This window comes from Pinus tabuliformis, chromosome 9 (genome assembly GCF_031772625.1).
Source record: "Pinus tabuliformis cultivar Carrire ecotype Pingquan chromosome 9, CPIR1, whole genome shotgun sequence".
Classification (NCBI taxonomy): domain Eukaryota; kingdom Viridiplantae; phylum Streptophyta; class Pinopsida; order Pinales; family Pinaceae; genus Pinus; species Pinus tabuliformis.
Window position 1 is genome coordinate 1,874,043,151 of NC_142307.1, and position 72,089 is coordinate 1,874,115,239.

The 72,089-nt window shown below is 34.3% G+C and overlaps 1 protein-coding gene and 1 pseudogene across 2 annotated transcripts; one reads left to right on the forward strand and one right to left on the reverse strand.

Moving 5' to 3' along the window:
• The first annotated feature begins 17,330 nt into the window (after positions 1-17,330).
• LOC149156361 (uncharacterized) lies at positions 17,331-21,656 on the forward strand. Its single transcript, XM_089444740.1, has 4 exons — positions 17,331-17,472; positions 17,647-17,831; positions 18,951-20,206; positions 20,321-21,656. The coding sequence occupies exons 1-4, from the start codon at positions 17,331-17,333 to the stop codon at positions 21,654-21,656; spliced, it is 2,919 nt and encodes a 972-aa protein (XP_089300866.1).
• A 2,283-nt stretch (positions 21,657-23,939) lies between these two features.
• On the reverse strand, positions 23,940-31,988 carry LOC149156362 (galactinol synthase 4-like; annotated as a pseudogene). The gene is made up of 6 exons (XR_016263302.1): positions 31,592-31,988; positions 31,370-31,468; position 29,626; positions 24,729-24,949; positions 24,479-24,626; positions 23,940-24,374 (listed from the first exon to the last, which is right to left on the reverse strand). The product of XR_016263302.1 is annotated as a galactinol synthase 4-like (transcript).
• Positions 31,989-72,089: the final 40,101 nt, after the last annotated feature.

A 72,089-nucleotide genomic window follows, 5' to 3' on the forward strand; every position in this document is an offset into this window, starting at 1 on the left:
GTGAACAGCTTTGACAGTGTCCAAGTCCACTTTCTGTGGATGTCGCCCTATTATACAGTAAATAGAAAGCCACATGTTTGTGTGCACGTGCCAATTCCTCATAAGTCTCCGGAATATGATGAGTTCCAACTGTCACTGGAAATGGAAAAGGTTAGGCCTCATTGTCGGAAGATACACAGGACGGTGTTGAAATGGTTGGAACTTGAACTGTAACGCTCGGTCGACTTACGGTGTTGGGTTCGGTGAGTGACCGCATTTTCAGTTGATTTCTAATTTTATAAAGACGAAACTGCTACCGAATCTTCTCGCCGGGAAGAATATTCGAAATCCGTTGTCCACGTCTACAGCAACTTTGTTTTTCAACGCGTAACTGACGGGGCTAACCGTTAGGCTAGGCTTCGGTGAGTGGGTGGGCACTAGAGCTATAAAGTGAATTGAATATTATTTTTACGTAGAAATATTAAAGTGCGGTGGGGTTCCTTGAGGTGGTAAAGCAAATGAGCGGAACTTTAGTCGGTGGTGTAAAGAGCAGGAGTAGAATTTTGACAAAAATTTATAGAAAAAATATGATGTGTAGAGAGTAGGTAGAAATTGATCCAAAAAAATAATTATAAAAAGGTTAAGATAAATTTTAATTTGAAAAAAATGAATTACAATATAAATTTATTAGAATTGGAATAATCTCAAATTTTTCTAGGAAATTGGCCGGAAGGAGCCACCTACTTTATTAAAAGTCAATGCAACTTAACAAACTCTTTAACGCACTACGTCCAGTAGTTGATAACTATTCAGACAAAACATATATTAAGCATATTTTCTTGAAAATCAATCTAAGCTGTCAATTAAAAAAAAAAAAAAAATTGAGAAATCCTCATTCACCTTGAATTGAGTTTCACTGAAACTTTAAACTATTCATAAACCAAATGTCATTAAAGATAATGTTAAATTATATATATATAAAATCTAAACTGTTTTAAGAAATTATGGAAGAAAATATTAAATAATAATTATTAAGGTATGGAGAAATTTGATAACTATTCATAAAATTATATATATATATATATATATATATATATAATTATAATTTTAAACTGTTTTAACGAATTAGGGATGAAAATATTAAATAATGATTATTAACGTAAGGAAAAATTGATAGGCGAAATGTAGGGTAATTTTTTTTCTCTTTAACTCTTTCATTTTTTAATTTGAATACTTTTATTATGGTTCTTTCGTACACGATTGATATTTTTTTTTTGCACTGACAACAATATGAAAGTTAATCGATAGTAATAATATAATTGGTAGAATTAAGTTAACAAGTGAAATTGTGAAAAATTGTAATTAATAGATATTTTTTATAATAATGATATTTTAAAATTATTGCTATTTTTTAATAAATTAAATTTGATATATTGTTATAAATTAAATTTGTAATTTAGGACAGTAGTGTTAAAGGGAGTTATCATAGTGAATTTTTTGAAAAAGGATTTTAAGTTTCTCTGTATGGTAAAGGCTTCATTTTTTGACAATCCCACTTACAACGGGATTACAGCTTGCAGGATAACACTTAACAAGTTAGAAGAAGCACCAAAATCAAATGTGTCAATATGGAGAAAGTGCAAGGAATGGATGATAGAGCAACACAAAAATACATTAGCACCAAAATCAAATGTGTCATTTTGGAGAAAGTGCAAGGAATGGATGATAGAGCAACACAAAAACACATTAACAGAACCACAGGCTCAACCTATAGATTCAAACAACGAGCAACCATCTCCCATAATTTAAAAGATTTTTTTCATTAAATATATCATTTATATCACAAAACATTTCTCACACGTTTTTATTTTATGAATTGTGATCCTCTATTTGAAATTAGGATTCCATTTAGACAAATTAGGATTCCATTTAGACATTTTAAGAAAGTATTAAGCAACCTCAAAAGAAATTGTCATTTTTGTTTAAAAAAACCATTTTTACTCAAATTAAAATGGAAAATAATAATAACAATACACTGAAGTTTGGATTAAAAAAATGTTTTTAAAATTCTAATTATTTTAAAAAAGATTTTATTAATTCATTTAATTATAAAAAACACATATTGACAAAAAAAATCCATGTGTTGTCTTTTAAACAATACATGTGAACTAAGAACTAATCCTTTAAATTTATTATATATAAAATTTTATATTAAAATTATAATAAAATGTAACCAATATAATAAACACTAATCTTACCTCTATATGCTATGCAATACTATCTTTTATAATCTCTTATATCAACAATTCACACTTAAATTAGTATATATATAATTTATACACACTCTTGTGTAACATACTTTATTGCATAGAATTATTTAACTATTTTAGGAAAGTATGGTTAAATTATTAAGGCAAATTCAATTTTAGACGTATAGAATTATTTTAGGAAAGGATGGTTAAATTTTTATAAAAATTCAATTTTATTCTAAAAAGGATTCTTAAATTATTGTGGCAAATGCAATTTTATTTTAAAATTGTGACATACAAATTTGTTCGAAATGTTTGGAGAGATTTTTTCATATAAACATATAAATTTATTAATGTTTTTTATACAACAAGGGCATTAATTATTTAAAGATTTTTTTATTAAAAACTAAATATGAAAAAAAAAATAACAAAGTTTAAACTAAGAAATGACACTATCAACCCAAACAAAATCCATATGGAAAATCCAAAAACCCTAACACATTCTCAGCTCCATTAATAAATTACAATGATGAGTTTCTCTTCCTCCACCATTTTTTCATATAAACATATAAATTAATTAAAGTTTTTTATACAACAAGACCATTAACTATTTAACTAAATATTTTACTAAAAGTTAGATGTGAAAAAAACATAACAAAGTTTAATGAAAGTTTAAACTAAGAAATGACCCTATCAATCCAAACAAAATCCATATGGAAAATTTGAAAATCCTAACACATTCTTAGTTCCATTAATAAACTACAATGATGACTTGGTCTTCCTCCTCCACCTCCTTTTCATCCATTTATCTATTGACAACTTAGTGAAGTGATCAGATATTATCTAGGACCTTGATGATAGCTCAAATTTCAAAGTGTTCGAACGAGTGTCAAACCTGAATGACCTGATAGATCTCGTCTTCCTGATTTTGGCGTCGCAGACAGTTTGAAAAATAGACACCATATGGAGGAGTTATCACATTTTAAATATGTCTAGTAAACTGTAATTTTCAAGAATAATTTGATTTTTGAAAATATTAAAAAAAGAATATTTTGAGGAATATTTCTTGGAATATTCCCTAGAATATTTCTTGGAATATTCCCTAGAATATTCCTTCTAGATGGACCAATCAGGTGACGACACGTGGCAAGATTGGAGGCTGCCATGTGGCCCTGAATTGTTATGGCAAAATATATTTTGGGTCAAGCAGGATTGAACCTGTGACCTCCCATGGGCAGACAAGCGCTCTAACTGTCTCCGCTACAAGTTGTTTCTTAACAATATATGGTCTGCGGTTATATTTAAGCTGTAATGGTTTGCAGTTTGGGAATAGACCGCCAACAGTCCCAGAAGCGAGGTCACATGTTGCCGTGTGCTCCAATGGTTACGGTTAACTGTCAAGCGCTAGCAGTTCTGAAGTCTGTTCACACGCCACCGTTTCCGCTAACGGTTACTCCATCGTTAGCGCATTAACATAACCACCGCCCGGAGAAACCCCCCCATGTGCGCGCCTTCTAGATGTTTCCGCCGATGGTCATGGTCAGCTGGCAGTTTAGCTTGGCAGACATCCAAATTTGGTGCAGTTTGCCAAATTTAACTCCAGCTAAACTGCTAGTTCCATATTTGGTGGAGGAAAACTAGGAGAAATTGATTAAATGAATTGAAGAGTCAATTTTCGACCTAAGAGAGTGAAACAAGAGTCTACCTAGGCTAATTTGGGCCTTTTGAAGCCATTGGAACAGTCCAGAGAAGCTGAAGAAGACATCTTCAAGAAGATTTTCATCCAAGGATATTTTGGAGCTCAGGGCCACCAGGGGTTGGAGGCTGTTGCAGGAGCTACCCGTATCCATTCTCAGCAAAGGGTAAAAGCATGTTAATGTGTCTCATTATATGGAAAAAGCAAAAAAGTACTCAAATAAAAAAAGATAAAAAAAATAATATAAAAATATCAATTAAATGAGTTGAGTTTTATACTTGTTAATTATAAAAAATAAATGTTAAATTTGTAACAAAGCTAACTCACAATAAATTTTGGTAAAAGCTATAGTGAACCTATTTAATGGGTTTAGAAAATATAAATAATGTTATAAAAAGTAAATACTAAATTTGCAAATAAGTCAACTGATAGTAAATATTGGTAAAAGCTATGGTTAATCACTCACAAAATATAAATAACTTGATGTAAAGCTAAATGAAATGCTAAAACTCTTTAAATATATATATAAATAGAAGTAGAATTTCTAAACAAATAATTTTATATATTATATTTTGAATAATATAAAATATGTTATTATAATCATAATAAAAAAATTTATTGTAAAAAATATAAAATATATTTTAAAAAAATTCAAAAAATAATTTTAACATTTTGTTATACGTTATTTTCAAATTTCTATTAAAAAAAATCATTTTATAAACTTGAAAGGGTAGTTTCTTGGGTCGCGGTTTTATATATACGAAAATATGATCATTTTTACTAGTATTTTAATAATAATTAAAAAATATGTTTACTTTTTATTTTTAAATTTGTTTAGCTATCTTTACAATGTTTACAACACATATCTTAAAGAAATTGGAATTAAAAAACATAAATCAATAGAGAAATGGGGGGTCGCAGTTTTGTCACTAGTTAAAAATTTATGTAAAATATTAATGATACCTTTTAAAGAAAATGAATAAATTAGATAAGAATTATATATTAAATTTTAGAAAAAATATGACACGAAATTGAATTTAAATTGACATGTTTTGTCTTCTTTTAGCACCACCTAGTTTTTGATGATTTTGTGAATTTAAGAGTAAACATTCCAACTCCATTTATTTTTATAAAACTTATTTTCCACAAAAAGGGAAAAAGTGATACACATTAACATGCTTTTACGAACAAACAGTCGTTCCTAACTGTAATGAACCTTCTAAATCCAATGAAGGTGTTTTCAGAAGCATTTGGAGACTTCTAAAGGCCGAGATGCTGAAGGGAAGTTTCAGGCAGCCTAGAGCCAACCGTGGAGGAAGGCCTAGATCGGGGATGCAGTGCTTGTTTTGAGCAAATGAATAGTCATTTGTTGATGTCAGATATGTGTTGGAGATAGTTGTAGATATTTTAGAGACATTTGAAGCATTATGAAGGAGTTTGTGACATTAAGAAGCTCAGGGAAGCTCAATGCACCTGTTGAAGGAATCAAGTCCAAGGGAGCCTAGATCTGCTTGCACAATGAGGACAACCATGACAGGGATATAGATGGTTTTATAAGCCCATTGGTTCAGTTCAGTAACCTCTGGAGTTGAGTGTGGAACTTGTACAAGAATTCAAGCCATAATCCCAAAGAGCCAAGTCAAATTGACAAGAGTTCACGGAGATGTAGCCCACGAGATCGGGGTGAACTCCTTATTAAATTTGTTGTTATGTGTGATGTTTATTTGCTGCGTTATATGTCTGATATATGTGTTCAATATGAGAAGAAACAAATCAAGTTAAAGCACTTAAATAGTTTAAAACAAACAAACACATACACATGTTTCAAGCACATAATTCCGCAGTTGTCAACATAAGCTAGATCTTATTTTTTAAGCTTTGGAGTGGGAGGTTCTTGTAAGCATGACAAGATGTTCAAACCCTCATTTCAGATCAGATGGTATCAGAGCAGGTTTCTTGATTGACATAGCAATCTATTTGCTTGTTTGACTTAAAAGGTGTTTGAGCAAGACAATCAAATTCTATTGATTGATTGTTTGTAAACTGACTATTGTTTGAGTTTGCAAAGGTGAAGGGAAAGCTATTGTTAGCTAAGTCTAGGAGAGGACAAGAAGGAAGAAGGACTGAAGGCATTTTCCTTACCCCAAGGACCTCAAGGCAATCCTTGAAGCATAAGAGGTTTGTTTGCAAAAGGGTTGTTTGAATAAGAGATTGACTGTGTAGTCATTTGGTTCAGAAATTTGTTAATAGATTCTGAATTTTGTTGAAGTTCTTTTGTTCATTTTTATAATGAAAACTTCTACAAGTGAGTTTTGTAAATCCTCCTCTTTCACAAGATTCTTTGATGAAGGCCTGAAGAAAGAATTTTTCATCATGATGAACATGGTGAGAGAAATGTATGAGGATGAAAAGAAGAGCACTAAATTTCGAGAGCAGTTGAATTCCATGAAGGAAGAGAAGCAATTGCTTTTTGAAAAATTGCAAGAAATGGAGAGCCAACTTCATATTGCAAACATGAACCTCGAAAGGATGCATGAGTTGGAGACGTGGCTCCTTGCTACCAAGGAAGCCTTAGTCAAGTATCAGCTTGAAGAAGAGGTAAAATATCCTAGTTTGTCTTCAAATTCTTCTAAGAATGTTTATGTTGGTTCTTTTGAAAAACATACAAGAGGCATAGGGTCCAAGTTGATGTCAAAATTGCGCTATGAAGGAAAAGGATTGGGCAAAAATGCACAGGGCATTGTTGAGCCAATAATGGTTGAGGAAAGGCCTAAGTATTTGGGTCTTGGCTATGGAAAATCTTATGGAGAAAGTTCCAAAGTTGCCATGAAGGCAATTGAAACAGTTCCTAGAAGAAGTTTCATTTTAGGTTCTCTACCTCAAGGTTGTAAAGATTGTATTCATGGGGAGTGCAATAGTTTGAAACATACTTTGCAGGAAGAAGATGTTCGTAAGCATGCACTTGAACAAGAGAGTTATGAAAGCTCTAAAACCATTGAAGGGATTGATGGTGTTCCAAAGGGTGTTGCTTCTTCATTTGATTCACCTCCTCATGAAGGTAATGAAGGTGAAGGAGTTATAAATCTAATTTCCATCACACTTCTTTTGATAATGTAAAGCATGGTAAATTTCCACATAAGCATTGGAAAAGAATTGCATGTTCTTTTTGTGGTTTGTTTAACCATAGTGTTTCTAGATGTTGCAAAAGAATGATCACATACAAGAAACTTTTGAAGGAAATGAGGCAAGAATCCAAATTTCCATTGAACAATGCAAATCATGCTGTCAGGAATATGCACATGTGTTGTACTTATTTCCATAAGAAAGGACATATTGCTGAAAGGTGTTGGACTTTGAATCCAACAATGCTTCCCCGAAATTTGCAGAAAGTGGAGAAAGAGTATGACAAGAATGGGAAGGAAGTTTCCATCATTGATATGTGTCAGGATGATCCACATGTTGATGTCAATGTGCAGTTAAAGGAAGCGCCTTTGAAATGGATTGGTAAGAAGTTGCTAGAATTCTTATCCAATTAAAGTTGCATGTCTTTTGATTATATGCATTTATTTTCTAATGGAATGCAAGTTGCAGGATGGAAAAGTTGAGTATGAGACTCACTTTATTGTAGCAAAATTATATTCATTTCAGCTTTTAAAGTACATGTACATGTGATCGAGGATCTTGTACTTATGCTTGTGCTTAAGAAAAAGTTGAAGAATCAAATACATGAATGAGAATGGAATGTATGAACCCACGGATGTTAATGATTTCATTGTATTTAAACATGTATGTAATTGACTTGATGGAAAGATATTGACCATCATATTGTTTTGTTTAAACATGCATGTAATGTCATGTCGACTTGGAAGAGTTGATTTGATCTCCAAGATTGTAAAAGGGAGATAATGATGAAGTGTTTCATCTTTGTAAAAGCATCGTTTAAATTCTTTTTGTACATGCTTGACTTGAAGGGTCAAATGTTTGAAAGGCATGATTTTGTCGACCTGTGATTTAGTCGAACATTTGTAAACGAGATGTAAATACATGATGATGATTCACATGATGTGAAAGTTGTTTCTTTTGTTGAAACACGAATTTATTTCATCAAGTTTGTTTTCTTCTTTCGACATTGTCTACAGAAGAATATTTGTAGCAGCAAAAGTCACCATGGTTACATTTATGAATTTTTCATGGAAGTGGCTTGGAAGTGAAGTTCAACTACCTTCTGTAAATTCTGAATGAGTTCAAGGCAGATAGTTCTTGACAGGAGGACAAACGCATCTAGGAAGGGAAGTGTCGACTACCTTCGAATTTTGGTTCAAAGGCACCCGCCATGCAAGAAAGTGTATGAAGGTTGGAAGAAGAAGGTATTGGATTCTCATCTACTATTCAGATCAGTATATCAGTCTTTTGGGGTCCAAAATATTCCCAATGGGGAGGAGTGACCAGATATTGATCCAGGACCTTGATGATAGCTCAAATTTCAAAGTGTTCGAAAGAGTGTCGAACCTAAACGACTGGATAGATCTCGTCTTCCTGATTCCGACACCGTGAATGGTTCGAAAAATGGACATCGTATGGAGGAGTTATCGCATTTTAAAAATGTCCAGTAAACTGCGATTTTCAAGAATAATTTGATTTTTGGAAATATTAAAAAAAAGGATATTTTGAGGAATATTCTCTAGAATATTCACTAGAATATTCCTTCTGGATGGACCAATCAAGAGCCAACACGTGGCAAGCCCGGAGGCCACCATGTGGCCCTGAATGGTTATGGCAAAATATATTTTGGGTCAAGTGGGATCGAACCCGTGACTTCTCACGGGCAAACAAGTGCTCTAACCATCTCCGCTATAGGTTGTTTCTTAACAATCTATGGTCTGCGATTATATTTAAATTGTAATTGTTTGTGGTTTGGGAATAGATCGCCAGTGGTCTTACCCGCCAGCAGTCCCGGAAGCGAGGTCACATGCTGCCATCTGCTCTGACGGTTATGGTTAACTACCAACTGCCAGCGGTCTTGAAGTCTGTTTAACACGCCACCGTTTCCACTAATGGTTACTCCACCCTCAGCGCATTAACATAACCGTTGCCTGGATAAACCCCCCCATGTGCGCACCTTCCAGATATTTCCGCCGATGGTTATGATCAGCTGGTGGTTTAGCTTGGCAGACTTCCAAATTTGGTGCAGTTTTCCAAATTTAACTCTAGTTAAACTGCCAGTTCCAGATTTGGTGGAGGAAAACTAGGAGAAATTGATTAAATGAACTGAAGAGTCAATTTTCGACCTAGGAAACTGAAACAAGAGTCTACCTAGGCTAATTTGGGTCTTCTGAAGCCATTGGAACAGTCTAGAAAGGCTGAAGAAGCCATCTTCAAGGAGATTTTCATCCAGGGCGATTTTGGAGCTCAAGGCCACCAGGGGTTGGAGGCTGTTGCAGGAGCTACTCGTATCCATTCTTAGCAAACAAAAAATCGTTCCTGACTGTAATGAACCTTTTGAATCCAATGAAGGTATTTTTAGAAGCATTTGGAGACTTCTAAAGGTCGAGATGCTGAAGGGAAGTTTCAGGTAGCTTAGAGCCAATTGTGGAGGAAGGCCTAGATCGGGGATGCAGTTCTCGTTTTGAGCAAATGAACAGTCATTTGTTGATGTCAGATATGTGCTGGAGATAATGGAAAAGGTTTCAGATACATTTGAAGCATTATGAAGGAGTTTGAGCCATTAAGAAGTTCGGGGAAGCTCAGTGCACCTGCTAAATGAATCAAGTCCAAGGAAGCCTAGATTTGCTTGCACAATGAGGATAGCCATGACAGGGATATAGGTGCTTTTCTAAGCCCATTGATATAGTTCAGTAACCTCTAGAGTTGAGTGTGGAACTTGTAAAAGAATTCAAGCCATAATCCCAAAGAGCCAAGTCAAATTGACAAGAGCTCACAGAGACGTAGCCCACGAGATCAAGGTGAACTCCCTATTAAATTTGATGTTATGTGTGATGTTTATTTGTTTCGTTATATGTCTGATATATGTGTTTAATATCAGAAGAAAAAAATCAAGTTAAAGCACTTAAACAGTTTAAAACGAACAAACACATACACCTGTTTCAAGTACATAATTTCGCAATTGTCAACATAAGCTAGATGTTATTTTTTATGCTTTGGAGTGGGAGGTTATCGTAAGCATGACAAGATGTTCAAACCCTCATTTTAGATCATGAAGTTCCTAAAATTCCACTTAAATTGAAAATCCACTTAAGATATTTTTAGTTCCATTAATGAATTACAAAGATGACTTGGTCTTCATGTTACTCCTCCACCTCATTTTCATCCATTTATCTATTCACAACTCAATAGAGTTTATAAAATTCCCTCGCCTTCTAGAACCTTGTGGAAACCATTTTAATGAGTTAACCCTATTTGTATTTAAATTGCACAGACTCAAGCTTGGAGAAATCCCTTATTAAAATATAACATGTTCCTAATTATAACCTTTGTAAAAGTTGTCATGATAATACGGGTAACCATATTATCAATTTCACCATTAACATTTCATAAAAGACTCATTGAACCCAAAAAGCTCCTCCCACTAGGGTTGTATCAAGGTACTAATTTCAAAGGTAAATATTTGGTCTACTATCAACACTCCTCATATGAGGAAAACAAATTACATGTATTTTTCCTATGACATTTAAGACTATAGGGAAGTGTTGAGTTGATCTCCCCTGTACTTCTAATGTGTGTTCAACATGAGTTTATCTCCATTGTACTTCTTTTCGTATGTGTTTGAATGAAATAACCATAAATAGAGATGGTAGTCAACTATGTTGCCACCATTGTGCACATGAGTCTAGAGGTGGAACTATTGAAACACCTCCTTCAAGTCCTCATTCTCTGAATATACTTCTATTTATACATCATGAGTGAAAGGCTTCATATGCATTAGAGTTCCCAAAGCTATTATCTTTGATGTGAGTGGCCTTAAAAGCATGTTGGTTGACTTGTTTATGATGTCCTTATACTTGATCACTAAATGAAACTATTGTAGAAACTCCACCCACTTGTAATGCCTAGTCTATTATAACTTACTTTGGGCCTGCAAGTACTATAATGGTTGATGATCTATGTGGATTACCATCTTCTCTCCCACCAAATAGTGCTTCCACTTATTTATAGCTTGCACTAGGGCATAGATATCCTTGTCATACGTAGGGTAGTTAAGAACTTCCCAATGAAATACTTCATGATCGTAGCATACAAGCCTTCCTCTCTACATCAAGATCACTCCCATATCATACCCACTCATATGGCATGGTTCCGACGCAGTCTACACTCCGCGGTTAGGGACCTGCCATAAAGTTTTATTATGCTTTGTAATGCTTTTAACATATTTTCAAAGGCCGAGGGTTAGAGTTAGGGTTGTAATGTATTAATACATAGGGATATGCAATAGGTTTTTAGGTTATGGTTTAGCATAGGAAATAGGTTTAGGACTAACACATGGTTTATTGCTAGGAAAAGTGTTTAGTCTAGCATTTGACACATGGTATTAATACATGGATGTTTATTAGGGAATGGCGTAGGATTTGTACATAGGACTATGTGTAGGATTTAGGGTTTTAGGTCTAGAATTTTAAAAACCCTTTTACAATCTTTCGTCACAATGTGACATAAAAGCACCTACTTATCGTCGACATGACGATATTGATCCTTTGCTACGATAATAGCTCACACACATCGTTGAATCCAACTATATTTGCAACAACAACCCGAAGGATGAACCTATGCCAAGGACGACACCCATCTTGACACATCAAACCTGCAAAGACGAATGACAAAACACATGTCGTCGACCAATCTTGGCGGAATTGAACAACTTGATCATAACCAACAATGTCGAAATTGAACGACACCCGTAATTGAGGCGACGACGACACTGAATACTGATGACAACACTTTGAACATCTGTGCAATTGGATTAACGGATCCTCCTGGAACAGTAAGGATGTCATTTAGTGTACATAAAAGTATTGCTCCATCTGAAATATCCATGTTACAGGATCATTCCATTAAAATTTCTTCGTATCAATCTTTAAAATGTAGTAGTTCCTTGGTACTAACTTGAACCCTTGATGATGTGGATCTTAGATTGAAAATTCATGATCATTGTTCTGTGATTCAAAATTTGTGCTCTGTAATTGTGATAGCATACTCCCCATATGAGATTGGTTCTCAACAACATGTTTCTCCTTATAATCGTGATTTCCTTGCATATCCACATCCCTTTTAGGAGGTCTCTCCAAAAGAATATTTTCTATGGAAATCATGGATTTTTGTATTTTTTCCTTATTTTCAGTCAACTTCTTTTCTATTCCTTCCTTATTTTAATTCAAATTATTTCTATTCCTTCCTTATCTTCATTCGTCTTCTTTTCCATTTCTCTTTTAGGCTTTTCTCAAGAACCTAATAAATTCACCTTTTTCAACATACTACTATCTAATTCATTAACTTTCTTCTCTAATTGAGATAACCTAAATTCTAAGTCTTCACATTCTTCATGAATCAAGGATGGGACTTCAATAGATTTAATTGGTGTAGTAGATTTATTTTGATGCATCTGGAAAATAATAATATCCCTCTTCAAAAGGGAACCTTCTAATGAACAATTATGTCACTAGTAAGTTACGTACCTTATTTTGGAGGATATCAGAATGGATGAATCTTTATTGATATATCTATAATGGCATTTGAGGCATTTTGGATTTGATTTTTTTTGTAATACTCTGATATGTAGATCCTTTAATTCCATAGGTGTGAACTAAATTTGATGTATCAACTGAATGTTATAGTAAAGTTCCCATGACTTACTTATTTTTTGACCTCTTCCCATGAGCAAACTTGTATAACATGCCATTTGTCCAATTCTTTAAATATAACTATAAAATTTGTATCTAAGGTAATTCTATACATCTCTAGAAATTCCAAATATTTCGTAGTCTCAAAACTTATATACAAGAATATATAGCAAATATACCAAGTTGTTATGTTTAAAATTTATTTCATGACTGTTCACAAACCCTAACTTCCATAACATATAAATCCAAAAGTATAACGAACCAACTTTTGAAAATGGAAACAACTATTTCCCAAGATTTCTCCTTAGTACAGTCCAAGTTTCACCTTATGAAGCCTTATAGAAAAAAATTATACCATAAATTCCAAATTAACCTATTTGAGACTGATTTTTGGAGCATAAAGAAACCCTAACTTACTTAGAGCATAATCTTGAAAATATAGCGAATGAAGATTTGTAATTTGGACCAAATTTTCACCACAAATTTTCTTCAACGTGTACAAATTTTCACAGTCCAAAGTGTTAAAAATAGGTTATAGTGAAAATGTTGAACTAACATAGGTTTGAGACAAAATTTATGAGCATTTAGAAACCCTAACTTCCTTGGACCATATCTCCAAAAATATAGCAAACAAAGATCTGAAACTTAAACCAAATATTATTTGAGATGTCTTTCAATCTTCGTTGGGCTTCACCATCTGAAACCTATTAAAAAACATGTTATAGTGAAAATTCCACAAAGGCTTGTTTGAAGCAATAAAACTCTAGGATCAAGATCTATGATAACAAATGTTATGATCCTTGCGCCTTAAAAAATATAAGAAACCAATATTTACAGTAAAATTTGAAGGAAAATCCTCCTCTTATGCTAAATACAATGAACAAGACAACTTTTTATGATCCTAAAACTAGATCTTCTTAGTATATATATAGGAGACAAAGGACACAATTATAATAAATGGGACCATGAGGGGTTCTAGCATACATAAAAATATAACAATTGAAATGTAATTACTCATTATATGGCTTAATAAGGGGGTTTTGGGTTAACATTGGGATTATATAAGGATTAAAAAAACGAAATATCTACTTCTAGAATTACCAACAATTATATTGGAGCATTTAAAATGGACACGAAAGAAGTTGGATGATAGGTTGGCTAATAATGAGGGATGAATTTTTGTAATATTCCTCTAAACTCCTAATGGAATGATAATATTGAATAATCTATCAAGTAACAATGCCTCCACATTGCATTGTTGGACCAGTCCCCACGTGACAGGTAACCATGGTTCACATATGAAAAAATGATGGGATGAGGCACCCGGGCTTGGTGGAGATCTATGGCACGCATGACTTAGTGAAGAAGGTTTAATCATGGGTCGACATGCAATCACCCAAGGAATTAGTTGGTAATTGTAGTATGGTGGTCTCAAATAATAATCAATCTAGTATTGAAATATCACTACGAAGGTGTTATGAGAACTGGAATTGATTTGATGGAAAATTGTAGGAAGTGTATTGGAAGCTATGGAACTTTCATGGATGTTGGGTTATAAGACAAAATGTGTTTATATTTTTGAGGGCTTGTAGGAATAAGAATCTCTTCGACTTATCAACTTTGTTATAGTTCATTTATATGGTGATTTTACTTCTTTGGTGAGGTTCTTAGAGGTGGGAGTGATGTAGCCTTCTACTATGATGGATTTGGTTATCGTACAAGCCTTTGGATGGTGTTCAAGTCACACATAAAGAAAGTTTGGGTGGCATATTTGGAAAAAAAATTAGCTGGAGTCTTTGGTAGTTTTATTTTGGCATCAAGTTCCAAAGTGGTAGCGCACCATCCTGCAAAATTTTAGTTCTAGGTAGGTCCTCATCTTTTCATCTTTATTCTTGTGAAGTCTCTTCTTTATTTTTCCTTTTACAACTGTATTCTTGTCGTTTCTGGTGGAGGGTGTTATATTTAAGGCTTTCACCTTCTATGTATATACTCCTCCCACTCACTCTTGGTTTATCTCTCCTCAATGGTAGTTGTTCACTACTTTTGATTGTGTAAAATTTGGTCTTAGTCTCTCCTTAGGAGGAGTTCTTGGGTTAAGGTCTCCTTTGCTCTAGCCTACATTATCTCTATTTTCCCCTTAGCCCCAACAATAACTTCGATTTCCCTGAATAGGTCAAGCCTTTTTCAACTATACAGATTTTCCTTCATCTTTGAGTGTTTTTCAAGGCCTAATCTTATAGATTATTCTTTTTCTCCGTCTTACATGGTCCGACCAGTCGACCTTGGAAGTTGGAGGGGAAGAATAAATTACTCTCTCCCCTCCATCTCACGAGCCCAATGTACTATCAAACATTCAATAACTATTTTTTTGCACTTCACTCCTGAAATTAGGGTAGAGATTTGAGAGGATGAGAGGGAGGCTACGAAGAAAGAAAATCATTACTTATGTTGAAGTGGAGGAGGAAGGTGGGGATTGGATATATATAATAGTGAAGAAGTTAGCAAACCTAGAATTGTCAACCTGTGAAGAAGAGGATGCTTACCTTAACACCATTCAAGTTTATTCGCCATCTAAGTAGATGCTTTTCTTTGTTAGATTCTTATATAAATAGTGATAACAACACGGCTATAGGTATAGATAGTAATATGTTTGACAACAGAATATTAAGTAGACAAATAGTGAATTATCTTTTCTTTTTGTGAACAAGATTAAATTGTGTATGTGGATCTACCAAAGTCACCTAGAGGAATCAAATATAAGTCCAAAGTTTCATATTAAATATGGATCTACCAAGTGCACTTAAAAGGATCAAGTCTAGAGTTCTAGAGTTAAGATAGATCTAAATTAGTACTCATGCATTCCATAATGGATTTCATAAAACCTTCAAATAAACTTCACCATAACAAATACTATGAGTTATGCAATATATGGACTTGTAAATAAACCCATGAAATAAGTAAAAGAAACTCGTCTTAAAAAAAAATATTTTTTAATTTTAATTTTAATTAAATTACATAATTTCACAACCCCAGCTTACAAAAAGGTTATAAAATTAGGAAATCGGAGGAGGGATGTGGACGCGCGCAGTTAGGGTTTGCAGACGGCGCAGTAGACGGGATTGTCAGGCGAAAATCACGGGACAGAGGCCGAAGAAGGGCACGGAAGGTAGATTGAGAAAGGTAATTTCGCAAGACTCGCACCTCAAGCAAATAGTTTTCAGTAGCGAAGTGAGGGTAAACAATAAGAGATAAGAGCTGAGGGGGAAATGGAAAACCCACAAGGGAGGGGAGAGATCCCCTCCTTCAAAAATGTGGTAGCAGGGGAGACTAGTGCAAGCGGAATGCAGCATAGCCAGAAGGAAAACTATGCACCTATGAGGGGTAACCTATGGCAAAAAAGGATGGGAGGAAAATGCCTACCAAGGGCACAAAAACAACCTAGATATGTCATTCCCTGCAATAAACTTGAGGAATACAACTGCTATATGAAGGACCATGCCCTGATATGTAAATTCATAGGCTACTGGCCAACTGAGAAGGCGTTATACAGATGGATTGACCAAAGGTGGAGACCAAAAGGTCATATAGATCTGAAACTGGGAGCAAAAGGGTTTTTCACAGCCATCTTTATGAATCTGGAGGACAAGAATAGGGTTTTCGAAGAAGGGCTGTACTTCATGAACAATGCGGGCCTGTTCATGAAATACTGGGAAGAAAGATATAACCCAGAAAAGGAAAAAATGCTGGATGCCCCTATCTGGGTTAGACTGTTCGGACTCCCAGATGAATTCTGGGATCCTGAAATTCTAGAGGGAATTGGGAACACAATTGGGGGTTTTGTTAAAATTGCAGAAGCTACAAAATGAGGCAAATATACTTCATACGCAAGGATCTGTGTCTACATGAATTTAGCAAAACCCCTCCCAGAGAATATCGAGCTGGAATATCATGACGAAATCTGGCAACAGCCAATAGATTATGAACATATTCCATTCAGGTGCCGCAAATGCCATGAGTATGGTAATCTATATCGGCAATGCCCTCTGAATAAGGAAGAGGAGTCAAAGAGAAGTCAAGAGGAATATCAAAGAAATTCAGAAAAAATGGAGGAGGCAGACAGGGGTTTTCAACAGGTCACAAGAAGAAAGAAACAGAGCAAGGAGGGACCCAAATCCCAACCACAAGAAAAGCCCCTTCATACAGCAAGTCAAAACAAGTTCCAAATACTTCAGAATGAGAACGAGGATTATGAAGTAAATCTGGAGGACGATGAAGATCATGGAAACACACCAATGGAAATTGTAAGTGAAAATAAAGGAAAAGACGCAAATTTGGGGAAAACAATTGAAGAACGGGCTGAAGGAAAGGCAGAAATTGCAACAATGCAATCCCAAATGGAAGTGGAAAACTAGATAGAAAGTGAGGTGGAGGAGGAAAAAATCATGAAACAGTTAATTCAGGAATGGAAACATCTCGATAGTAGATTCATATCTGAGAAGCAGAAACAACTATAAAAAGAAGCTTTTCAAAAGTACAAGGAAAAAAGGGGAGAACATGGATAAGCAGATAACTATAGGAAACGAACAAGGGAATGGACAGATGGGAATGGACGGATCTGGCAAAAACAGTAGGAAAAGAGGTCGGAAAATGATGAGCGAAACCATTCAAATCGTGGGAGAAATGCTGATAAACTCAGGTAAAGTGATACCTCTGTCAGAGGTATTCTTCCCCTCCTATCAAAAGTTCTAAATGATTGTCATCAGTTGGAATATTAGGGGTTTGAATAGTAAAGGAAAACAGAGATATATGAAAGAGAAATTGAAAAAGGAGAATCCTAGTATTATGATTCTACAGGAGACAAAAATTACAGTACAACAGCTGGAAGGAATAATCGACAAAAATAAACTGCAATACGAAGTTATGGGGCAAGACGCTATTGGCTCTGCGGGAGGTATTGCAATTTTGTGGAATCCAAACGATATCATCCTAGAAGGCTGGACCAGCATGAATAGAATCCTTACAGGCATTGGTAGGATAGTAGGAACAAAGGAAAAGGTTGTCATCTCAGGGGTTTATGGCCCTCCTTCTCCAGGAGAAAAAGAGAGTTTTATAAATAACATGAAAATAATCCGTAGAATATATCCAGAGGCTGCTTGGATCATAGGAGGTGATTTTAATTTAATCAGATCCCTAGAGGAGAAAAAAGGAGGGATAAGGAAGTTAGACCACTTCATGGATATGTTCAATGAAATGATAGAAGATTTAAGACTAGTAGACATCCAGACTATTAATGGGATATGCACCTGGAACAATAGGAGGGGAGGCAAGAATCAAATAGCATCAAGACTTGATCGCTTCCTAGTATCAGAAGCTATTATGAACAAGGATGTTTTCGTCGAAGCAAAGATCATACCATCCTTTGGATCTGATCATTGGCCTATTAGACTAGAGGTGGATATTAAAAGAAATCGTGGAAGAAGACCATTCATATTTGAAGCCTTCTGGTTAAGGGACCCAGGATTCATAAAGAAAGTGGAAGAATGGTGGACGCAAAGTATAGTGCAAGGAAAATGAAAGATGCATACGTTCCAATTGAAACTGAAGGAGTTGAAAGGGAGAATTAAGAAATGGAACAAGGAAGAATTTGGTAACATTATGGAAGACAAACAAAAACTAGAGGGGGAAATGGAATCACTACAACAAAAGATGATAATGGAAGGTCGAACAGAGGAGAGCATTAGAAAAGAAGGGGTAATTCTTGGAAAACTAGAAGAAATACGAAAGCAGGAAGAAGTTCCATGGCAGCAAAAATCAAGAATAAAGTGGTTAAGGGAGGGAGAAAGGAACACAAAATTCTTTCATCAAGCTATGATCAAACACAGACAAAGAAATAGGATTCTATCCATCAAAGATAAAAATGGGGATAGAGTAGTGGAGCAAGCTGAGATTGAGCAAGTCCTAGTGGATCATCATAAAAGTATCCTAACAGAACCTCAAGTCGACAGAATGGGAGCAATAAAGGAAATATGTTCGGCCATTCCTCGTTTAGTTACAGAAGACCAAACTAAGGCGCTGATGAGAGCAGTTAACTTACAAGAGATAGAGGAAATTGTAAAATCTATGAAGAAAGGTACTGCTCCAGGTCCTGATGGCTTCACAGTTGATTTCTACTAGGCGGGATGGCACTTTCTGGGAAAAGAGATCCTAGATCTGATAGAAGAATCTCGGATGAACCAAAAGGTATGGCCTGCCATTAAATCTACTTTCTATGCTCTGATTCCTAAGGGTGATAATTTAGAAGATGCCAATGGTTTTAGACCCATAGCTTTGTGTAATGTTATCTACAAGATCATAACATCCGTGATCGCCAAAAGATTGAAACCCCTTCTGGACAAGTTAATATCTGCTGAACAAACGGGCTTTGTTGAAGGTAGACAAATCCTAGATGGCCTTGTAGTAACTCAAGAAGTTATTCACTCTCTAAAAATGAAAAAGCAAAAGGGTATGATGATTAAATTAGATTTGTCGAAAGCTTATGACAGACTAAACTGGAACTATTTGGAAGAAGTCCTTGAAAGTTTTGGTTTCAGCAGGAGGTGGATTAAGTGGATTCATAGTTTGATTTCTTCTCCGAATTTTTCCATTCTTGTTAATGGAACTCCCTCGAAAACCTTTAATGCGTCTAGAGGAATTAGACAGGGAGACCCATTATCTCCGTTTCTTTTCATTCTAGCAGCTGAAGGTCTGGGTCGATATATTAAAAAAGAACGAGCAGCGAACAGAATCAAAGGTTTACAGCTTTGGGGAAATAATCTGCCCTTGACTCATCAACAATTCGTCGATGATATCATGCTATTTGGGGAACCAACTATTAAGGAAGTGAGACACCTTAAAAGAATTCTGGATTTATTTGCTGAAGCTTCTGGACTGGAAATCAATAGAGATAAGTCTTGTATTTTCATATTTAATACTCTGGAACAGGGTAAAACTCACCTTAAAAGATTGTTGGGATTTAAGAGAGGAGAGTTGCCTACGAAATACTTGGGAAATTTATTGGACTTTACTTCCAAAAAGATGAAAAATTGGCAAGGATTCCTGGAAAAGCTGAGAAACAAAGTGACAAACTGGGCCTTTCGAGTGCTAAACATAGCAGGAAGGGTGGTTTTGGCAAAATTAGTCCTCCAATCTATCCCCATCTATCCCTTGTCGATAATGGCGACCCCTTTAGGAGTCTGTGCGAAGATCAGAGAGATCAAAAGAAATTTTATTTGGGGAGGGACAAACCGGCAGAAAATATGGGCCCTAGTTTCTTGGAACCATTTAACTGAGAGGAAGGAAAAAGGGGGATTGGGTCTACGGGACCCAGAAAAACTCAACAAAGTGTTAGGAGCGAAGCTCTGGTGGCGCTGTTTAAGGGAGGGCAATGACCTGTGGAAATCCATATGGAAAACTAAACACAATATGCTAGACTCAATAGTTGAGATTTTAAGATAGAGAGAAACCCCCAAGGGTTTAAGAATCTGGGACCTAGCTCGTCAAAACAGAGATTTGGTCGAGAATCATACATTCTGGGAGATTCGAGGTGGAGAGGAAGCTAATTTCTGGGATGACAAATGGCAACAGAAAGAAAGAATGAGTAAAATTCAGAGGGTGCAACAGCTTCAGGAAAGAATAGAAGGAGACCGAAAATGTGTTAGAGACTATTGGAAAGCAAATGATCTGGATGGAATCTGGAGAAAATGGACCGAACCGACCGAGTGGGACAGGGAGCTAAGTCAAGATCAACAAGAAGCTTACATGAAAGAGATGGATTCCAGGAAAATTAGAGCCCGCACTGGAAAGGATCTCCTTAGGTGGGGGAAATCCATGAAAGGATCTTTCACCACCAAAGAGGCATACTACTTAACAGATACGCAAGCCATAGTTGAGGAGAATCTAGATTGGAAGATTATATGGGGAAACAACTGGTGGCCGAAAGTATCCCTTTTCATATGGATTGCAACTAAGAATAAGATTCTAACTTGGGACAGAATTCAAAAAAAGGGCTTTAGTGGCCCATCGAGATGCTGTCTCTGTAACACTGAAGTGGAGACCAGAAATCACCTTCTGATTAACTGCTCGTTCGCAAAGAAGTTTTGGATGGACACAAGAAGAATATTCGGAAAATCTGAGATAGGCCCCAGAGATCTCAACGAAATTGTTTTCCAGTGGAATAAAGAGAAATTTCAATGTAAGGTTGTCAGCAGAGCATGGAATCTCATCTCAGGGTTCGTGCTATGGATGATATGGAAAGAGAGGAATCGCAGGGTGTTCCAAAATAAATTAGAGGATCCGGAAATAATTTGGGGACGAGCGGTCAAACTAATGAGGGAAACAATCCCGGTTGAGAAATGGGACGTGGAGGATTGGAAGGAAAATCAGTTTGAGGAGGGAATCTTGAACAAACTAAACCTAAAATTTGAGATGGTTCATCACAAGCAGAACCACAGACATAATACGCGGACCCAAAGCTCTGATAAATTTCGTTATCCCAGAGAAAACTTCATCAAATTAAACTTCGACGGAGCATCGAAAGGGAACCCTGGTGAAGCTGGTTTTGGAGGCATTTTCTGGAACAGTCATACGCAGGTAAGGTGGATTTACGCCGATTGGGGTGGAGAAATGACGAAAAATGAGGCTGAATTTTGGGCAATTCACCAGGGGTTGCGAATTGCTTTAAGAAAAGGATACACCAATTTAGAAATTGTTGGGGATTCCCAGATCGCGGTTGAAATGCTGAAGAAGCTCAGCAATGGAAGAGACTGGGAAAAGATTACAAACAGCAGGCGAACGACTGGAATTGTCCAGGAGATAGCGGATCTATTGAAAAGGATCAAATAAAAACTCATCACTCACGTAAGAAGGAAAGGGAATCGCGCGGCCGATTTCATGGCGAATTGGGGATGCAAAGGTCGTGGCAGCACGATAGACAACCAATGGAAAGCGGTGCGCGGTTGTAGGGAGTGGGCGGACCTGGCAACAATCATAAATGAAGACCATGATCAAGCTACGAGCGAGAGTGCGGGGATCAATGAGCTGGATGGATGAGAGGGCGTGGAGATCCCGCTTAATGAATACAGGTCAGTCTGGACAGAGGGGCGTTATGATGACAGGGTACAGAGTAGTACATTGCAACGTGCGTGGAGAACGACATAGGATCATCCCCAATGTGAAACAATACATGCTCGCGATCAGAGAGGAGGGTGGAGAGGCATGTCAGATCTCCCGACAGCTGAAATTAATCAAAGAATGATGGCCAAAAGAGACATCATCCCGGAAAGTAATCGGGAGCAAGGAAAATCTGATTCAGAGGCGTACGCTGAGGGCAGAGATCCGATATATATCCAAATGAGGATGGAAAAGCAGCTATTTAGTTGTTTCCCAATTTGGCGAGGAGCGAACAACATCGCTGAGAGACAACAATACAGGATAGAGTTTACTTGGCATCAGAGTATTCCCTGCGGCAGAACCGGTGGTAACATGGAAACCCGGCAGAAAACCAGGACGACAGAGGAGCAACATAATGCAACTGACAGGAACAAGAGTCGGAAAGGCAAGGAAATTATGAACGAGGAGCACCCAACTGAGATTTTGGAGATTGAGGACGAGTCCAAGGAGGAAGCGCCCCGAGGCGAGGGGAACAAGAAGTCTTACTCTCAGGACGGATTAGCAGACGAGTAGCATCAGAAGATGAAGGGTGACCACCCTGCTCCGCAGGCGGCGAAGGTTAGGCGTTACGGCATGAGAAGAAGAGACATGGGTCTTGGCAGCGGTATGGATTCGGGCAGTAAAAGGGGTCGGGGACAGAGCAGGAAGACGCAAGAGGAAGGAGAGAACTCTAGGCAGGATGCAGAACCAGCCAAAAAAACAAGGAGGACGGTGAATCAGAGAATTCGTCGGGCAGAGAGGGCTTACTAGCAGAACACCAATCCTGAGGTTAGAAGAATCATGCAACACCTGGAGGAGGAGTCTATCCAAGACCAATCTGATGAGGAGATGGAGGACTGGGAATTGCTGCTGCATGATCCAGGCCATACCAGGGGAAGAATGTCCCTATTTAAACAATCTCTGCATATTTACTGGGTTATGAAAAGGCTGCTGGCAAAGGCTTTAGAGCAAGTTGCTTCGGAGATGGTGGAGATGGTGCAGGGAGGCCCTGATATGCGCAGAGAATTGAGTTTCATCCGCATTGCTCTGGAGAGGCAAGAGGAGAAATTAGATGAAATACAACAGCTGTTGAAGGGAGTTCACCAGGGTGCAGATAGAGGAGCAAATCAGCAACCTGCAATGGATGATGTTTGAAAAAAGATATGTTCAAGAAAGCTCATAGTCTTACCAATTATAGTTTTTTGCATGTTTTAGATAGAGAAGTTTATTTCTTGCAGACTAGTAGAATCAGAGGATCTCAAGACTGTCTTGTTTATCTTGCTAGGATTATCAGACTTTGGGCCTTTTACTTTTGGTCGGCCATTAAAAACTATAGATGGCTTAAATACTCGATTTCCCCATGTAGGCGAGTTTACGATGTTTTTGATACTATGTAATGTTTTATTTTCTATCCAATAATAGAAAGAGTACCACCTCAGCTTACAAAAAAAAAAATTACATAATTTCACATAACATTACATTACATAATTTGAGATAACATTATTAAATAATTTGACATAACATTCTGTTACCTAATTTGCCTAAAATTCTCACATTACGTATGTAATTAATTATATAATTTGACATAAAATTTCATTACATAATTTGGATGAAGTGAGAAAAACCATTTTCCTTGTGTGGTCGGTAAAAAGGTTTAATTTGGGAAGAAAAGTGCTATTGTAATGAGAACCCTTTGTTGCAACTCGTAAATCATTTTCAGAAGAAAATGTGGGAACAAAAGTGAGAACCGTTTTGCAACTTGTAAATCATTTTCAAAAGAAAAATGAGAGGGCTAATCATCAAATATGACTTTGCATCACACGCTCAAAAAATACATTGGTATCCCAGGTTTTGTAAGTTTTATAATAATTCATAATCAAATCAAATTTCCCTCGTTGTTGTACGATTAAATTAAAAAATGCAAAAAATAAAAGGATAGCCATGGGCATCGAAATATACAAATGTCAATTTCTCTATTTACAAATATTGTTTGAATTAATTTACAATCGATAACCGTCACCGAAACGGCAAAACCGTCAATATACAGTATGATCTACCGTATCATATACGAAAAATTGTCCCCGCCTGTGCCAATGGATTATAATCTATACAGATATATTTTACTACACACGACTTTTGGAAATTTGAAATCTCTTAAGCTGCAGGCGGTGCAGGGATTAAGTTGGGGTTTGTTGGCATCACAGCAAGGAATGAATTGGCAGCCACTCGTTCCAGATCATTGGATTTTCCGTCCGCCTCTGAAGTTGGATCTGGAATTCTAATAATATTTCCTGATCCCGAGTGGTCAAGGGAGGGGTCATTGTATATATCCCACCATTTCTGCACCAACATCTTCATATATTCTCGCTCCATATTTTCCTCCTTCCCACTGTACCTCCACGGCTTCGACCCCTGCACATGATACCCTGCATGCTCAGAACACCGATCTCGTCTTCCATATTGTTTCTATCGAAAATGCAATTGCAGAAATTTTGAGGAGGGAAAAGAAAGCTTACAGCAGCACAATAGTGGACAACTTTGACAGTGTCCAAGTCCACGTTCTGGGGATGTCGCCACAGCATGGCCAGAACCAGATTGTACACCAAGGGGATGGGCTTGTATACCTTCTCAAAATACATGTTCAAAAAACATGTTCAAGAAATCCTACAAAACAATATACATATTCACAATTTAGTGCTAAACGGAATCCACTAAACCAAACAAAATTTTAGATGAACCTGACTGAAATCGAGAGCAGATGCAGACCTGTTCTGCGAAGGGCGTTGGCACAGTGGCCATCAGAGTTTCCAAAAGGCAGTCGAAGGTCAGCTGACTCGGCTCAAAAACGAACATTCCAGCATTGAAGTATGGAGAGGGACGTTGCCCTAATTCCACGGGCCACGACACCTTCTCCGGGCACTGCTGGCAGTATCCGATGTTGTACTGCGGAGTGTGACTCCATGTCTTCTCGCAGAAGCAATCCATGACTGTTGGGTATTTTTGATGGGGAAAATACCAAAAACCAAACATTCAAACACACAGAGGCAATGCTCTGTTTTTACTTTTCTCCAGGATCCTTTTGTGCACAGAAGACTTAAAAAAATTCACTGAGAGACAGAGTATTTCAACACCATAAAAGATTTCTGAGAAATTACTGGGTTAACTGCTGTAAATCCCTTTTTACATTCACTGCAGTGAAAACAACTTACTGCTGTAATAAAAAGATTTACATAGGTTTACTGCTGTGAAAAACAAAATTACACAGGCTTACAAAATTCACTGCAACATTTTCTTTATGCACTTCTGTGCAAAAAACTAGACATGGTTTTTCGTTACTCCAAAAAATTACATCACCTGGTTCTTGTCTTTTTACACACTGCTGTGTGTTTTTCCTTTTACCGCCCCATACATCTTTTACGCTGCTGTGAATATACATGTATCTCTCCTCCCGTGTGCCATATACATTCATTAATAAAAGTCAACACTCATAAAATAAAACTTATTACATATGACTTTAAACTTTAATACATGCCGTATATGAAAAATATATATAAAAAACATATATTAAATTGTGCCCATACCCATATTTAAAAAACTTAACTAAAGAGCATATGCGCCCATACCCATATTAAAACGAGCCTCACCAAAATCTTCGTACCACCATTAAATTCTTTTACCTACGGCAGTCAACCATAAACCTCTTACTCCACGCAAAACATTGAATTGATGTGGGTCTGTATGCAGCTCCAGGTGATCAACAGCGGAGGAAAGTGGAGCAGATCCGACGGTGGATAACCATATCAGAAGACCAACAAGTGCTGAACGTTAACCTCCGAGAAAATGACGTTGCGTTACGTTAGGGCTGAACCACGTGTCAGCTCCAAAATTTCTCGGGCTCGATCATCGGAAAAGTACCTTTGCCTGAAATCAACCCGAGAGCTTTCCGGCTGGTTGGCTGAACATTTTCTGGCAGTGGTCTGGCTGCGTTGAAATTACATTTTCAACACTCCCCTTTAATTTCAACAGCTGGGCATTCGGTCATACCGAGACAATTTCTCAAAAATTCAAAGCTCTTCTGATCAAGTGGCTTTGTCAAGATGTCTGCTATCTGTTCTTGAGTCCTGCAATGTTCTAGGACAATTTCTCCATTGTTCACTAATTCTCTGATGTAGTGAAACCTTGTATCAATGTGTTTCGTTCTCTTATGAAACACTGAATTCTTTGACAAAGCAATAGCTGAGCTATTGTCACAAAAAATCACTGTCACTTTTGCCTGCTCTTGGCCTAAGCTTCTCAACATTCTTCTCATCCACACTGCTTGACATGCTGCTGCTGTAGCTGCCACATATTCAGCCTCTGCTGTAGACAATGCTACAATGGACTGCTTCTTAGAAGCCCATGAAATGGCTCCTGAACCCATATGAAATACATAACCGGAAGTGCTCTTTCGATCATCTACACTTCCAGCCCAATCGCTGTCAGTGTATCCAACCAAATCTGAATGTTCTGAGGCATGATATAAAATTCCAAACATTTTGGTACCTTTGACATACCTCAAAATTCTCTTTGCTGCCTGCCAATGTGCCTCCTTTGGCCTCTCCATAAATCTGGAAATTAAACTAACAGCATACATTAAATCAGGCCTAGTAGCTGTTAAATACATAAGGCTGCCTACAATACTTTTATACAAGCTAGGATCAAAATCCTTGCTGCTGTCCTCTCTGCTGAGCTTTAATCCCATTACTGTGGGAGTGATGGCTGCCTTGCACTCTTGCATGTTAAATCTGCCCAAAACTTGATTTACATATCTTGCTTGAGATATAAAAATTCCTTTTTCATTTTGATCTACTTCTATGCCTAAGAAGTATCTCAAGAAACCCATGTCAGTCATTTCAAATTCACTCTTCATGACTGATTTAAAATTCTCAATGAGCTGATCATCATTACCTGTGAAAATAACATCATCAACATACAAGACAACAATCAAAATTTTACCATCCTTTTCTTTGATGTAGACTGTGGGTTCTCCTTCACATTTGTCAAATTCATTATCTAATAGATATGAATCTATCCGGCTGTACCATGCTCTTGGCGCTTGCTTCAGCCCATAAAGAGCTTTCTTCAATTTGCACACTTTGTGCTCTTCACCTTTCTTCTCATATCCGAGAGGCTGTTCCACATAGACCTCTTCCATTAACACTCCATTTAGGAATGCTGATTTCACATCCATTTGGTAGACTTTCCATTTGTTTTGTGCTGCCATGGACAACACTGCTCTCACGGTTTCCATTCTTGCAACCGGTGCGAAAGTCTCCTCATAATCTCTCCCATACTGCTGCTTTTACCCTTTGACAACCAGCCTTGCCTTGTGCCTTTCAATCTTGCCTTCAGCATTGCTCTTGGTCTTGTAGACCCATTTCACACCAATAACTTTTTTGCCTTTTGGTAACTCAACCAAATCCCATGTTTTGTTTCTCTCTATGGCATTCATCTCCTCATCCATAGCTTCTATCCATTTCCTATCTTTAATAGCATCTTCGAAATGAATAGGATCATCAACATGACAATACAAGGCAAATAATGAATTCATTCCTTCATCATAAATGTCACTTAGATTTCTAAACTTCTTACCTCGTTCACTTGGTGTGCAAGTGCTTGAAGATGCACTTGAATTTCCTCCTTGTGGTGTGCTTGGAGAAGCACTTTCATTTATCCTCAATGGTGTCCCTTGCTGTCCTTGTGTTGGTGCCGCTGTTTGGGGATTCATTTCAGCCACTTCCTCTTCATCTTCATCATGAGACAAACAGTTTTTGACATTCACTGTTTTCTCTATGCTTCCATCCCAAGCTTCTTCTTCAATAAATTGAACATCCCTGCTTACAAAGAACTTCTTGGTAGATGGGATGTACAGCCTGTAGGCTTTGGATTCATCACTGTATCCAATGAAGATGCATTTCTCCCCTTTGCTGTCCAACTTCCTCCTTAGCTGATCTGGTATGTGTGCATAGGCCACACACCCAAAAACTCTCATGTGGGTGACTCCTTGCTTTCTCCCACTCCATGCCTCTTCTGGCACCTTGTTCATGACTACTTTTGTAGGACACCTGTTCAATATATAAACTGCACAATGTACAGCTTCAGCCCAATACTCATTTGGCAAATGCTTTGCCTTCAACATGCTCCTTGCCATATCCATGATGGTCCTGTTCTTTCTTTCAGCAACTCCATTTTGCTGTGGGGTGTACCGAGTTGTAAACTGTTTATGAATTCCATTTTCTCTACAGAATCTTAGGAATTCCTTGGAGATATACTCACCTCCTCTATCAGTTCTCAATAATTTTATGTGCAGCCCGCTTTGGTTCTCCACAAGTGCTTTGAAATTTTGGAATTTCTCAAAGACTTCACTTTTGTTTTTAAGGAAATATATCCAAGTCTTCCTTGTCAAATCATCAATGAATGTTAAGAAATATAGGCTACCTGCTAATGATGGAGCTTGCATTGGTCCACACAAATCTGAGTGGATAATCTCTAAGGGTGTCTTTGCCCTTATGCTCTTCCCTGATGGAAAACTTTCTCTATGTTGTTTTCCCAAAATGCAGCCTTCACATAGGCTGTCCGGTTTCTCTATCAATGGTAATCCTCTTACCATTCCTTTCCTACTCAACAAGTTTAGACCTCCAAAATTGAGATGACCAAATCTCAAGTGCCACAACCAATTTTCATCCTTTGGCACGCTTTGGAAGGCCTCTTCAGTGACTGCTGCCATTTCCCTTTTGTTCTTCATGTCTGCCCTGATCCGGAGAGGGAACATCTTGTTCCTTGTCATCTTCACTTCAACAATGCATCTTTTGCTGGGTGGTATATCCATGATGGTGCACACATCATTTTTAAAGAAAACATTGTAGCCCTTATGGACAAGCTGTCCAATACTCAAGAGATTACATCTCATTCCGGGGACATAGTATACATCTACTATGGTTTTCCTTTCTCCTTGCTTTGAAAGTATTTTTATTTCTCCTCTTCCCATAACAGACACTTTACTATCAGTTCCTAGTGTGACTTCTGATTTCACATTTTTATCTAGGGCAGAAAAGAAGGCTATGTTTCCGGTCATATGATTGCTGCAACCTGAGTCTAAAAACCATATGTCCTCACTATGTGTTTCAGCCATGTTACAAGCTAACAGGACATTTTCTTGACTGCTGTTTTCTCTTGTAACATTTGCATTTTGTCTGCTGTTCAGATCATGCTGTTTCTTTCTACAATCACTAGCATAATGTCCATACTTTTTGCAATAATAGCATTGAACATTAGATTTATCATACCTTTGTCCTTGAGCATGATGTTGTCCTCCTTGTTGGCTGCTGCCTTGGCCTTGGTTCTGATTTGGATTGTTGCCTCTTCCTTGTGCATTTGATGAGTTGTTCCTTCCACCTCTATTCTGGTTTCTGCCTCTTCCTCTTTTGTTTCCTCTGCCTAGACCTCTGCCTCTTCCAAAGGACATCTGGGTCTTGAAGGCTTGCTCAAGAGATGAGTTTTTATTCCTACTCAACCTCTGCTCATGTGTTATTAGTGATGCATGTAGCTCATCAACTGAATAGCTTGAGAGATCCTTTGTCTCTTCAATGGTGGTGACTATGGCATCAAACCTTGAGGGTAAGACCCTCAATATTTTCTCCACAATTCTTCTGTCTTCAATGGTTTCTCCATGAGTTCTCATTTGTGTGATTACACCAATCACATGAGTGAAGAATGAGTCAATGTTATCTGACTCCTTCATGTTCAAGTTCTCAAAATCCTTTTTCAGCAATTGTAGTTTTGCTGTCTTCACTCTCTCCATGCCTTGATAGGCTGTCTTAAGGGTTTGCCATGCTTCATTGGCTGTCTTAGCTGCTGCTAACCTTGGAAACATACTCTGGTCTACTGCTAGATACAACAACACACGGGCTTTTGAGTCCTTCTTCCTATTGTTCTTCAGCAGATCCTTCTCTCCCTGAGTTAATGCATTGAACTCAGTTTCATCTGCTGGTTCTTCAAAACCTTCTTCAACTATTTCCCATAAATCTTGGGAAGCAAGCAGGGCTGTCATAGTTATTGACCAGTAGTCATAGTTCTTCCCATTAAATTGTGGGAGCTGGGTGTTAAACAAACCCATACCAGTGCTTGTGCTGGCCATTCCTTGTATTCTGATCTATGCCTCTAAATCCTTGACTATGTGTTTAAAACAAATCACTGCTTCTTCAGCAACACAAAAAAACTTTTTGGAATACCTGAATCTTTTGTTGTCTGTCTTCTGTCTGCCTGAGAAGTTTTGCTGCAGCAACAACCTTCTCCCTTCAGCTTCTTTGTCTCCTTCAAAGAGCCTAAGCCTGCTCTGATACCACTGTTGGGTATTTTTGATGGGGAAAATACCAAAAACCAAACATTCAAACACACAGAGGCAATGCTCTGTTTTTACTTTTCTCCAGGATCCTTTTGTCCACAGAAGACTTAAAAAAATTCACTGAGAGACAGAGTATTTCAACACCATAAAAGATTTCTGAGAAATTACTGGGTTAACTGCTGTAAATCCCTTTTTACATTCACTGCAGTGAAAACAACTTACTGCTGTAATAAAAAGATTTACATAGGTTTACTGCTGTGAAAAACAAAATTACACAGGCTTACAAAATTCACTGCAACATTTTCTTTATGCATTTCTGTGCAAAAAACCACACATGGTTTTTCGTTACTCCAAAAAATTACATCACCTGGTTCTTGTCTTTTTACACACTGCTGTGTGTTTTTCCTTTTACCGCCCCATACATCTTTTACGCTGCTGTGAATATACATGTATCTCTCCTCCCGTGTGCCATATACATTCATTAATAAAAGTCAACACTCATAAAATAAAACTTATTACATATGACTTTAAACTTTAATACATGCCGTATATGAAAAATATATATAAAAAACATATATTAAATTGTGCCCATACCCATATTTAAAAAACTTAACTAAAGAGCATATGCGCCCATACCCATATTAAAACGAGCCTCACCAAAATCTTCGTACCACCATTAAATTCTTTTACCTACGGCGGTCAACCATAAACCTTTTACTCCACGCAAAACATTGAATTGATGTGGGTCCGTATGCAGCTCCAGGTGATCAACGGCGGAGGAAAGTGGAGCAGATCCGACGGTGGATAACCATATCGGAAGACCAACAAGTGCTGAACGTTAACCTCCGAGAAAATGACGTTGCGTTACGTCAGGGCTGAACCACGTGTCAGCTCCAAAATTTCTCGGGCTCGATCATCGGAAAAGTACCTTTGCCTGAAATCAACCCGAGAGCTTTCCGGCTGGTTGGCTGAACGTTTTCTGGCAGTGGTCTGGCTGCGTTGAAATTACATTTTCAACAATGACGGCATAGAAATATCCATCCCGCATGTCAAAGAGATGGTCAATGTTGTCAAAGACTTGGATGTCCGCGTCCAGATATACCATCTTGCTGTACTCCTCAAACTGCCCATCACTCAAAACAAAACAAGATTGTTAATAACTAACTATATTCGGGTTATATTTAGTAAAGATATTGTTGTTAAAATGTTATATGCATGATTTCAAATTTGCAAGAAATGAAAATACCTCCCAAATACGGAGTTTGGAGTAGTTAAGGACATAGTAAGGCATTGAAAATTGCACTTGATTCTCGGGGGGATGGATGGGTTAAATCTGGCGAACAATACAACCCTGTCTTCGCAATTGGAGGCGATGATCCTCTGGAACATCGGGCAGCACATCAACGACAAGAGGATATGCGGTCTTCACCTTGCGAAGACCCTTTGCAAGACCGATGACACCTTTCACATAGTCGTCGGATCCAGCCAAGAAAGTCACGTACGCTCTCATGCACTTCTTCTTGGCCGCCGCAGCCTTTGCACCGAAGAGCTGATCTACAGCAGAAATTTCTGGATTCATGGTGAAAGACGGAGAGTTGATATTGTGTAGGTCGGAATTCAATAATCTTTTGGAAAGTAGAGGAACGAATTTGCAGAACAAGAGCGTATAAATGTAGTGTGTGTTTTGCCTCAATGGGAGCGTGTGTTTTATAGGCAAAAAGGTCGGCTGTAATGGATAAAGTAGGTCGAACACAACAATATCCAAAATGCAATAGCAAATAGAAAACGGACAGCATAGCATATACGTGTCAATTCCTCCATGGTCCATGATAGATTCAGTGGTCAGGAGCGGAATTCGAAACGTCTCTCTGGTTCTCCGAAACTTCATAGTCCAAAAAAGGGCACAGTCGAATGGTTGGTATTCACCCGCGACCAGGGTTGGAATTTGGATTTCTCTTTACCCGTCATACAATTTTTTTTTGACGTTTTGGGTCCTTATGCTTCCCGTCAAGAAACGTTATATTAAAAATTTTGCCCTTCAAGAGTGATGTTCTCATAATAAATTAACCCTTCACTAATAAAGTTTTGATTAAAAAATTACCATTCAATAAATAATTATGTTGAAAATTTTTATATATTTATCGTAAGAAAAAAAACCAAAATTTGAAAAAACTCAATTGTGGAGGTTTCAATAAAAAGTGTTGAACATTTGAAATTTGCTCATTTAAATTATATAATCATTCCAAGGTAAAACAATTGATGGTTATCCATTTCATATATTTAAATTATCATTTAAATCCAACAATTTACATTATGCTACATGAATATTTAGATGCCTGATAAGACTAAGTTCCATGCAAATTCAGAAATAATTTATGACATTATCTAATATAATGTTTGATACAAAATATAAATATATGACACCTTAAAAAGGAATAAGAATGTACCACCAACTTCCAACCATCCAATAAGAGAAATACGTTTGGAAACAAATTATTAATTCATACATATACATAAATGATGGTTTACTCAAAAATCCAGTTACACCAAACTAATATCACAACTTACAAGTTTCTAAATTCCATTGCTCCAATGACAATTAAAGCAATGAATTGCTTCATGTTTCATGAAAGTTACGCATTAAAGCCAAATAAAGAAGGGAATCACATATATGTGCAAAAAAATCTCCTTGTATTTAAATGCATCTTGAGAAAGATATGCCATAGTACCAAAATGATAAAATCCAAAGGCATCACATCTTTTATCACATTTTCTACAAGATTGATAAGATGTGGCCATTTTCCAACCTTGATGGCATTTTTCATGTGCCATCAACCTATAACAACAACACATGAAAAAACTTTCAAATGATATCTTCAATTTCTTGTTACATCAGCGATCATCAAGGTAATTGTTCATGCCTGTATTCCACATTCCATCAATAAACAAAGAACGTTAAAATTTCATATAAAAAATATAAATATAGTAGAGGACAATTATATATATTATATATAAACTTTGTGCAAAGTAAAAAAACATGTAATTTAATAATTCACACCTGTCAAAGAGTCTTCTTTCCTTTGCAGTTTTCCAAATCTCATAAACTCGTTCCCATTCCACATCTGTTGTGTTAGGACCTATTAATGATATACGCATCAATGCATCAAGTGTGTTAATTGACAGTCTTGTTCTCCTTATATCTTTGATCATATTTTGCTTAGAGAACCCTCGTTCACATGCGACAGTGCTCGTTGGTATGACAAGCATTGCTTGCCATAATTTTAGCATATTTGGATACCTAGAGTGCCAATCTTTTGTTTGAGAAAACACTTTCCATGCATCTTTCATTGGAAATCTTTCTCCATTCAAATAAACCACATCAATAAATTGGTATAGTTCTCTTTTACACGCTGTAACATCAAATGTTGGTACATTTTCACCTTCATTACATGTTTTATGCTGCAAATGTGAAAAAAGTATTTCAAGCCAATGCTTTGCATTATTTTCTCTGACATAAAGATCTGATGGATAATGACAAGGACTAAACAACCTTGCTGCATTAAAAAGATGAAGATCTGGAAATCTTGAATTGAAACTCTCAATCAATGCTTGTACATAGTTTCTTGTAAGTTGTATGCAACTCTCAAGGGAGCCATCAATGCAAGTTGCCATTGGTTGTGGCAATTGTTCATCATGGATTGGAATATACAACAAATCATGTCTGTGTGTATTTCCCTCTTTGTCAACATTTTCAAGGAACCCATCTTTAGAGTCTTTTAAAAATTTAGTAAGATGTACAGCACCTTCAGCAAAAGAATCTGATTTGCAGAAATATCTTTTAAGAGAATTTAATGTATGGTCAATAGCTATTCCAAGTGATGTGACATCCACATTATCTTCTTGAAATTTTTTGTTTAGATTATTCAGCTCATTCAAAACATCAGCAAGCATATTCAAACAAAATTGAACTGAAAAGATTCTTGCCTTATCATGCCATGAATTCTTTCTTTCTCTCTTCCACAAACTCAAAATAGCAGGCATTAATGTAACTAGTCTTTCAACCACTTGACCCCTAGAGAGCCATCGAATCCCATGGATTTGAAGAACCTGCAAGGATTCTATTTCCATTATCTCCAATAAAGAAACGAGTTCATTATTTCTCTTTGCCGAATTTCCAACCCATGAGTATACCTTGTTTGCTATTTTCTCAACAAACAAAAACTCTGGTATCTTTTTTGAAGCATCTGATGCTGCAAGTGCTTCACGATGTGCAATGCAATGAGTACCAATAAGATTTGGTAAATCATTTTTTAGCAATGTGACAAATCCATTTTCACATCCAACCATAGATGAAGCACCATCAGTCGAAACTGCTATTAGTTTCTCATTTTTCAACTGCCTTGATTCCCTCAAATTAATGATGGTATCATATATAGTCTTTCCTTTTCCATCAGGAACAGTAATCATTTTCATAAATTGTGACACTGGAGGGCCCAATCCTTTAAAGTCTAGATATGTAGAATACACAACAAGGTGTTGTTCCAAACCATTGTCTATACTTTCATCTAACATTATAGAGAAAAATGGGCTTTCAATCATTTTTCTAGTTTGAACCTCTTCAAGGTAATCTGATATAGAGTGAATGAATTCAGTAGCTGCTTTTCTATTTATGTAGGAAGAATACTCCACTCGAGAAGGCATATTAGGTGTTCGAAGATGCATTTGAAGATGACAAAGATCTTCATAAGTATCAATTGAAATATCCTTTTGCGCAATAAAATAAGCTAACTTCATAGTGGTTATGACCCTTTCCTTATTAGCCTCATTTATTGTCACTATGTGTTCTGTAATGGGCTTTGCCAACCTTTCAATTTCATACAAATTTCTCTGAGTTGATGTTTGATGAATAATAGATTTTGCATGAGTTGTTATAGCATCATATTGGATGGTATTACATCCATCTCCAATACCCCACGGACCTTGAGCTTTGTATTTCTCACAAATTTTGCACTTCATACGAATCTTTCCATATTCAACGTTGATACTATAAACCCAAGGATGTTTTATCGTCCACTCTTCTCGAAATTCACGTTTTGAGAAAGCCTTCCTCCTCGAACTACTAGATCCACCATCTTGTCCTTCCTTTTCATGGCCAGCAATTTCTAGATTAACAACAAACTCTTCATTTACATCTTCATTAGCATCATCATTCAAATCGGGTATAGATGGAATATCTTTAACATTAGAAGTCTTTGATGTCTTAGAATATCCATAAAAATTGTTAATAGTTGATTGACCCTTTCGTTTTGGAGGCATTTCTATTTAAATAATGTACCTACATGAAAAACACTAACAATAAATTAATAATTTAAAAAACTTACAAAAAAAATAACTTTATATCTACAAATAGAACTCTTAGAAACTTAAAATCCTACCACAAAAAAAATGCCTTAACAATGCACCATGTCACCATCTAATCTAAATCATGTGACATCAATTTAGGCTTCGATTTCAAAGGAACTCTAATTATGGTAAAGATTCGATTTATGTTCGCTTTTAGTATCGCCAAGTGTGTCGGTTATCCCATTGTGCGTGAGAAGGCCTTGTTTTTAGCAGTCAAAATGGAGCACGATTTTGGTTAATTATTTTAAATCTAGTGTTCTCCCTAAAAGGTTATAAGTTAAAACTTAGGAATAGAGTATTCCATTTTTCCTGAGATAGTGTGGCTATTAGTAGATAAATTGTAGTAGGATTTTGATAAGAAGATGGTAGAAGACGGATTATATGAGAGTCATGACTCACGAATGAAGATGCAATTTCCTAGGAAAGTGTTTTTGGACAAGTGGAATCTTGTGACAGTGAAAGATGTTGATTGTCACATGTGTCTCATTGGGGGAATTATCAAATTAATGAAAACAATAAAGCCCTTTACTTTCTAGTAAAGTTAATGGATTATCCGACGGAAGCCCACTTCCTTACACAATAGACTTCTTAAGGAAAAAAAATCAATTCACGGTAGCATACATGTAGTTATCCAAATTTTGCAAAAAATTAGATTTTGAGTCATCCTGAGAGGGCTAATATATTCCTTGTTGGATAATACATTCCTTCTTAACTTTTGGTTGAAATAGTATTAAATTATAAATTTGAGTGGTATAATTTATAAAACCGTTTTAATTAAAAGTTTTTAAAAATTTAAAATCAATTTATATACTAAAAATATATTTTAAATAGTTTTAAAATTTTGAATCAATTTATATAATAAAATTATATTTTAAATAATAAATGTCATGACTTCACTCACAATTTTAGGTTTAGGATAAAGCGAAAACTCCTTTTACTCCATGTAAGTTCTAAATAATAGTTTCCATACTTCATATAAATAATAACATAATTGTGATTATTGCTTGATGAGTCATCAAAATATATGATCTTAAAAAATTCCAAACGTAATCAAAAGTAAGGAAAATACTAGGATTCTCGTTAAGAGGGATTCCTTGGTTGGTAAATTCCGGAACATTTTCCATTATATTCAACTTCAGTGAATTTTATTAACAATTTAAAACTAAAATTAACAATTCAAAATTCACACCTAATAATTAAAATTCACAATTCACACCTATGGTCTCTAAAAGTAAAAACAAACAAATTAACACGCACTATCAAATCTAGGAGTCAAACCACACACAGACAGTAACTTTCCGTACCGAAAACACTAGTTGGTGATGAAATCCAACATCGCAGAATTCAATACAGAAATGGCGGTTGGAACAGTTACCCCGACAACCTGCTTAATGAATAGACTGGCACAAGTTTCTCCACTAAACCGTCTCGAGTGAAGAGAACCCCCCAGAAAATCCAAGTGAGTATAGTCGACGTCTGCTCCAGGTACAGTGGGATCTTCCCTCCACCGTCACCTTAGGAAAGAATCCTATAGAATATGGTCACTAAGGTTACCAACGGAAACAAATATACCTGGGGGAACAGTCTACGATCCGATACGCATGCAAGGGCAGAGTAACAAGCTCAATCCCCTTGAAGGCTCCTTGACATAATCCAAGGTTTACCAACAAGTGACCCCAGGCTCCTCGACAATGGTTAATCTGAGGTTTACCGTTTTTAATACGTAAATATCTTCTATCGTTCCCAATGAGGAAGGATTGATTCCCACACTGGTTCAGATATGATCTCGTGCTTCTCCTTTAAGAGGAGCTTTCCCAGAGCATAGATGTAAAAATTGGAATTTATCTCCTACCACAAGATACAGCTACTTGTTTGTTTTACTATCTTGGAGAGTTAATTACTCCCTACTCCAAGATACTAGCCTAAGCTAGATTGGTGGAAAGAGCCCTAAAAATGTAAAAATTACTAAATGAATTTTAATTAAGCGTTGTGTTATTTAGGCTGTTATTACTCAAAAGAATAAATGGATATGAAACCAATGGTGTTATGACCCGACCCAAAACTGAATGCAATCGAATATGATAATGTAATATTTTCAATTCGATGAATCCTAACTAAAGTAAGGAGAGAGTTTCCATTCACTTCCAACAATGCAAGAAATTGATCACTAAGAGAAAATATAACAAATTCTCTAATGCACTAATTTCATCAAGAAAAACTAATGCAAATCAATTCCAAAAAGTTTTTATTTTTTTATTTTTATGTGTTAAAAACAAGCATAAAAATATGTAAATTGAAATCAAAGAACGCTGATCTAAATCTACGATTGATTTTTCAGAATGTAAGCTATGCAATTGTAATCTATGCACAATTCATTTGAAAAGTATGCAAATGTAATCTATGCACATTTTTCATTCATATTCTGAAAATGAGAATTCTAATTATGCAAATGTGATCACACAAGAGAATTTTCAAACATAAGATGATTCTAATGTAATCTAAGAACCAATCAAGTGCAAGTCAATAAAATTGGGTTAGAGATCCAAAAATCAAAAAATAAAAACACTCAAAGGCGATTAACACTCATACATAATTTAGCCAAGAATCTTTTTAAAAACAAAAAATAATTTTTGTTTTTATCACTGTCGGTTGAAGTTTTAACAAATTTATTCGCTGTAAAATAAGTTTAAAAACCCAGAAGTTTTTTGAAAACCAAAAGAAACTTTCAATGGAATGTCAATTTCTAGGCCAAGAAACCATATTCTGCATAATGATAAACCCTTGTTTTAAAGAGTTGTGAGCAGTTACACATACAAATCTCTTGTGAAATAAAAAATTAAATTACTTATTAAATCAAAAATTAAAACATAGCAGCAATCAGACCCACAGTGTTTGAAGAGAAAAAAAATCAATCACTAACTTGAAGCGCAAATTTGCAGTTTCCTTGGAGTCAATCTTGAACTTTTCTTGGAGTCAATCTTGAACTGGGAGTGGAAAAATAAGAAGAGCAATTAAAGACGAGGGAAATGGTTAAGGAAGAGGTTTGAGCTAAGATGTGAAGACATAGAAGAGGATGGAAGCATTGCAATGGAAAAATAAGAAGAGCAAGTAAAGACAAGGGCAATGGTTAAGGAAGAGGTTTGAGCTAAGATGTGAAGACTTAGAAGAGGATGGAAGCACTCGAATGGAAAAATAAGAAGAACAAGTAAAGACAAGGGTAATCAAATTAAGGAAGTTGCTATATATTGAAATCCTCATATCTATATTAATATTTATTTGAAAAAGAAGTAAAGACAAAGGCATATCGAATTAAGGAAGTTGTTATATGTTGAAATCCTTATATCTACATTAATATTTATTTGAACTTTGATTTTGAATATTAATCTATATAGTTAAACTTTTAAATTTTCTTAGCATTTCAACATCTTAATAATATTGTTAAATCTTACATATAATTGTAATCTTAAATTTGAAATATTTTTTTTTATATAATTATCAACATTTTATTAGATCCTCATATATATATATATATATAACAATTCCATATTTTTTGAACCACCCCTTATTTTCTCTAAAACAAAATATAATTTAGGTTGATTATATTATTTTCTATATACTATTTATAAACAATATATATATATGTATATAATTTTAATAATTATTATTATTAATAAATTTTTTAAGTTAAAAAAAATCAATTATTACAATTTTTATTAAATTAAAAAAATAAAGTCAATATTAAAAATATATAAAACACTAATATTCAAATTGAAATTCCAACCCTGGTGGAAGTGAATCAATTGCCTTGGAAATTAGGGGCAACGATACCATTTATGTAGAAAGAGTTCGTTTTCAAATCTTATGGGATGTGCACGATTGGCTGTTTAATCCTGGACTAAGACATGCCTCGTTCATTTTCAAATCCACGATGCCACAAAACACCGTTTCCGAAGGTGATTTAATCATTGATGTATTTTTATTTGTTTTTTAAATTGATAATTACGCAGAAGGCTTCGTTTATATTGACTTGGGTTTAAAGAATTTCATATTTTTAAATTATGAATAGTCAAGATTTAATAATCTCGAAATATTTTTAATTCAATACATGATCTGATCAATAATATAGAAGATATCTAAATAGTTTTTCTGTCTAGATTATTTAATAATTTATATTTAATGATATTTTTAATTCAATACATGATCTGATATAGATTATTTAATAATTTATATTTAATGATATTTTTAATTCAATACATGATCTGATCAATAATATAGAAGATATTTAAATAGTTTTTCAGTGTCTAGATTATTTAATAATTTATATTTAATGATAGTTTCGTTTGGCTGATGTATGGGCTCTCCAAATTTCCGTCTTATTGAATTTAATTTTTTTAATTGATTTTTAATTGATTTTTACAATTTGTAAGCATCAATACTAAATAACTTGAGTAAAACTAGACACCTATGGAGTAGACTAAATTGCTTTTGACATCTGGCAGATAAAAAATCAATTAAAATGACACCTAACCAAAAACTAACTAATAATGAGATTAATATATCTCAACAAATTTGATTTAGTAAACCATTGGACACCTTCGGAGAAATTAAAATTGCAGAGCAGGCTCGAGTGGACCGGAAGGAGGAGTGGTTTCTTTTTAAACGGAATATGGCTGTCGTTTACAGTAAAAATGAAGCTTATGTTTATGGTCACAATGATGTCCTGGTATGGCCATCGGTGGGCCTTTTATGCCTCAAATGAGGTCAAAGCAGGTCATCAAATAATGCTGAAATCAATATCTTTTGCATGCATGCATGATGTTATTGTATTGAGATGAACATTTTTATTTCTATTGCAGGTTTTGTAATATTCTAATTTTTTTCAATCAGATTTCCAAATGTTCAACAACTTAGGTTATTGAGATAGGGTTTTATGTGAGAATGCCAACCGGTCTCGAGGTTATTGCAGATATAATTTGTTTAACCAATCAACTCGCAAAGGATTGATCTTATATCATGGCCACCAAATTGTTCCATACCATTACCCATGCTAGCAATAGCACGATCAAAAACTGCTAGCACATTGGTGACCTATTGAAAAGGTACAAATCAATGTTGAATTAAATATTAAATCCTCCAAAACGTTCTCTAAAGATATTTTGAAATAAAATTGACTAGAACCATCAAAATTGCAATGCATTCTCTCCATTAACAATAAAGACAAAGAATGACTCAGAGTCCTTGAGTTATAACCAAAACTCCTAAAACCTTCAAGGATTCTGGACCAGGTCCAAATTTAATTCTGAAGAATAGGTTTTAGGGTTAAGATTTTGAAGTTGGCTGTGATACTGTGTAAGGATCCAATGCTGAGTTCTTGGACTAACCATAATTCTACATAATAGTTTTACCCCATAGTAAATTTTTTGAACTGAACAGAAATTCGCTTGTGACTTCATTGATTTAATTGTTCATGTTCTTTGATTATATTACTATGAACATAATTGGTAATATTGTTTTTGCATAGGTTGGGTGTGTCACTAGATCAGACCAGGGGTCCATTTGTTTGAGTTTTATTACCATGTGGAATTGTCAAGAGTCCTGTCTCAGGCTCATGGTGGACAAAGGGAAATTCTGTCACTGAATAGTTTTTAGAGAGGTTCATGAGGGAGTGGTTATTAGTCAGGGAGGCAAAAGCATGGGACTTTGATTTCCTAGTGATAACTAAGGATGAGTCAAAACACCCACAAAGATGCTTCCTTCTCCCAAAGTAGAGAAGCAACGCTCAGATGCCAAGTCATCGTCCATAAATTCATGACAAATTCACATGTGGTTTCCAATAGGTGGAAATCTCATTCCAAGGTCATCGTCCATAAATTCATGACAAATTCACATGTGGTTTCCAATAGGTGGAAATCTCATTCCAAGGTCATGTGTAGGGTCTCGAAAGTGAAATGTTTTTCCCAAAGGCTGCAATTTTTCATCCAAAAGGTGCTAGATCATATCCATATCTATGTACATTCACATGGCTCTTAGTGTGTTCTGTAAATCCAAATACTTTGAATAGACCATCATATATGGCATGATTATTTCAGTGGCCTAAGAAGTCCTCTATAATGTCAAAGACTACCCTGATTATTTCAGTGGCCTAAGAAGTCCTCTCTAATGTCAAAGACTACCCTAGTTTCAGAGTTTATAGCAAACAACCAATCAACATTTTGGAATGAGTGTACAACTTTTTATCTTTTCCCAAACCATTTACAAACAAGTGCCTTAGTATCCGCCGATACAATATTATAAGAAAACGTTAGTATCCGCCGATACAATATTATAAGAAAACGTTAGTGCATTTCGGTAAATTATACAGTTCATTTTCTTTTCTTTTTGAAAGCACTCAAGAAGACAGGGAGAACAGGACAATATTTTTTTGTCGTTATTCAATAAGTTTGCACAAATTCTAGCTGGAAATTCAAAAGGATTAGCTTATATTTTTATTTTCAATTCTGACTTTTATAACTAAAACGAATATCCTTTGAAATACATGATTTTTGAACTTACACGTCTAAACGTAAAGAGATAATTATGCCATGACACGCACAACCAACAGAACACTCCAACAGATTGAGATTGAGTTCGTTCCCCCGTTGCAGATCGATATTTAGACCCCTTTGATTCTTGTGTTAATTCTCATACGATATAATTTTTATAACTCTGTCAGTCCTAAACAACTCTATTGATAAAAAACAGAGAGACAGGTTAACTTAGAAAATTTTTTATATCAACCTTTCCTTGACCATCACAAATGCACGCAAATGCAATTTATTAACAGAGAGAAATTTTATTTAATAACAGGGGATAAACAAAATCATATCAATTTATTTACAATGTGTAAAATAGTTGGGTGCACGGTTTGTTCAAAATCATATAATTTTTATAACTCTGTCGGTCCTAAACAACTCTATTGATAAAAAACAGAGAGACAGGTTAACTTAGGAAAAAATTTATATCAAAATTTCCTTGACCATCACAAATGCACGCAAATGCAATTTATTAACAGAGAGAAATTTTATTTAATAACAGGGGAATCGGGATAAACAAAATCATATCAATTTATTTACAATGTGTAAAATAGTTGGGTGCACGGTTTGTTCAAAATCACATCATATCAGACGGTAGACCCACAGTGTTTGAAATCACTAACCTGAACTTTGAAGAACAATTTGTAATTTCCTCGCAGTTTCCTTGGAGGCTGGAGCAAATCTTGAGCTGGGCGCCACTGCCAGGCGTAAGTTTGAATCGGCGTTGTGAGAGAGTGTGAAACAAGCCCACCGCCACGGACCACATTCGGGTAAAAGACAGGGAGACCGGAGACCATGCAGACTTGCAGTGCATGCACAGATCTCCGAAATCATCCAGGGAAAGATTTCAAAGTTTCCCAGAGAAAAATCTTCAGCTAAAAGAGAATTGCCCATTTAAAAAAAAAAAACTAAATCTCTGACTGAGAAAAAATGGCTATTGCCATTGACTGCTCACACATGCTAATTTCGTTCCTCCCACATACTAATTTGACAGCCTCCGCCCTCTTGAAATTTCCACAATTGCCAAGAGTTTCACGCAAAAGGAAGGAAACCTGCAGGCTGTGAAATAAGGGAAATTGGAATGACGTTTTTAAAAAAAATTCCAACCCGTTACCCTAGGTATAAGAACGTTTTGGAAAAAATTCAAAACGTCAAAAAAACGTTTTTAACTCTCCTGAGCACGTCAGTCAAAACGGGCATGGATAAATTCCAGCCGTCAAATACGTTTAAAAAGGCTTATGACGGGCAAAATGCCCGTCAAATTCCATCCCTGCCCGCGACACACACACAAACGCAGACTTTCGGGGAAGTTTACCCAAAGCTATGGCCGGTCGAGTTACGTTCTTGGTTTGGTGAAACTGCTATAAAATCTGGTTATTGAATGGAATATTCGAAATTAGACATTTAGTGGAGACTGGGCTGTCAATATTTAAGTGGACATTGTAACAATGCATTTCAAGGCGTCACAAACGGCACTAACTGCGCCGGTTGGTGTGTAAGTACGTGGAGTAGAGAGAGTGGTGGGATGAGAGCGTTTGACGTTGAGGACATTGCGTTATATTAAAAGTTACATAGGAGGAGGAGGAGGTTTCTTATATTAAAAGTTACATTGAAAGTCAGGTTTCTTATTTTACAGGGCAAGGCTAGTGGGAGTGGGGCATATTTCGTGAAGAAATAGAGAGGACATTGGGAACAGGTGTATAGGAGTAGGATTGCTCGATTTTATTTTATTTTATTTTTTTATTTTTTCCTTCCAGAAATAGAATTGCTCTTGACTTTGCTATGAGGGTGTTTTTAATTTTAAATTTGTTTGTCTAATATAATAATTTTAAATTTGTTTGTCTAATATAATAAAAGAGAGGTATATTTTTTTAGTATAATAAAAATAATTGGACCATAATGAAGAAAACTGTTTTTAAATAAAAAATATTGGTTTTTAAGAATTTGATTAGTAAAAGTGTTTGAAGTTTATTAGAGCGTTAAAATTAATTACAGAATTAATAGTCCATTATGTTGATACATCGGGTTTTTGTAATGGGAGGCAGTGTGAATCTCTATCCCGTCATAAAATCAAACTTGGTAAGTAATGTCTCTCGTCACAAAATTCCGATGTTGTGGCTAGTTTTCGACTTTTATTTTATTTTTATTTTATTTATCTTTTCATAGGTTATTGATCCTTATTCATTAATTTAATGTTATATAATGAATAATCTAATTCTTTATAATACTAAATTTCATTTAAATTAGGTCAATAAAAGAATAAATTTTTATTTTATTTCGTAAACAATTTTATGTGTTTTTCCAAAAAAAGTAACTTTACTATAAATAAATATTTCTAAATTTCATATTAAAATATTAATGATAACTTTTAGTCTTAATTTAATTAGACTTCTTTTTTACCGAGAAAATCATGGAAACTTTAGCATTATTTTGATAAAATCTGGTAGAAATTTTTGTAAATCCAGGTTATAGTTGTTAAATTTCAAGATTTTAGGTGCCCTAGAAGTTTTTAATGGTACCTAATCTATTTCGAACAATTCCTTTCGATAGACAACTCCCAACTTTTATATGTGCATTTTAAAAATAAACATCAAATTTAATTATCATTTAATATTGTATATGAATTTTATTTTTATCTTAAAACATTTTATTAGATGATATTCTATGTCAATTGTCCACATTCATGGTTATTAGGTTTATCAATGAAAGAAAAGTTAAAAATGTTTATTTAGATATTTAAAAATGGTCATTAATAATATAAATGGTTTAATTAATTTTGTTATTTCAAAAAAAACTTCAATTTATAAATGTTGTCAATTGAGGCATTCAATAGAAATTGGCTATCTTATTTATAAATATGCTGATTAATAATTTTACATATTAAATAAATTGTGTTTTTTATTTTTGTTTCTAAATAACAATTTTTAGATATTAGTTAGTTGATATGTTAAATGAGTTTTTTTATTTGTTTGTTTTTTACTGTGATTTTTATTAATTATTTTTAGTTTTAAAATTGTTAAATTTTTTTTATAAGATTAAAATTAATAAAAGTAATCTATTTTATAACCTATTTTTGTTTATAATATTTTTTTATCTTAATTATCATATTTTTAATATTACTTAATTATTATATTTTTAATACTACAAAATTATAAGATTTTATGTTTTTAATACTACACAATTATAAGATTTTATTTTATTTTTTAACATATTATTTAAAATTTGATTATAAAAATATCACCTTAAACATTTTAAACACGAGATAAATTCTATCATATCACATGCGTCCGGACAAATTTGCATTCCGACAAATTATATATATATATACATATATTACGATGATCTTATCCCTACTCGAGCTTTCCAGAGGGTTTTTGTTACGAACTTTTGTAGCTATGTGCCTTTCGTTTTGGATTTTTAATGGGAAATAATAAATTCTTTTTACAAGAAATATATAAAATGGGCAGTGTCATGAACTTGGGGGTAGAGATTATTTTCATGGAATTGGGGTAGAGCCTTTTTTTAAAGGAAGAATCAATACGGCTAAGTTCAAACAAATTTTCTCGCTCAATATTTTGTAAAATTTTATATTATGGTAATGTTTTGGTACATCATAATGTAGGTTTCTAATATTTATTATTTATAGATGTATATTGAATTAAACAATTAAATTATTTTTATGATGTTGTGGAAATTAGGGAGGACTAATCAGAGTTTAAAATTGAAGTGACTAGTTTAAAATTGAAATTAGGAAGTCATTATTGTCTTTTGTGTTTCTCACGGTTATAAAATAATATAAAATTAATTTTCATTAAAAATTAAAATAAAAAAATATTTGTAAAATTTAAAATAAAATTAATGTTTGAGTTTTCATATATTATTATTACTATTTTATAATCATTTAAAAACAAAAAATGTTAATTATTTTTTTGATAATTCAAAAAAAAAATTTAATCATTTTTATATAGAATCTTGTTGTTATGGAGTTTGTGTATGGATCACTTATTTATTTGTGGTGGAAATTAAAAGTCATATGCTTTAATTGTGGCGAACCTTTTTACTACTTATAGAGGATAAACATTTACAATTCTAATCGACTCCCCATTTTCTTGGTGGTAAGATTTACAAATAGTACCTACTTATTGCTTACTCCACTTGCTAAATGGTACATTCTTATTGTTACTCCACTTGCTTCTATCTATTACCTCTCTGGCTTTCTTCCATCTGCTACTTGCTCCACCTACTTGGATTTATGAATTTTACTTACATGTCTCCTTTATGCCTACTTAATATGAAGATATGACAATGAACACTAAGAATCAAAATTGATTCAACTTAGGTTATTGACATATCTAGCCTGAGGGTTGTTGGATATACTCTTTGTATTACAGTTGTAGTAGTAGTAGGATCTAGTAGATTTAATCCTAGGCCTTGCTCTTTGTATTACAGTTGTAGTAGTAGTAGGATCTAGTAGATTTAATCCTAGGCCTTGCTCAGATTAGTCCAGTGATTACCATGGTTTTAAAAAAAGTAATATTTAATTTAAACTTTCATTTTTTTTAACAAAAAATAATGTTATTTTGTCTTATTTTACAAATTGTGTCATCATAATGTGCATGTGCACCAATCATTAGGCCTATAAGTCTTAAGGAAAAATACTTTTATAACTTATATTTCTTTTATGAAAGATCTGATTGTTTCACATTTTAAATAATTGCTTTTAGTATGTTTTTAATGCCTTTAAAAAAGACATTGGAATTGCTTGAATATTTGGATTAATTATTATATAACAAAGAAGGCTTTCATTATAAAACCCAATATAATAGGAGTATATAGTCCAATTCAATTCCCTCCATATGATACCTATATAGACTATGCAAGGTATTGGTCCAATTGAATTTCCTTTATATAATTCTTTTATAGAGTGCAAGTAAATGGTGCTATTAATAATCTCCATATATTTTTTTATATAAATTGTAAAAATGAAACGATACCATCTATGTATACCCATTCGATTGCATCTAGAGTTACCATTTATAAATAAAACTTAACACAATAAGAGGTGAGATGTATGAGATGCTAGAGTTAATTTTAGAAATTTATTGTTCCAATACATTATTCTAGATTATCGTAGTTCCAATGTAGTCTTCTAGAAAGTTGTTAGTTTCCAACATAAGAGTGAGTTGGAGCTACATAGGCATAATTATCCTCCATGTTCTTATGGTTATATTTTGTAACAATTCCATTACTATAAATATTTGATTCTCATGTGTTTCAAACAAAAAATAGATTTAATTAAATAGTGGTGTCTTTGTTTCTATTTTCGTATCAAAGCGGGTCTTTTTCTATGAATCCTTTAAGGGAGTAGATCCCTAGAGGGATTAGGAACATCATGAGAGAAAATTAGTGTGTTAGTGTTTCCTAGTTTGTGTGAGAGCATATTGCTTGAATGAACTATGTGATCCACATTTTACATAAAAGATCTAGTTATGTGAAAGCTTAACAATAAAAATGATGTAGACGTTTGTCAATGTTGCTACAATTTGTAATATTTTATTTTTTTTGTTAAGGAGAAGATTTTATGTATGTGAAGGGAGACACCCTACCTTGTCCAATACAGTTGTAATGATTCAAAACATTTAATATTTGCTTTTTTTTGCAACATCAAAGAAGTAATTTTGTGATCAACCAGAAACTGTAATATCCCAAACAAGAAAATCTAAAGGGATCTAGAAAACTATAATGTTCCACTAAATATTCTTGCTAGAAAAATTTACAATAATTTCCACACCCTTATTACAACACATGCATTCATGGTAAAAACATCTAAATACCATTTTTACCAAAAACACGAAATATAAAGTACCCAGAAACATAAGCAAATGTATTCTATTAATAGTAAGAAAAAGATACATGTCAACAACGTTAAGAATGAAACCCTTGCCAATGGAATTCACAGCTGCTCAATAATTGCTAAATTGAAACACTGAAGTACATTTTTGAACCCTGGATGGATCTACCAAGGAGATATCACCGCAGATTTTTCATCCTGAGATCAAGATGGAACTAGCCATGCCAAGTTCTCTACAAAACATCAATATGAAAAAAAAATCCAGGATGGTCCCAATGCCTTGCTCCTCTCCCCTTTTAAAGTCTTTATGGACTCTCTCTCCAATCTTCTAGAAGTCCTTTTATTATTTTTACATCAATATGAAAAACAAATCCAGGATGGTCCTAATGCCTTGCTCCTCTCCCCTTTTAAAGTATTTATGGACTCTCTCTCCAATATTCTAGAAGCCCTTTTATTATTTTTTTATAAAAAGGGAAGGAAAATACCATCCATCCAAAAAAAGAATATTACAAATCATCCTGCCCTAAGATTTCTCGCCCTCAAGCAATTCACATTTGTCTACGAGTCTAGTTATCCAAAGCAATTGAGTACCAATGCCAGGTAACATATGAATTCTTGAATCATCACTACATGCCACTATATCACCCAATAAAAGTTATATTTCTTGATACCTGGATCCTAAATCAACCTTTGAATCAATCGTTCACCAATAGATCCACTAGCGTGTGAACTACCACCAAGATCCTAACCCAATTGCTGACTCAACTCACCATCAATAGATTCTCCTAGATCCCAATGCCACCAAACTTCATATCCCATGCACCATAGCTCTAACAATATCATATCCCTCGCTAATAATGTCCTCCTAAGAATCATCTCGTAAGTCAGGTACCAACTCATAATCTCTTGTGTGTACATATCCATACGAGAAATAGTCCAACCATGTTGATTCCCCATGACTATGATTCTAATTGGGATGCTCCTAAGTAGTCATATTGTTGCTCAGTCCTGACTCACCTGTAAAACCCATATGGAGGGCTCCCATAAGATCCATCCGGAGAAATGTGCCCCTTTTCCTATAATGCATAAAGGTAGGCTGATAGAGCAATAATCCCTATCGATGTATCCCTCGAGATGGATATTATGTGGCTCCCAAGTATATTCCTCTTGTTGACTTGCGAGGGACTTGAGTTGTTCCTCAACATTAGACAGCTTGGTCGCTGATTCAACACATACCCCTATGAGCTCCTCAATTTTCCTGTTCTCCTATAAGATAATGCCTTGAAAATTTTGGATTCTTTATTCAAACATCATAAGATTTATCTTAAAATTCTTAATCTCTTCTTGGAAGTCATCCCCTGGCAATTTTGGTGTTCTGCTGAATGTCTCTATATTTGTCTGCACTAGATGCCCAACTATCACAACTTGAACTTGAGCCTCTCAGCGGGCCTATGGATATGCTTCTTCTTGCACATTATTTTTATGTTTCTCCCCCTCATGTTCATGCTCACTATGTTGCTTCACTACTATAGGCTCCTCACTCAAGTATTCTTGAATGTCTTTTCTCTTGCCTTCTCACCCATGGAGATAGTCTAGTGTTCATCATTTTTGGTTATTGAACATGGATGCACAGGTGGATTTCTATCTACATTGACTGCTCATATTCTTCATGGACACTCTCCTGAAAATCAATGGCCCCAACTATAGAAGAATCCTAATGGTAATAAGGAATATCCTCCAATTATGCCCTTGTTGTCTCCCTTGTATCTCTTAGGAATGAATGGTTAGGTACCCAAGGTCCCTTGTAGATAAAGGATAGAAATTTTCTTCTTAGCTCATAATTGGTGTTCATTTTACTCCCTTTGTTCTTGTTTTCTCCATCAATCCTTTTTAGCTCCTTTTTGGGCAGCTCCCTTTTGAGAAGTTTTATGTTTTGCTTGACCAACCTCTCAACTAATTCATAGGTAGCTGTTGATTCACTTATTTTCTTTCTCTAAATGGCCAACAATTTGGATCTTAGTGTTTTGCAGATGTTAACATATCCACCTAAGAACAAGGTCACAATTTTTTTCATGCTTGTTTTGACACTGTCTCGATGAGTTATTGTAATGTCGGTGAAAAAGTACTGGAACATATGAAAGATTAGGTCCTCACATTCTAGATTCAATATGAATGTGATGAAACTGAACTCTGCCATGAGTTCTAAAATTTTGTGCCTCTTCTTTAAGGTAGGAAGCATGTTGTCTAACCCTCGAAGGTTTTCTAATATCTATCGTAATTTATCCCTCATGATATCATTATTGTAAGGTGGTAGATGCAATGTTAAAGCTATGATCTTACTGAGACAAGAGGTGACTATGAGCCTGATGTCTTCACAAGGATGCTCCTAGAATTTGGATTGTATCAGAGTAAGCATGGATGACTTGAGAGCCTAATTGAGTTTCTCCCATTCTGGTTTCCCTACTATGGATAGACATGTGTCCAATTCATCCAAATTATGAAGGATTATTACTGACTTTGTTTGTTGTAACTTAGATCAAAGTGTGAAGAGCTTAGCTTCTCTTTCATATCCTTTCCTCACCTCCCACAGGTGCTTCTCTTACATAATGGCATTTACTCTTTTCGAGAAAGGTTTAATGTAGTGGCTTTTTCTTTGGTATGAGGGGTTATTGTTGCCTAAAAGACCCCATATTTTCTTTAGTTGACCAAGAATTTTCTTAGTGTTTTCTAGAGACTCTCCAAAACCCATCTTTCCACATACAAAAGAAGAGAAATATGTAAAATTACTATGATATCCCTTACTAGATATTTTCCAACAAATTCCTCAATGAACTTCAAAAAAATATTCCCACAATTACAATAAATTTCTCTTCAGTATTGAAAAATCTTCCTAATAATAAGTCAACTAGGTTGACAAAAGAAAAACGATCGAGCATCAGTAAAACTAGTTTCTCTGGAAACTATCGATCAAGGTGCAATAAACCTTTAGTCTGATAGGATGCACAAATCTAATATCACTATAATATACTTGAAAAAGAATATGAACATTTTTGGAACACCATAATGTTTAGTTGAATATTCTCACTAGAAAGCTTCACAATAATTTCCAGACCCTTGAATCATGCATTCAAAGTAAAAACATATAAATACATATTTTTATAAAAAACACTAAACATAAAATAACTTAAAATGGAAGCCACTTTATTCTATTAATAGCAGGAAAACAATGCATGCCAATATAGTTAAGAATGAAGCTCTTTCCAATGGCATGCACAACTACTCATTAAATTGTTAAACTGAAACACTTAAGCACACTTGTGAACCCTGGATGGATCCACCTAGGAGATATCACCACAAATTTTTCAAAGTTGAAACACTTAAACACACTTGTGAACCCTGGATGGATCCACCTAAAAGATATCACCACGGAGTTTTCATCCTAGGATCAAGATGGAACTAGTCACACCAAATTCTCTACAAAAAAGCAATATAAAAATGAATCTAATATGGTCCCAATGCCTTACTCCATCCCCTTTTAAAAGCTTGATAGACACTCTATCCAATCATCTTAAAACCTTATTACTATTCTTTTTTATAAAAAAATACAAATACCATGAGAAAATTTCATACATCAAAAGAAGAATATTACATATATAAAAAAAAAAGAAAACCTTTTAGGATTAAAAAAGAAAAACTACTCTAGAAGAAAAAACATAAAAGATATATTGAGTTTCTTATTATGGGGAGACATCCACAATAAAATAAAATGAAAAAGGAATTGTTCCTCAGAAATGGAGAAGGTTACCTTGGTTTCTCTGGATCTATGGAAAATGAAACGAGTTTATGTTAGACAATGAACAAATATATCCATTTAATAACAAACACATTGGTTAAGAGTTATGTGTAAGAAGAATTGGCGGATATAAATAACCATAAAATATATGACCCTCTTGGTTTTATCCATCTCACATTTCCTCATATCCAAATCCTTGATTAGCCAAGGAGGGGAGTCACATGGAGTAGAAGAAAAGTTGTTAATTTTAGGTATGTTCTATGCTAGAGCAATTTATTTCAATTTCTTTTCCACATTAGCAATCACATCAGCATAAAGTAAACTACTGATAGAACATAGATATAAATCGCAGAAGATAAGCCAAGACAAGAGGACACGAGATGTGGCGCTAGCCAGGGACAAACCCCACAAAGTGGGGAAACCCTTGATCAATTCTTCTTTTATGTTCTTCAAAGTTCAGCAGAGAAAGTGAGAGAGATAGTACATTTACAATAGAAGTCAATCACTTTGACTTTTGATATCATCATGAGATCAGTTGAAGACATATTGCTTCAATTGATTCTATAAGGTGACTCGTTCACCTATCATATTGCTTCATCTCGTCTATTTGCTACACATTACTGTGTGACACCTTTCTATACTATCACATGTGTTGAACCTTGATGATTGAGCTGCTCTCATCTTCATGCTACTCATCATGCTACATCTTCCATGGTCTTATTCATCATCGAGCTACCCATGCTCATGATCTCATTCATCATTATGCTGCCCATGCTCATATCATCATGCATCATTATGCTGTCCATGCTCATATCATGCTGCTTATTATGCTGCCCATGATCTCATACATCATGTTGCCTTCCTTCGGAGACAGATGCTCTGGTTGTTTTGGAAGTTCCCGGTAGTTCCAGCTTTTCTGACAGTTCCGATAGTTCCAACATTTCTGGCATTTCCAGCTCTTCTGGCTTTCCCAGTGTTTCCGGCAATCAAAGAAAAGTTTAAAATATTTATTTAGATATTTAAAAATTAACATTAATAAACGGTTTAATTAATTTTGTTTTTTCAAAAAAAATCTTCAATTTATAAATGTTGTCAATTGAGGCATTCAATAGAAATTGGCTATCTTATTTATAAATATTTTGATTAATGATTTTATATATTAAATAAATTGTGTTTTTTTAAATAACAGTTTTTAGTTAGTTGATAAGTTAAATCTCTATTTTAATGATTTTATATATTAAATAAATTGTGTTTTTATTTTTATTTTTAAGTAAAAAAATTTAGTTATTAGTTAGTTGATATGTTAAATGAGTTTTTTTAATTTATTTGTTTTTTTGTGATTTTTATTAATTATTTTTAGTTTTAAAATTGTTAATTTTTTTATAAAATTAAATATTAATAAAAATAATCTACTTTTATAACACATTTTTGTTTATAATATTTTTTTATTTTAATTAACATATTTTTAATACTACACAATTATAAAATTTTATTTTATTTTGGTAACCATTATTAAAAATTTGATTATAAAGATATCACGTTAAACATTTTAGAGACGGGATAAATTCTATCGACATGCCTATGGACAAATTTGCCTTCTGACAAATTATATATATATATTACAATGACCTTATCCCTACTGGAGCTTTCCAAAGGGTAATTGTTACGAACTTTTGTAGCTATATTTTACAAGAAATATATAAAATGGGCAGTGTCATGAAATTGGGGTTGAGACATCTTTTTTAAAGGAAGAATCAGTAGTGTTGAGTTCGAACAACTTTCCCGTTCAATATTTTGTAGAATTTTATATTATGGTAATGTTTTGTTACATCACATTATAAGCTTCTGATATTTATTATTTATATATGTGTATTGAATTAAACAATTAAATTATTTTATGATGTCGTGGAAATTAGGGAGTATCAATCAGAGTTTAAAATTGAAGTGACTGGTTTAAAATTAAGGTCAGGAAGTCATTATTGCCTTTAGAGTTTCTTATTCTTATAAAATAATATAAAATTAATTTTCATTAAAAAATAAAATTAAAAAATATTGGTAAAATTTAAAATAAAATTAATGTTTGAGTTTTCATATATTATTTTGTAGATTTCTTGAAATATTTTTGCCTTGATTTTAAGCATTTTTAGTCATCCGAGCAATTCCTTTGAATAGACGACTCTCAAATTTTATGTATCCATTTTAAAGACAAATGTCAAGTTTAATTCTCATTTAATATTCTTTATGAATTCTATTTTTGTCTCAAAACATTAATTAGATGATACTCTATGGAAAATGTCCACATTCATGGTTAGTAGGTTTACCAATCAAAGAAAAGTTAAAAATATTTATTTAGATATTTAAAAATTATCATTAATAATATAAATTGTTTAAATTTTTTTTTCAAAAACAATTTTCAATTTATAAATGTTGTCAATTGAGTCATTCAATAGAAATTGACTATCTTATTTATAACTATTTTGATTAATGATTTTATATATTAAATAAATTGTGTTTTTTATTTTTATTTTTAAATAACAATTTTTAGTTATTAGTTACTTGATATGTTAAATGAGTTTTTTTTATTTGTTTTTTTTTAATTGTGATGTTTATTAAAAAAAATTCTAGTTTTAAGATTGTTAATTTGTTTTATAAAATTAAGATTAATAAAAATAATCTACTTTATAACACACTTTTGTTTATAATATTTTTATTTATCTATTTATTTATTATCATATTTTTAATACGATTTTATTTTATTTTTTTAATATATTATTAAAATTTTGATCATAAAAATATCACCTTAAACATTTTAACTGCTGGATAAATTCTATCATATGACATACATATATATAATCCTTACTCGAGCTTTCTAAAAGGTAATTGTTACGAACTTTTGCAGTTGCTAGATATGATATGCCTCCAAACAAATTTGCCTTTTGACAAATTTTATATATATATATATATATATATATATATATATTATCTTTACTCGAGCTTTCCAAAAAGTAATTGTTACGAACTTTTGCAGTTACTGGATATGATATGCCTCCGATGATAAATCCTTTTTACAAGAAATATAGAAAATGGCCAGTCTCATGACAGTGGAGTAGAAGCTTTTTTTAAAGAAGAATCAATTATGTTGAGTTTAAACTAATTTTATATTATCCTAATATTCTGTTTTGAAATTTTAATGGGAAATGATAAATCCCTTTTATAAGAATTATATAAAATGGCCAGTGTCATGACAGTGGGTAGATTTTTTTTTAAAAGAATCAGTAGTGTTGAGTTCAAACTAATTTTTCCGTTCAACATTTTGTAAAATTTTATATTATCGCAATATTTTGTTACATCACATTAGAAGCTTCTAATATTTATCATTTATGAATGTATATTGAATTAAAAAATTAAATCATCTTTATGATGCCCTAGAAATTAGGGAGTACCCATCATAGTTTAAAATTGAAGTCAAGAAGTCATTAATATAAAATTAATTTTCATTAAAAAGTAAGAATTTTTTTTTTTTTTTAATTTAAAATAAAATTAATGTTTGAATTTCAAATGAAGTGTAAATAATTTTTAATATATTATTATTATTATTATTATTAGAAAACAAAAAATGTTAATTCTTTTTCTGATAATTCAAAAAAATAAATTTCATTATTTTTATATCATAAAATCTTATTGTTATGGAGTTTGTGTATGGATCATTTATTTATTGAAATTACATTTTAGTTGTGGAAATTAAAAGTCAAATGCTTTAATTGTGACGAATCTTTTTACTACTTATAGAAGATAAACATTTACAATTCTAATCAACTCCCCATTTTCTTGGTGGTAAGATTTACAAATGGTACCTATTTATTGTTTCACTTGCTAAATGGTACATTCTTATTGTTACTCCACTTGCTTCTATCTCTTACCTATCCCGCTTGCTTGCATCTACTACTTGCTCCACCTACTTGGATTTATGAATATTACTTACATGTCTCCTTTATGCCTACTTAATATGAAGATATGACAATGGACACTAGGAACCAAAATTGATTCAACTTAGGTTTGATTCCTTATCATAAAAAATTCAATACTAAATAAAATAAGGCTCATAGAGTAGCCCCCCATGATTCGGATTGGCAAGTCTTACTAAGTCATAAGTTATTGACATATCTAGCGAGAGGGTTGTTGGATATACTCATGGTCTTATACTTGTAGTAGTAGTATCCAGTAGATTTAATCCTAGGCCTTGCTCACATTATTCCAATGATTACCATGGTTTAAAAAAAAAAATTAATTTAACCATTCATTTTTTAAAAAAAAATTAATGGTATTTTACCTTCTTTACAAATTGTGTTCTGCATCATAATTTACATGTGCACCAATCATTAGAACTATAATTTTTATGGAAAAATATTTTTATAAGTTATATTTCTTTTGTGAAAGCTTTTGTTGTTTGACATTTTAAAAAATTACCTTTACTATGCTTTTATTACCTTTAAAAAAGGAATTTTTATGGAAAAATATTTTTATAAGTTATATTTCTTTTGTGAAAGCTTTTGTTGTTTGACATTTTAAAAAATTACCTTTACTATGCTTTTATTACCTTTAAAAAAGGCATTGTAATTGCTTAAATATCTGGATTAATTACTATTTAAGAAATAAGGCTTTCATTATAAAACCCAATATAATAGGAGTATATAGTTTGATTCAATTCCCTCCATATGATACCTATATAGGCTATGTAAGGTATCATTCCAATTGAATTTCATCTACATAATTCCTTTATAAAGTGGAAGTCAATGGTCCTATTATTCATCTCCATATATTATTTTTATATAAATTGTAATAATGAAACGATACCATCTATCTATACTCATTCAATTTGATTTAGAGTTACCATTTATAAATAAAATTGAACACAATAAGAGGTGAGATGTATGAGATGTTAAAGGTAATTTGAGAAATTTACTGTTCCAATACATTATTCTAGATTATTGTAGTTCTAATGTAATCTTCTAGAAAGTTGTTAGCTTCCAACATAAGAGTGAGATGGAGCTACATATGCATCACTATCCTCCATATTCTTGTAGTTATATTTTGTAACAATTCCATTACTATAAATATGATATTCTCATATGTTTCAAACACAAATCAGATTTAATAAAATAGTGTTATATTTTTTTCTATTTTGGTTTCAAAGCAGGTCTTCTACTCTAACTCCTTTAAGAGAGTAGATCCCTAGAGGGATTAGGAACATCATGAGAGAAAATTAGTGTGTTAGTGTTTCCTAGTTTGTCTGAGAGCATACGGCTTGAATGAACTGTGTGATTCCTATTTTACATAAAAGATCTAGTTATGTGAAAGCTTAACAATAAAAATGATGCAAATGTTTGTGAATGTTGCTACAATTTGTAATATTTTATTTTTTTTATAAGGAGAAGATTTTATGTATGTGAAGGGATCCACCTCAAAGCATTTAATATTTGTTGTTTTTGCAACAATTGAGAAGAAATTCTATGATCAACCAAAAAATGTAATATCCCAAACACGAAAAATCTAAAGGGATCTAGAACACTATAATGTTCCACTAAATATTCTAGCTAGAAAACTTCACAAAAATTTCCACACCCTTGTTACAACACATGCATTCATGGTGAAAACATCTAAATACCATTTTTACCAAAAACACGAAACATAAAATACCCCGAAATGGCAGTAACTTTATTCTATTAATAGTAAGAAAAAAATACATGTCAATAACGTTAACAATGAAACCCTTGCCAATGGAATGCACGACTACTCAATAATTGTTAAACTGAAACACTGAAGCACATTTTTGTACCCTGGATGGATCCACCAAGGAGATATCACCGCGGGGTTTTCGTCCTGAGATCAAGTTGGAACTAACCAAGCCAAGTTCTCTACAAAACATCAATATGTAAAACAAATCCAGGATGGTCCCAATGCCTTGCTCCTCTCTCCTTTTAAAGTCTTTATGGACTCTCTCTCCAATCTTCTAGAAGCCCTTTTATTATTTTTTTATAAAAAGGGAAGGAAAATACCATGGGAAAATACCATCCATTAGAAAAGGAATATTACAAATCATCCAGCCACAAGATTTCTTGCCCTCAAGAAATTCCCATTCGTCTACCAGTCTGGTTATCCAAAGCAGTTGAATACCAATGCCAAGGTCCCATATGAATGTTTGAATCATCACTACATTTCACTGTATCACCCAATAAAGGATAGATTTCTTGACGCCTGGACCCCAAATCAACCTTTGAATCAATTGTTCACCAAAAAATCCACTAGCGTGTGAACTACCACCTAAATCCTAATCCAATTGTTGACTCAACTCACCATCAACAAATCCTCCTAGATCCCAATGCCACCAAACTTCATATCCCATGCACCATAGATCTAACAATATCATAACCGCCGCTAAGAATGTCTTCCCAAGAATCATCTCATAAATCAGGTACAACCTCATAATCTCTTGTGTGTACATATCCATACGAGAAATAGTCCCACCATGTTAATTCTACATGATTACGATTCTAAATGGGATGTTCCTAACTAGTCAGATTGTTGCTCAGTCCTGGCTCACCTATAAAACCCATATGGAGGGCTCCCATAAGATACACTTGGAGAAATGTGCCCCTTTTCCTCTAATACATAATGGTAGGATGATAGAGCTATAATCCCTGTCGATGTATCACTGTAGAGGGATATTATGTGACTCCCAAGAATATTCCTCTTATTGAATTGCTAGGGACTTGAGTTGTTCCTCAACACTAGACAGTTTGGCCATTGATTCAACACATACCCCTAGGAGCTCCTCAATTTTCCTGTTCTGCTACAAGACAAAACCTTGACCAATTTGGATTCTTTGTTTCAACATCATAAGATTTATCTTAAAATTCTTAATATTTTCTTAGAAGTCCTCTGAAAATTTTGGTGTTCTGCTGAATGTCTTTGTATTTCTCTACACTGGATGCCCAACTATCAAAACTCGAACTTGAGCCTCTCACTGGGCCTCTGGATATGCTTCTTCTTACACATTATGGTTGTCATGCTCCCCCTCATGGTCATGATCACTATGTTTCTTCACTACTACAGGCTCCTCACTCAAGTCTTCTTGAATGTCTTTTTTGTCGCCTTCTCACTCGTGGAGATAATTTAGTGTTCATCCCTTTTGGTTGTTGAACATGGATGCACTGGTGGATTTCTATCTACACTTGAATGCTCATATCCTTCATCGACACACTCCTGAAATTGAATGGCCCCAACTATAGAATAATCCTAATGGTCATAAGGAATATCCTCCAATTATGCCCTCGTTGTCTCCCTTGTATCTTCTAGGCATGAATGATTAGGTTCCCAAGGTCCCTTGTAGATAAAGAATAATCCTTTCATTCTTAACTCATTATTGGTGTTCATTTTACTCCCTTTGTTCTTGTTTTCTCCATCAATCCTTTTTAGCTCCTTTTTGGTTAGCTCCCTTTTGAGAAGTTTTATGTTCTCAACTAATTCATAGGTAGTTGGTGATTCACTTATTTTCTTTCTCTAAATGGCCAACAGTTTGGATCTTAGTGTTTTGCAGATGTCAACATATCCACCTAAGAACAAGGTCACAATATTTTGCATGCTTTTTTTACACTGTCTGGATGAGTTATTGTAATGTTGGTGCAAAAGCACTAGAGCATCTGAAAGATTAAGTCCTCACATTCTAGATTCAACGTGAATATTATGAAATTGAACTCTGCCATGAGTTCTAAAAATTTGTGCCTCTTCTTAAAGGTAGGATGCATGATGTTTTCTAACCCTTGAAGGTTTTCTACTATCATCCGTAATGTCTCCCTCATAATATCATTATTGTAAGGTGGTAGAGGTGATGTTAAAGCTGTCATCTTACTAAGACAAGAGGTGACTGTGAGCCTGACCTCTTCACAAGGATGCTCGTAGAATTTGGATTGTATGAGAGCAAGCATGGACGACTTGAGAGCCCAACTGAGTTTCTTCCATATTGGTTTCCCCACCATGGATAAACATGTGTCTAATTCATCCAACTTGTGAAGGACTATTACTGACTTTGTTTGTTGTAACTCAGATCAAAGTGTGAAGATCTTAGATTCTCTTCCCAATCCTTTCCTCACTGACTTTGTTTGTTGTAACTCAGATCAAAGTGTGAAGATCTTAGATTCTCTTCCCTATCCTTTCCTCACCTCCCACAGGTGCTTCTGTTGCAGTATGGCATTTACTCTTTTCGAGAAAGATTTGCTGCTATGACTTTTTCTTTGGTATGAGGGGCTATTTTTGCCTAAAAGACCCCATATTTGCTTTAGATCACCTTTTTTTTCATTGATATGAGGGCTATTGTTGCCTAAAATACCCCATATTTTCTTTAGATCACCAAATTTTTTTTTGGTATTTTCTAGAGACTCTTCAAAACCCATCTTTCCACATACCAAAGAAAAGAAATATATAAAAATACTATGATATCCCTTACTAGATATTTTCCCAACAAATTCCTCAATCATTATTTTAATGCCCAAACTATTTTTCACTGCATATTTCCCCGATAATAAGTTCACCCAACACTAATGATTTTTATTTTTTCTAATATTTGAATAAGATTCTGTTGGAATATCTAATTCCTACTTGTCTCTAGTTGTGATTCTCACTAAGTAAAGGAGTCCGTTCCTAGTAGTTAGGATCCATTTCTTAGTTTGGTGTGTGGTTGAGAGATTTCCTCAACCAGCAGATTGTGTGTCTAAAATAGTCTCTCTATCTTGAGACAATGTTCTTGTATATATGTAATTGTATTTGATTAATAAATTAATTCAGATTCTCAGTTTTTAAGTTGGTATCAGAGCCCCTGAGGGCCTGCCCCTTGTGGGCTTGGCCCCTCTCGGGTCGACGAAATAAACAACTTGGTTTGCCAATCCATTTTTTGTGTTTTTTTTTTCCCCTTCGCTAGACTAATCGAATATGACAGTATTGGTTGTTATCAACATGCTATTCAATCTGATCTATTTCATAAACAATGGTGGAATTGACAGCGAGGAGGATTACCCCTACATGGCCTATGCTGGATTGAGTTCAATAACTCAACAAGGGGTAGCGGCGGTGATGACTGCAGTGATGGGAGCAGAAGTGGGAGCGTGGCCGGCGTTTGCTGATGATTGGACTGGTAAATATTCATATCCTCCAAAGATTGTGATGCAGGGGACTGAGAGCATGCCGGTAGCAACACATGCATCTATGTTAGCAAACAACAGCAGTATAAATCATACTCATAGCCAACCAGCGTCTTTAAATCGACAGAAGTCAGGTGCTTGATTTTGTTCATGGAGCATGTAAGAACTATGTGTGACCATTGTTGCTGTTGGCAGTGTTTATTGTTGGGTTTTGGAGAGCGCGTTCTAAAGAACGGTAAATGGTGTGGCTGAAGAATTGTTTTTTTTTAACGTGCTTTCGGCTAAAGAGTAATGGGGTGTGGTTGCAGTGCATTCCCATTGCAGAGTTTCAATTATAGCCATCAAATTTTCCTTGAAGAGCCGCTGATTTGTGTGTAGAGCAGGCCCGAGTGTGGCATTAATGAAGGTTGGAGAGTCAACCTGCGTGTAATCTATCTGAGAGGTGATGCGATCTCCACATGGTGAGCAGCTGAAGGTGCAGGAGAGTGAACGGTTGTGCTAGTAAACATGCTCATTGTGCTGGTGAGCAAGATGCAGAGGCAAGGGTTTCTGTTGTTGAGGAAAGAAACCAACCAGCAATTGCATTCTTCATTCAAGGAGGAGAAAAATTTTGTGGTAGATTTGAAGGAAAAAACATGGTTGTTTGTGCATACTTGGTTAAATGTTTTTTTTGGTGAAGTATTTTTTTGGAATTTAAATTGATATATGTATTGAGATTAACCACCTCAATATGAAGTTATTTTGTTAGAATTGGCTATTCTAACAAATTATAGGTTCATGGAGTTCCAATATTTAGTTGATAAAGACAAAGATGCCTAGGATGTGATCAAAAGAGGAAGTGCACCAGCAGAATTAGAGATTGCAGGATGATGGACAATCTAATTTGTGTGAGTTTGAGTGTATTGTGGAATAGACTAATGATGATTATAATATATCACACAATTTAATTTTAAACAAGTCTAGGGTGTTTTATAGTGGTCTTTGTAAACTGTGTACCTGGTAACTCCAGAGTTGGAGTGTGAAATGTAAGCTTGATAAGGCATGTGTACCCCCATATAGTTCGTGGTAATCTAAAAACCACTTTGTATTTGCAGTGTCAGTTTATGGTAAGCTAGAAACCACATGTAACAGTGAAGTGGGACAGAGATTCTTGTAAACATGGTTTAGGGTTCGCCGACAAAACCCTTGGCCTAGAGTGGCTGTAGTGCCTTGGTGGCAGGTTTGTGGCCTAGAGTGGCTGGAGTGTCTTAGTGGCATGTTTGTGGCCCATGGTGGCTCGGGTGCCCTAGTGGTATCTCATTTTAACATGGTATCATTTTAACATGAAGTTCGTGGCTCAGTTGACCCGTGCTGGCTAAGAGCCCTTGGTGGCATAGTTGGTGGTGATCTGTTAAAACCCAGAACATGGTTATGGGTAATGCGACAAAACCCGGGTTAACAATGATGGAGGGGGATTTACATGTACAAGTACATGTGTGCAGTTATAATGGTTGGAAAAACCATGTATGCGAAGGACATCTTACAAGACTCGTGGTTGCAGTGATTAGTACCCATGCGTTCCAGTGGATGGTTGCTCCTTTATATGGACATCAACATATTTTTTTGGGTATATTTGACCACAGCTAGATTTTGCAAACTGATATCGAGACAAGTACTCATTAAGGGGGAGTATTGGAATATTTAATTCCTACTTGTCTCTAACTGTGATTCTCACTAAGTAAAGGAGTCTGTTCGTAGTAGTTAGGATCCATTTCCTAGTTTGGTGTGTGGTTGAGAGATTTCCTCAACCAGCAGATTGTGTGTCTAAAATAGCCTCTCTATCTTGAGACAACCTTCTTGTATATATGTAATTGTATTTGATTAATAAATTAATTCAGATTCTCACTTTTTAAGTGATTCTACAGTAATATCAAGCTCGTTCAACAAAAATTCTTCCTTAAATCTAGAAGTAGTATTGTGGAGTTTAGAAGTAGTATTATGGAGTTTCTTTCCATTGTGACCATGTCAAATTTCCGAAATTCAAATTAACGTGATCAATCCCATCGGTACAAATGGACTACTTGTCTTACCTGTACCCCGCTCTAAGGTTTCATATATATATAAAACGCCGAGTGTATCCTTGTATTTTGCAAATAAAAGATATTTAGCTAACTTACACACAACTACTTAAGCTCTTTTTAATTGTTTATCTGCCCTTTCACTTCATAGCGTCTTCGAAATTTACAATTTCATCTCTCGAATCCTATATTCGGTACAAAAGATGAGGGTGGCAATTGACAAGTTCATGTCTCAGATCCTAGATCCTCTATTGTTATAGAGGATGAGGGTCAAAATTCACAATCTGTGTGGAATCCTTTATTGGATATATTTGCAAAGGATGACAGTGTCAAATTTCAACAACACTCTCACAACCCACAAAGCAGTCTCTCATTATTCAAATGGTATTGATAATCCAATGCTCATTAACGAACTGAAGAACATAAGCGCAGAGGAAAAGAAAGCCCTTGCCAATATGTAGAAAGAAATCATTGGACTGAAAAACATGAGCGCATAGGAAAAGAAAGCACTTGCAAATATGTAACAAGAAATCCAGGGAGGAAATTCATAGAATGGGTTAAACTAATGACAACACTTCAGCAATTATTCAGCAGCTCCCCTTTGTGACATCTTAAGAAGCCTTCCGGCCCAAACCCTACTGCAAATGATACGACGCCCTCTACTATGTTGGATCCCGCTGCAATTGATACAACTCCCTCCACGATCTTAGAAACTTTGTCCACGTCGATCATGAGGCCTCTCGGTCTTGGTGAACCCCTGTACAACCATCGTACGAAATCCTTGCGCTGGTATGGTTCTAGGCCCTTACACTTCTGGTGAGCTTTTAGTCTATTTTTTTGAAGTTTTTTAGGTGAGTTTTTCTTGTCTAATTTCTTTAATATTTGGTAGAAAATTATTGAAATAAAAAATTTCATTGGTAATCCGTGCACAATCGAAGTGTCCTAGGGGTTTTTCATGGTGCCAAATCTATATAGTTAAAACAATACAAATCAAAATTTCACCTCAAATTTTTTCACAGAAATTTCAACACCAGAAAATCCAAAAAATATGAAAATCTACTATAACTTCATGTACAATTCTATGAAAATAGTTCTCAGAAATATATAAAATAATCTTGAACAATAACTAGCTCTCTGAATGAGACAATCAGTCTCTAGATCTGGCAGATCTTGAAATACAAAAAAATATTCTCGCGATTGCAATAGATTTCTCTTGAGTATTGAAAACTCTTCCTAATAATAAGCCAACTAGGTTGGCTAAAGAAAATTGGTGAAATTAACGAAAATCGGTGAAATTAACGATTATGGATTATCGAGCACCAGTAAAACTAGTTTCCGGAAACTTTAGATCAATTTGCAATAAATCTGGTAGGATGCACAAATCTAATACCATTTAAAAAAATATGAACATATTTGGAATACCATAATGTTTCGTTGAATATTCTAGCAAGTTTTACAATAATTTTACCTACTTAAAATTCTCCCCATTTTCCCCATGTTACATCACATGCATTTACAGTAAAAGCATCTAAATACATATTTTACCAAAAACCACGGAACATAAAATAACTTAAAATGGAAGCCATTTTATTTTATTAATAGTAGGAAAACAATACATGCCAATATAGTTAAGAATGAAGTTTTTCCCAACAGCATACACAATTGCTCATTAAATTGTTAAACTGAAACAGTTAAGCACATTTGTGAACCTTTGATGGATCCACCTAAGAGATATCACCACAGAGTTTTCAAAATTGAAACACTTAAGCACACTTGTGAACCTTGGATGGATCCACTTAGGAGATATCACCACAGAGTTTTCATCTGAGGAACAAGATAGAACTAACTACACCAAGTTCTCTACAAAAAGTCAATATGAAAATGAATCCAAGATAGTCCCATACCTTGCTCCCTCCCCTTTTAAAGACTCTCTCTCCAATCATCTTAAAACCATATTACTATTTTTTTTATTAAAAAAAAACAAATACCATGGAAAAGCATCATTATTACTATTTTTTATAAAAAAAACCAAATACCATGAAAAACACCATGGGAAAATACCATCCATCAAAAAAAGAATAGTACATTAAAAAATGTTTTTAGGATTAAAGAGAAAAGAAAAAACATAAAAGATATATTTTTAGTTTCTTATTATGGGGGGCATCCACAATAAAATAAAATGAAAAAGGAAGCCTTTCCTAGAAATGGAAAAGGTTACCTTGGTTTCCCTGGATCCATGGAGAGTGAAACGAGTTTATGTTAGACAATGAACACATATATCCATTTAATAGCAAACACATTGGTTAAGAGTTATGTGTAAGAATAATTTGGGGATATAAATAACCATAAAACATATGACCTACTTGGTTTTATCCATCTAACATTTCCCCATATCCAAATCCATGATTAGCTAAGGAAAGGAGGGGAGTTACATGGAGTAGAAGAAAAGTCCATCTTTGAAGTTGTAGATAAGAGATGTTGTGTACGAAGTTGTGTGGTGAGAAAGACATTATTTTCTTTGTAATATTCTTTTTCCTACACATATATCCATTTAATAGCAAACACATTGGTTAAGAGTTATGTGTAAGAAGAATTTGCGGATATAAATAACCATAAAACATATGACCTGGTTGGTTTTATCCATCTCACATTTCCCCATATCCAAATCCATGATTAGCCAAGGAAAGGAGGGGAGTCACATGGAGTAGAAGAAAAGTCCATGTTTGAAGTTGTAGATAAGAGATGATGTGTATAAACTTGTGTGGTGAGAAAGACATTATATTCTTTGTAATAATACTTTTCCTATTTGAGTGTTGAGTTCCATTTATCTAATCTAATTTTCATCTATGTAATGGATTTTCATCTAATGAGGGTGGGTGATTGTTTGTTGGACTACCCAAGCAATATATGTTTGAAGGTTTTAATTCTCACACAATTTTTTTTAGTGTTAAGGATTTCTAGAGAAGTGCTATGCTTGAGTTAGAAGAAGAATTCATGGAAATGGATGTAGGATCAATCAATTTAAGCTTTTTGAATAAGTTTATGCTCATGTTTGTGTAAAAACTCTCTTTATCAAGTTCTCGCTTGTCTAGAGAGAGGGGGCATGATCTATTTATTATGTGAGAAATATAAAAAAGAGTCATTGTGGAAGGCTAACAATAGCCAAGTGTACTCATACTTCCATACCCTACAACACCACTCTGTTTGGTTGGTTTTGACTCACCAAAGCCTAGGAATTTTTCCTTAAATAGTTAGGAACTCTACCTTGGTCTCTGGGGGCTAGCTCAAATGATGATGCTGCTCAAAATTTGACTTGCGACAGAGTAGAAGATTTATGGCAAAATGGAATAGTATAGTATTATCCAACATAATGATGGTATGGTTGACTCCTATGAAGAAAAAATATGGGAAATTAGCTCTATTATTGCATATTGATAAGAACAAAATATTAGCTCTTTTATTGCATATTGATAAGAACAAAATTATAGGAGTTGATGATGCACTTGATGAGCCTTGAGTTAAAACCACCATAAATTCAATTTTTTTATATTAATTGATGGATCTGCAATAGGTGATATTCATGAATTAAGATTTTCTAAAAAGATGAAATTATTCACTTTAATATTAAACCAAAAAAAAGTAGGAAGATTCTAGATTAAGAAGTAAAGCATAAGTGACGCATGGTGATGAAGTGTATGAGTTTATAATTTGGACATATTATTGAAATAAGGGAGTGATGGTAGTCTTTGTGTTGTAATAAATTTTGAAAGCTTATTGTACCTAAGTTAAAATGATGTAAGGGGTGTATGATTAGTTGTGCCTAACACCTAAAATTCTTGGTCCAAATTGTAAGAATTTTGATTTTGTCAAATATTTGGTAAGCCTTTTTGAGTCGGCCTTACATGCATTAGTCTGTAGCATGTGTATCTCCTTTGAATATAGAAGATATGGGACATCAAGTTATGGAATCAACTACATGAATAGTTACAATGTTGGAAAATGGATTCATATTTAAGGTTGTTGTGGAATTTAGGGGAGATGTGACATAGAGTAATCTTTGCAAGTTTGTAGAATATATTTCAATGATAAAGAAAGCTCAAGTGAAGACAATGATATGATCATGTATGTAGGAAAGAAGAAAAGTTCGTGAATGTGTACATGGAAATATTGTGGCAACAACAAAGATGGTAGCAGAGGAAAATAAATAATGATGGACAGTCAAAGTTGAAATATTGTGAGTTGTGATAGTCGCACATTGTATGTGTAAACAAGTCTATATTTTAAAGTTTGAGTATTTACTTGGTATGTCTATGAGCGAAGTATGAGAAATTTATGTACTTGAACAAATGTGAGTTTGATGGTAAAAGTGTACTTCCATAAAGTTTATGGTACTAGAATGAACTTGATGTGAAGGTTTATAGTTAATTGAAACCACTTTGTGTTAATGTGATGTTTGTTGTAAACAAAAACCACTTGAGATGTGATGTTGAGGGTCATCCACAAAAGATACAAAGTTGTAATGCTAGAGTGTGGTTATGCTAGAGTCGGGGACGTTGGCATTGCGGAAAGAAAATAATTGTTAGCCACTTGTCGCATGATCCCGAGGGATCGAGAGAGAGGTCATTGTATATGTCCCACCATTTCTGCACCAACTTCTTTATATCTTCCGGCCTCTCCATATTTTCCTCCTCCCCACTGAACCTCCGCGGCTTCGATCCCTGCAAATGCAATTCCACATCTATCCATGAACATAATTCGCCATAAACATCTTTCTGGATAATGCATTTGCATAAATTTGGGCAATAAAGAAAAAGTTACAGCTGCTCAATAGTGAACAGCTTTGACAGTGTCCAAGTCCACTTTCTGTGGATGTCGCCATATTATACAGTGTCCAATAGAAAATAGAAAGCCACATGTTTGTGTGCACGTGTCAATTCCTCATAAGTCTCCGGAATATGATGAATTCAACTGTCACTGGAAATGGAAAAGGTTAGGCCTCATTATCGGAAGATACACAGGAAAGTTGACGGTGTTGAAATGGTTGGAACTTGGAATGAAGGTAGAGATGGGTACAAATTGACCATTATTCATCAGTGAGCACACAGAGACACATACGCTCCTGGAAGTTGAACTGTAACGCTCGGTCGACTTACGGTGTTGGGTTCGGTGAGTGACCGCATTTTCAGTTGATTTCTAATTTTATAAAGACGAAACTGCTACCGAATCTTCTCGCCGGGAAGAATATTCGAAATCCGTTGTCCACGTCTACAGCAACTTTGTTTTTCAACGCGTAACTGACGGGGCTAACCGTTAGGCTAGGCTTCGGTGAGTGGGTGGGCACTAGAGCTATAAAGTGAATTGAATATTATTTTTACGTAGAAATATTAAAGTGTGTGGGTGGGCACTAGAGCTATAAAGTGAATTGAATATTATTTTTACGTAGAAATATTAAAGTGTGGTGGGGTTCCTTGAGGTGGGTAAAGCAAATGAGCCGAACTTTAGTCGGTGGTGGTCAATGTAACTTAACAAACTCTTTAACGGGGTTACATTTCAGTAGTTGATAACTATTCAGACAAAACATATCTTAAGTATATTTTCTTGAAACAAAAAAAATCGAAAAATCCTCATTCACCTTAAATTGAGTTTCACTAAAACTTTAAACTATTCATAAACTAAATGTCATTAAAGATAATGTTAAATTATATATATAAAATCTAAACTGTTTTAAGGAATTATGGATGAAAATATTAAATAATAATTATTAAGATATGGAGAAATTTGATAACTATTCATAAACCAAATGTCATTAAAGACAATGTTAAATTATATATATATATATATATATATATATAAATATAAAATTATAATTTTAAACTGTTTTAACGAATTAGGGATGAAAATATTAAATAATGATTATTAAGGTAAGGAAAAATTGATAGCGAAATGTAGGGTAATTTTTTTTCTCTTTAACTTTTTCATTTTTTAATTTGAATACTTTTATTATGGTTCTTTCGTACACGATTGATATTTTTTTTTGCACTGACAACAATATGAAAGTTAATCGATAGTAATAATATAATTGGTAGAATTAAGTTAACAAGTGAAATTGTGAAAAATTGTAATTAATAGATATTTTTTATAATAATGATATTTTTAAATTATTGCTATTTTTTAATAAATTAAATTTGATATATTGTTATAAATTAAATTTGTAATTTAGGACAGCAGTGTTAAAGGGAGCTACCATAGTGAATTTTTTGAAAAAGGATTATAAGTTTCTCTGCATGGTAAAGGCTCCATTTTTTGACAATCCCACTTACAGCAGGATTACAGCTTGTAGGATAACACTTAACAAGTTAGAAGAAGCACCAAAATCAAATGTGTCATTATGGAGAAAGTGCAAGGAATGGATGATAGAGCAACACAAAAATACATTATCACCAAAATCAAATGTGTCATTATGGAGAAAGTGCAAGGAATGGATGATAGAGCAACACAAAAATACATTATCACCAAAATCAAATGTGTCATTATGGAGAAAGTGCAAGGAATGGATGATAGAGCAACACAAAAATACATTAGCAGAACCACAGGCTCAACCTATAGATTCAAACAGCGAGTAGCCATCTCCCATCATTCTCTGATTTCTATTACTTATTATTATCTTGTTTTCTTGAAATGAATGAGGTGTTTTTACCTTAAAATTTTTTATTTATTTATTTTTGTCATAAAATTATTATATTTTTCTATTCATATTTATTAAATATATTAAAAAAATTTAAAAGATTTTTTTCATTAAATATATCATTTATATCACAAAACATTTCTCACAGATTTTTATTTTATGAATTGTGATCCTCTATTTGAAATTAGGATTCCATTTAGACAAATTAGGATTCCATTTAGACATATTAAGAAAGTATTAAGCAACCTCAAAAGAAATTGTCATTTTTGTTTAAAAAAACCATTTTTACTCAAATTAAAATGGAAAATAATAATAACAATACACTGAAGTTTGGATTAAAAAAATGTTTTTAAAATTCTAATTATTTTAAAAAAGATTTTATTAATTCATTTAATTATAAAAAACACATATTGACAAAAAAAATCCATGTGTTGTCTTTTAAACAATACATGTGAACTAAGAACTAATCCTTTAAATTTATTATATATAAAATTTTATATTAAAATTATAATAAAATGTAACCAATATAATAAACACTAATCTTACCTCTATATGCTATGCAATACTATCTTTTATAATCTCTTATATCAACAATTCACACTTAAATTAGTATATATATAATTTATACACACTCTTGTGTAACATACTTTATTGCATAGAATTATTTAACTATTTTAGGAAAGTATTGTTAAATTATTAAGGCAAATTCAATTTTAGACGTATAGAATTATTTTAGGAAAGGATGGTTAAATTTTTATAAAAATTCAATTTTATTCTAAAAAGGATTGTTAAATTATTTTGGCAAATGGAATTTTATTTTAAAATTGTGACATACAAATTTGTTCGAAATGTTTGGAGAGATTTTTTCATATAAACATATAAATTTATTAATGTTTTTTATACAACAAGGGCATTAATTATTTAAAGATTTTTTTATTAAAAACTAAATATGAAAAAAAAATAACAAAGTTTAAACTAAGAAATGACACTATCAACCCAAACAAAATCCATATGGAAAATCCAAAAACCCTAACACATTCTTAGCTCCATTAATAAATTACAATGATGAGTTTCTCTTCCTCCACCATTTTTTCATATAAACATATAAATTAATTAAAGTTTTTTATACAACAAGACCATTAACTATTTAACTAAATATTTTACTAAAAGTTAGATGTGAAAAAAACATAACAAAGTTTAATGAAAGTTTAAACTAAGAAATGACCCTATCAATCCAAACAAAATCCATATGGAAAATTTGAAAATCCTAACACATTCTTAGTTCCATTAATAAATTACAATGATGACTTGGTCTTCCTCCTCCACCTCCTTTTCATCCATTTATCTATTGACAACTTAGTGAAGTGATCAGATATTATCTAGGACCTTGATGATAGCTCAAATTTCAAAGTGTTCGAACGAGTGTCAAACCTGAATGACCTGATAGATCTCGTCTTCCTGATTTTGGCATCGCAGACAGTTTGAAAAATAGACACCATATGGAGGAGTTATCGCATTTTAAATATGTCTAGTAAACTGTGATTTTCAAGAATAATTTGATTTTTGAAAATATTAAAAAAAAAGAATATTTTGAGGAATATTTCTTGGAATATTCCCTAAAAAATTTCTTGGAATATTCCCTAGAATATTCCTTCTGGATGGACCAATCAGGTGACGACACGTGGCAAGATTGGAGGCCGCCATGTGGCCCTGAATTGTTATGGCAAAATATATTTTGGGTCAAGCGGGATTGAACCTGTGACCTCCCATGGGCAGACAAGCGCTCTAACTGTCTCCGCTACAGGTTGTTTCTTAACAATATATGGTCTGCGGTTATATTTAAACTGTAATGGTTTGCAGTTTGGGAATAGACCGCCAGTGGTCTTACCCGCCAGCAGTCCCAAAAGCGAGGTCACATGTTGCCGTGTGCTCCAATGGTTACGGTTAACTGTCAAGCGCTAGCAGTTCTGAAGTCTGTTCACACGCCACCGTTTCCGCTAACGGTTACTCCATCGTCACCGCATTAACATAACCGCCGCCCGGAGAAACCCCCCCATGTGCGCGCCTTCAAGATGTTTCCGCCGATGGTTATGGTCAGCTGGCAGTTTAGCTTGGCAGACATCCAAATTTGGTGCAGTTTGCCAAATTTAACTCCAGCTAAACTGCTAGTTCCATATTTGGTGGAGGAA

What these genes read in the sequence shown, in the direction of transcription:
- LOC149156361 (XM_089444740.1), top strand. Translation starts at nt 17,331, where the DNA reads ATGGATAAGCAGATAACTATAGGAAACGAACAAGGGAATGGACAGATG. An exon ending in AGAAATGCTGATAAACTCAG is followed by an intron (nt 17,473 to 17,646) that starts GTAAAGTGATAC and finishes CAAAAATTACAG; the next exon opens with TACAACAGCTGGAAGGAATA. An exon ending in TTAAGGGAGGGCAATGACCT is followed by an intron (nt 20,207 to 20,320) that starts GTGGAAATCCAT and finishes TCGTCAAAACAG; the next exon opens with AGATTTGGTCGAGAATCATA.